Source organism: Schistocerca serialis, chromosome 4, assembly GCF_023864345.2.
Source record: "Schistocerca serialis cubense isolate TAMUIC-IGC-003099 chromosome 4, iqSchSeri2.2, whole genome shotgun sequence".
NCBI lineage: Eukaryota > Metazoa > Arthropoda > Insecta > Orthoptera > Acrididae > Schistocerca > Schistocerca serialis.
In genome coordinates, this window is record NC_064641.1 from 530,211,771 (window position 1) to 530,283,859 (window position 72,089).

Here is a 72,089-nt window from a genome sequence, read left to right on the forward strand (position 1 = left end):
TATGGACAATAATGCTCAATCTCATAGAACACGTGTGGTTGGTATTTTCTTGGCAATGGAAGAACTTGCATGCATGACATCGCCTGCTTGCTCTCCCAATTTGAATCTCATAGAGTACGTGTGGGATGCACTAGAGGCGCCGGCTTCATGACGTTAGCATCAACCAATCACTCTCAAAAACTTATAAGCAGCTGTGCAGGAAGAAAGGCATTATTGCCTCAAAATGAGATTGTTGACCTCACTTACAGCATGCCCCATCACTTCAGGCCTGCACTGATGCCAGAGGTGATAACACCCCATACTGAACGCATTACCCACTTTTCGGAGTGTATAGTGCCCAACAAGTGCAGCAAGGTGGAGGTTCCCTGTTGTTTTGGGGTGGCATTATGTGGGCTGACGTACACCGCTGGTGGTCATGGAAGGCGCCGTAATGGCTATATGATACGTAAATGCCATCCTCCGACTGGGAGTGCAACAATATCAGCAGCATATTGATGAGGCATTCGTCTTCAAGGACGACAATTCGCGCCCCCATCGTGCACATCTTGTGAATGACTTCCTTCTGGATAACGACATCGCTCGACTAGAGTGGCCAGCATGTTCTCCAGACATGAACCCTAACGAACATGCCTGGGACAGATTGAAAAGGGCTGTTTCTGGACGACATGACCCACCAACCACTCTGAGGGATCTACGCCGAATCGTCGTTGAGAAGTCGGACAATCTGGACCAACAGTGCCTTGATGAACTTGTGGGTAGTATGTCACAACGAATACAGGCACACATCAATGCAAGAGGACGTGCTGCTGGATATTAGAGGTACCGGTTTGTACTGCTATCTGGACCACCACCTCTTAAGGTCTCGTTGTATGGTAGTACAACATGCAACGTGAGGTTTTCATGAGCAATATAAAGGACGGAAATGATGCATTTGTTGATCTCTATTGCAATTTTCTGTACAGGTTCCGGAACTTTTGGAACCGAGGTGATACAAAACTTTTTTCGATGTGTGTATAAGTCTGCTGCCATGCAACAGCAAGCATAGAAAAATAACAACTCATCAGATGCAACTGATATCCATATGTCTGAATCCATTAAGTCAGACAGAACGAAGAACATATTTGCCTACCATTATGTATGTTGCAGTTGTTTACGTTCTGTATCCTTTACATTACTTCTACTTTACAATCACCTGTTTATAGTAATGTGTGGCAAAATAAAAGCAACTTTGCAAAATTTCCATTTGTTGCTTTAAGTTTGGATAGCAGTGTATATATACATACAATTAAGTTTAATTGTAGGAGATACTATTTATCTTCTATTTTTCTGAAATACAAATACATAAATCTTTACATGTTTAGGAATCAAATGTAAGAAAATTGATGAAAATTGTAGGTATCAATTTGACATTGAATGGAAGGCGTTGAGTTTAGGTTACATGAGACCTCAACATAAAAGTGAAATTAATTTTGGATTGCTGACTCTAATTGTGTAAGTTATTCCACACAACATCTTTCATCTTAGTGCAAAAATCTGTAGTGGTACGTGTTGCTATAAAGCACAGCAACACATCTCACTGTCTTTTTACTAGGCTGATGAAAGATGTGCATGTGAAAAACATAACTTTAATTGGTAATAGAGTAAAGAGCACCTACTGTGCCCAGGTTTGTTGGATTTTTTATGTGCAGATATGAGAGAGAAAAATGTGGACACAGTGCAGAAAGTGGTAACAGGTGTGTAATTTGGAATGGCCAGGGAGGAGTCACTTGCACTTTGCAGTCATGCTTTTGGGTGCTGTGGACTCCAAAGAAGAAAGGGACCTGACAACAACAGTCAAGCACTAAAGAAAAATAAATGTTGTTATATACAGTCTACGCCATGCCATCTCAAGCACAAAGTTATGGTTTTGGTGAAGCATTGAAGCATCATGTATCAAGATGATGACTGAAAAGCTTTGTTAATTATCAGTTGTTGCGAGTTGATAACTTATTTGAATATAGAAGAATTACGTAAACAGTGTTTTGCAATTTCGTAGTGAGTTTGTTAAATGTAGAAGCTAGCTCTCTTATAGGCCTTGCCCCTCTGCAATCTCAAACAAAGTCAGCGGTTAATCACGGGGCATTGCATAGCTGGCCCACATCATCATGAGAAAACAAGACAGCGACCGGGAAATTTGGAAAAGAAGGTAACTTGTTATTACATAGGAATGAGTAAAAGACTTGGCATCTTACAGTATATCAATTACTTAAAGTAACCCACAATGATACAAACACCTCAGAAGACAATATTTCCTCCAGAAATTTGCACATCCTACAGTGTTGAAAGATAGTGCAGATGGCTGGAGTTTCAATTTTGAGGAGCAGTCATCACATTAAGTGAACGCCTCTGATGGCCAGGTTTTATGCCTAGGACTGCACCTAATTACAACACTAGGAGAAATAATGATAGTCATTACTCCATATTTAAGTTCTGTTTACCATAAAGGCAGACTGCTAACCTTGTATATGGTCAGCTTGTAACCACATTTACAAATAAATGTGAAATAAAATGTTTTGTTCCAAATTATTAGTTAACTGTACAAATGATCAATGGAACATGAAACCAACTAACATGCAGTAAAACTTCAGCATCAAGCATGTTTTAATTTACTACTACTTTACTACTAACTATTTGCAATACATTTTGTGGACAGCATCCATATATACCACTGAACAAACGTATGAAATTATATCAACACGACACACACATATTTCTTGAGGTCTGACATTATAAACATTGAGATGCATGGAAAACTAGCCTTTGCTTAAAACGGAGTGGAAATTACCCAGAATATACTTATCCAGTGTTTGGTAATGAGAGCACTTAGCAACTTTCAACAAAATTTTAACAGGAATTCCTCCTGTTCTCAACACTTAAATTTTATCACTACATTGGTGGTAGTTCTTTCCACATATAGAGTGACCCAAAGAAACACCAACAAACTTCATGGCCAGCTTCCTTACACCAAAACAAGAAAAAAATTCCAGTAAACATTGGCTCTAAAATGCATACCCTAAGAGCTATGAGGACTTGTTCAGTAAAAGAGATGTTTTGCACACTAATGAAAATGAACACATGCTCATAGCTCATAAAGTACACATTTTAGACGCCATGTTTAACAGTAATATTTTTCTTGTTTTGGTCAGTACTTCGTCCTTCCAAAATATCGAAAGCAAAGACCTTGAAGTATAAGCGATCTGTTTCATAGTATCAAATATGAACAAGTGCTTGTACATCTTGAGGTATGCATTTTTGATTCCATTTTACTATAAATTTTTTACTTATTTCTGTATAAGGAACCTATTCCTAAAAGTTGTTAGTAGTGATAATTTGGAATTTATTTATTATCTATTCATAGCTTTTTCACATTTGCATGTTTAACATCACATATTTAACAAATTAAATCACTTGCAAAATAATCAGATATAGGAAGCTATTTTTACATTGGAGTTCTATTCTTTAAAGAAACAGTGGTGGGGGTTTTATTAGTGTATTAGAGATCAGAACTTATCCACAAAAGGATGTGTAAAGTCCAAATGAGACATTATTGAATAATAAGAACCAGATAACAAGTGTGAATGAAGAATAATGGTAATGTGATACAAGCAATTAACTAACAATCTGTAACAAAATCCTAATATTTACTTCACTCCGGCAAAGTAATGGAACACATATGTAAGAAATCAGTAAAAAACAAAACAAAACAAAAATGAAAAGAGGTCAAGTGTAGTCTTTGATATGGTATGTGTCAGGACAGGTACAATTCCGAAGAAGTCTAGGGAGTGTCAGGCCGTCACTAAATTTTGAACATTACTGAATTAAAGGCAGCTCCATTGCAGTCGTATGTGAGGCAAGCAGGCAAAAACAGAGATGCTGGCATGTAATTTAACAAGTGAGCCTGTTTGTACACTGTAAGGTGGCTGGGCCAAGCTGCACAACTGTGGTGACACTGCAGAAAAGGCATCCAACTTCGAGCAGTCTGTGTTTCTAGCACAATTATTCAGTCTGGCAGCACCCACGCCAGTCTCTATAGTGCTATGGCCAGCCAGCAGCTGACACCAGTATGGGCAGCCAGCTCCACCAGACCAGCCCATGGGTTCAAGTCGGCACCCTTGGACTTAGAATGACACAATGGACAAAAAATTTTCCAGGCTCCATGGCAGCAATGAACTTCTGCCTCAGAGGGCACCGGTTCGCAGCCAGGGCAGTACCGTCATCATCCTTTTGCGCCAGGGTGATTTCTGATCCAGTAGTAGCAGCTGCCTACAAGAATTCAGTGCACATATATGTCATTGGCACTCCTGATTCAGGGCTGCATAGTGCTAACTCAGGCATGTGCCTGAAGTAAACAATGTCATTAAAGTAGGACAGATTCATCAAATGGCCATCCTGCTGCTACGACCCCCCAATATCACCTGCACTGCTGGTGGACTGTGCGCTGGCAGAGGGTAAATCCAGGGGCACTTCAGCATTGTAGTTAAAGACTAAATAAAATATGTTACATCTTTCAGCAGACATTTTCTAGCCATCCCGGCCAGCACCACCACCTCCACACACTGCCATTCAACCACCTGTACTCAACTGCAGGCAGTCCCATTTGCCCTGGGAGGATACAGGAGCTTCAAACTGAATAAGCTTTCAAATTTATTTTCGTGAATTACCACTCAATACATATACATATCCAATTAACAACCAATAATTTTTATTGGTCACCATAATTGCCCGTATTGAATTCTCTGACAACTTCCTCGAATGATGCCAACTTAAGTGCCTGTAGCTAATCATGTCTTCTATTTAATAACACATCATCATTTTACACTAACTAATTTGAATTTTTCTTTTAGTGTTAGTCACTACGACAACAGATTTAAGAATCTTCAGAAACTTGAAAACTTATTGCCCTTTGAAGTTGTCTCGACCAATATTTAGTTATGGCTAATCCATGTTTCTTTGCCGGTAATGTTCAGATCAGGGCTGTTTACTGCAATGACATGTAAAACATTTCTATGGGGGACAATCTTCACCCATATATTTTACAGTCCAGACTGTAGCTTCTTGGACTTTAAACAATGGTTCAGAGTTCAAAGATGATGAAATCCAGATAGTCATTGTCAATTGGCTCCATTCCCACTGGAAGAACTTCTACGCAGGTGTGGGCGTTGAAGAAACTTCACAAAAACCTGCTTAGAAGCAAATGGCGATCACTTGAAACAGTGAAGGCGATTTGTGGAGAACTAAATCTGACACAGAGCATTTTTTATGACAAAACAAGCATTACTTTTCAAATATTTCTCATAACTATTACTGCAATGGAAAAACCCAGGAAAAAAAATTTAAGGTGCTTCATTTTTATAGCCTAGTAAGAGTAAATTAAGTAGCCACCATGTGAGGAAACAAGTGAAATTTCTTTCCCTGATGGGAAGCATTTCACTCTACATACATTATAGAATTATTTTGCAAACACTAGAATGAATGGGGGAGAGGGGGGGGGGGGGTTATAACATTATGTATATGCTATCAGTAGATTCAGTGAAACTTTCTAGTTCTTCTTTCCAATTTGTTCAAACTGTTCACATGATATTTCGACAGATAGCATCTGTAGACACCCAATAAGTTCTGTAGACAAGAAAAATAATACAGATTTTATAGTCTGTTGAGAATTATCTTCATTGTAGGCTTACAACCAAACTTGCAACCACTCAATTATCAAGAAAACAAATTTTTGAAACAGCCAAAATGAATATCACGTGTAAATAAGCCACTGACATCATAGAAATAACCATGTTAACTTCGATAACAAACCAAAGGACAAAAATTACAAATTGTGCAATAATGCTACATTTTAATTAAATTATCTTTTGGAACCTTGTGTTTCATCCGAAAACTTAGGAACACACTGACATGTTCCTAGTTTTGTTGGTTCTATCCTGAATAGAAAACTGCCAAATTTGAGACATGAAAATAGCTTCATAATTTTGAATTCAAAACCACTGTTGATTCTCAAAACTGCTCACATCAAAACTACTTTTGTTACATGTAAATCCTGGTATGAAACATAAAAAAGATGTAACCCATTCACAGTAAAAACAAAAAACTGCAAACACCTCTTTGACAATCAGACTGGAAAACACGTCCAAATCAAATTAAATATACTATTGTCAGCACAACATAAAAATCATATTCCCACAAATAATTACCAATAGTTACTGTAAGCATTATTCTCAACCTATATGTTTCACATTATGTAATGCTACTAACCTGTGTGAAATACATGTAAACAAAAACCAGAATAACAACTCCAGCCTGAAGCTGGAAGTTTTAAAAGGTCTTTGACACATCAATGCAGACGACACACTTGGTTGTCAGAGATGCACCCAAGCGCATGTGTTTTACACGATTGCTCCATAAACTGCTTTCATCAATAATATATGTGAACGTTGTTATCAGTTGTGAAAGTGTATCAGAATCTACAAATAAACCATTTGGTGGAAAATGACATCATGGCCAAGACTGTTTATTGGAACTCAAACGTCAACTTAAGCTTGCACAAGAAGCAGCAGCAGCAGCAGCCTGGGAGACATCATTAGAACTCTGACAACATAAAAAACTGAAGTACAATTAATTCAGCTAAGCCTTCTTCACTTTGTCCAAATTTAGATACTTCAGGGTACAAGATGAGTAATACACATACTGGTGATACCCAAAATGGTATTAGGGCAGGTGGATGAAGCGATGTTAGAGAGAGAAGGCAAAGTTTTTGTTGGAAAGCAAACAGAGCATACAATCAATTTTAAACCATCAGTAACTTCTGCTTGCTCCAGAGTTTTGGAATATAATACAAGCTTGATTTGAATAACATTCCTTGAAACAACACAGCTAAAAAATACATTTATGGTCACTCATAAGAAAACAGTTGACTTGCTCAATTTGGTAAAATCACAGAGACAAGTTCTCAGCTGCAGTTACATTCCTAGAGAGCTAATGATGTATTAACAAAAAATAATCCATTTTTGAAAATGTAATTGGATGGAGAAGTCACCAAACAACAGTAAGAGAAAATTCTCTCAACATTTTGCCAACCACACTTAGAACAGCTTTTCGTTGCCACTACCTCCTCCTCTCCCTCCTTCGCCAATCTCCGTAATCTTAGCTGTAATACTAGCCTCCATAATATCCTGGAGACTCTATAGCTGCTCCTGCACTGTTTTGTACTGTGTAGCTCATACCCCTGCAACCAACCATCCCCACTGAGACTTGCCCTTTGTCCCCTACTACCACCACCTATTCCAGCCCTCTAACTGGCAAAACCTATACTATTAAAGGGAGAACCATCTGTGAAACAATATATTGTGTACCAGCTGTTATGTAAACACCGTTATGCCTTATTCATCTACATGACTACCACAAAAAGTTATCAATTAGAATGAATGGGCATAGAGAGGGTGCAAACTGGCAACACAGAATATAGTGTTGCAGAGCATGTTGTACAACATGACAGTTGTTACCTCGGTGCTTGTTTCACCACACATGCCATCTGGGTCTTTCCCTTGAAACTAGTCTCAGAACTCTGCAGGCAGGAACTGGCACCCACCTAACCTTACTTTATGTTTATATCCTTGGTCTCCAGCATTGCTTCTTGGTAACTATTTCTTTCTTCGTTCTCTTTTAGTTTTCTATATCTTTTCTTTTCTGTGCTGTATACTTTTCCCCAGCCCATCTCTACCACATATAACCAACTTAGCTTTCCACTCTTATTAACGGACACACAATATGTGTCTTGCTTATCATCTTAATTTTGTACTTTTTAAGCTCTCAGGTTTTCAAATGTATCCAATGCCATCCCCAACAATCAGTATTTCCTTCTCATCCTGCCTAGTAAGACTCCTGACAATGGATTCTGGGAGATTTTTCTGTAATTCTCCACATTTCCCAAACCTCATCAGTCCTTTTCTTCCACCCCTCTCCCTTACCCTTCTGCAAGAAGAAGGAACCACTGGCTCTAAAGGCTTGCATATTTCCTTAATTTTTATATGTTTTCTCCTGCCATCAATTGATGAGCAGATTTTTTTATCTATCCAATTACATTAGACACCTAATGAGCTAAACAGTATTGGATAGCACTGTTTATGGGGAATCACCATTAAGATTTGAGATAATCAACAAAAAGCATCAAATAAAGCTTTAACATATGGTAGTATTAAAGTATTAGGAATTAGCAATAAGGTTCTCGATTCCAATTAACATTACTTACAAATCTACACACACACACACACACACACACACACACACACACACACACACACAGAGAGAGAGAGAGAGAGAGAGAGAGAGAGAGAGAGAGAGAGACCATGTAACATGGCATAAATGAGAAGAATGCAGCGTGTGGTACACGCCCTTGTGAAGTCATTAGAAACCAAGAACTAACTGAAATTTCAGTAGGGTGGGAAATAAGCCACTGGTTTGTCTGAGGAACCAATCAGCATTCATCTTATGTGATTTGGGGACGTAACGGAAAACACGAGTTAGGATTGCCAAACCCTCCATACATTTTCAGTAAGACAACACAATAGTACAGCATATGCCTTTGGAGAACATACTGATGGGAAGGAAACTATATGTGCAATGGGGAGAAAATGATAAATACAAATCATGATTGCCAAAACCACATGTCTTAAATTAGACAGAATACTGTAACCTATGCCTCTGGAGAAGATGGGTAGGAAGGAAGCCAAATGGTAGTGTAAAAGGCAACGATAAAATAAAGATTTGTAAAACCAGTACATGTTAATTTCACAGATATATATTTGGTACATAATTTGCAATATAATTTGGGTATTATTCAACCTACACTAACTAACTGTTACAATAAAAAAATACAAGTATGTAGACAGTAAAAATTCGCACAAAGAGCATAAATTGTAAGAGTAAGGATAAGAATTCATACAAATAGTTTCACCTATATACAGGCATTTTAAAGAATCAGAAAAGAGAATTTTTTTGCATCTATGAGCAGATCCTTTATAACACACATTTACAATTTTAAGTTTTAAACCTACTGCAGAAACTAATAACATGTTAAAAATAAGCTTGAATGTAAGACTTAGAAATAGAGCAAAAAAAACTGTTTAACAGAAACCAAAATAATGTTAAGAGAGTTCTGTATGTTTTTTTCTCTCTAAGCATGCATCATAATTTACACAATCTTTATTCTACCACATAAAAAAAAAAAATTCTTTTGAAGTAACTGTGTATTATGTTTACAATATTTTTCATTTAATTAACAACACATTAGAAAAAATAACAAATTTTTATAAATATAATGAAAATGGATAGATAAAAACCAACTCAGCAAGTGCCAGCAAGAGAACTTACATATGAAAGTTTAACTTAAATACATTTATACGTGTATTCTACTGCCACAGCTTGATGAGTGGATTTTATCTCTGTCCAGTTACATTCTAACGACATATTAGCATTTATGAAAACTTACATACCTGGAAACCATGCAGCATCAAAACATTTTGAGTGAACAGCACAGTAATTATAAATTTGCAAACCTCTCAGTACCTTAAAATACTACACCACATTTTTAATAAAACACCTACATCACATTTCCAGACAAAGCTAAACAGTATGCACTTAAAACTCATCAGCAGCAACAAGTTTTGTTTAGAGAGTTCCCTAAATTCTCATTTTGTAAACATCATCTTACTACAGCAACTCTTGTTCAAGGGGAATATATTACTCTGCATTAAATTGAATTTGTACATAAGACAGAGAGCCAATAACATTTCAAAGAAAAAACAGAGGAGACAGTACCACAGAATTTCTAATATATCTGAAAGTATACATTGCAATGGCAAGATTTTAGCAAACATGCTACAACTGATCAAAGCCTTGAAGAATGTAACAAGAACTGAATCTATAATTTGTTTGGTTCTAATAAACTACATCTAATATGTGAAGACTATGTGTAAACAAAAGATCTCTATGTTCAACTTGAAATAAAATAAGCCACAGCTGCTCCTACACGTATGCTACTTTTACCTTTAAAAGGTGACAGTAATGCAAAAATGGACAAAATTCAAAATATTTATGACCAGATTACAAAAGGATGCAACTAATTTAACTTATGGCCACAAACTGTCAAACTTACACAAATTACAATGGAAAAATACTGACATAAAGATTTGGCTTTATGTAACTATGCGTCACATTTAATTGCATTTACCGCAATGTCTTCAAAATCACAATGAACTACATGACATCACAAAAAATAAGACCTGCTACAAAGTAGTTGTCAAAACCCATTAACAGTCTTGTTTCTATCAGTAAACTACTCAAGTGCTTTCTTAGATACACATTATATCTGTGATCATAAAATCTGAAAGAAACTGTACAGTTACAAAACAGATAAAAGACACACTCCATTTCAAACACCATTACATTGATACTTCTTTTTAGATTCATTTTTCAGGTACTCAAATAATGGAAGCAGTAAACAAAATGCCCTAAAACATTTAACCAGCAGGAGTAAGAAGAAATAATGACACTAAATACATCCACAAAATTCAGTAATACGGCCTACTGTTATTTGCTTGCGCAAGAACACAAAAGAAGTAAAGTAAGTGCAAACATTATTAAGAAACTAACACATATCCATTATAGTGTTATACTATATGATTGCTGTTGTGTAATCTACTTCTGACATGTACGGTAGTTACACACACACACACACACACACACACACACACACACACACACACACACACGATATGATATGATATGTACAATGATACGTGTTCATCCGTAGCTACACATACACAACATTTAAAATGTGGACAGAACAACTTAATCATCTACAAATCAAGACTTCAGCTACGTCATTCAATGAAGAATTTCTGTATGTCTAAGCAGGATTTCTTCCTACCACAAAAACTGCAAATGCCCTGTATGCTAACACCGGACAGGTAAAATAAATAGGATAAAGCAATATAAAACACTATGTCTTAATCAATACTAATTTTCAATGTCTTAACAGTAAACTAATAACGTTCCCCTTTTCATCTTACAAGAACCAAACTGCAATGTGAGACGAACTTCATTTGATTACGTGTAAACATTTTATTTGAAATAATATAATGTTAGTTTTCTACAACTATTTTATACAATTTTATTTACAAGGTATTAACTCAAAAGCCTTCTAGCATTTGATAAAACTATTTAATGAAGAATTGTGTGGATATACAAGTATCACCATTATCCAATCGCATCATTATTTTGTAGTGAGGTGCACTATTTACCCAAGTGTTCCTCCATCAGTGTATTTAATTGTTCCCTTCCATATATGGTCCACTACAGTTAAAACATGCTGATTGTATGAAGGAAAATACATTTCAATCTGCTACATCGACCTCCCTAAGAGGCTTTAAGAATGTCGAACAAACTGCAGCAATATGATAATGAATGAATTTATGTGACAAATGATTCCAGTATAGCCTATAAAAATTATTCCAGTATTAGGCTCTGAAGGATAAAATGAAAAGTTACAAGTACACAGCCTGAGAAATGATCAATGAGAGAGAGACTAAAATGGGAATACAACAGGCAGGCATTAACACTGTCCTCAATAATGTTTTAACTACTTCAAGAAACATGCATGACCATGATTCAATGTCAAAGCAAACTATTCTTACACTTTGCTTGGGGACACTGCTTAGCATATTTACTGACTAATTTGAAATAAAGTCCAATAACATAACAAATGAAGTAAAAAACACATATATATTCACACATATATATTCAAAGTACCCCTAGAAAACAGTATTTTACATGGACAAATGCTACTACATGTGGGTTTCCGAGAATATTTATTGCTAACTTCACTGTCCATTCACTTTCAAATAAACAGCATGTGTAAAGCAATACACATTCAGTTATTACGACCTAAACAATGTCTTTGACATGTATAATAAATCACTGGCACCAACAGCAGTACTTGCTCATTACTTACTATTATAAAATCAGGGGTTTTCTGATTAAAAACTGAATGTTTGTAGAATGAAGAACACGGTGTGTCCTTTAAAGGAAACATCTAATGGCATTGTTTGAAATTATACAGTGCCACATATTAAATCGGACTATAAAGTATGTTACCGTAAATGTTATGAAAACTGACAAGAGTTTAGGGAAGAACTGTTCTCAAAAAGCTTTCTGTCACCCATATAAGGTTCCGAAGTTGTATAGATGCATTTGCTGCACTCAAGGGAACTTTGTACAATAATATGAAATTAGATACTTCCATTAAATAAATGGACTGAGTGTATCTTGTGCCCTCTTTCTTACATATAAACAACAGAACATTTGTGTATTCATTTCTTATCCGATGTTTCCAAATATTCCACACGATACCGATTATAAGGGTGATAAGGTGTCATGTTCAAATTATTATTAGACAGAACGCGAGTTTGGTTAGACACTACATCGTCACCACGACCCAATAACCAGTCCTTACAAGCCGCATGTTGCTGATCTGTCACATTTTTTCCAACCCAATTGTTAAGCCATTTCTGAAACTTCTCACTCAAATGAAGTGAAACAGCTTGATGGGAAGTACGAGCCTTGCGCAAAGCCTGTCGTTTGTATAAATAATTTTCTTTATTTACAACAAACACCATCCTGTACTGATTAATATTAAACCGACATTGCATTCCATCACCACCAACAATTTCCCCACTGTTATCTGCATAATGGACTTTATCTCTTGAGCCTCCAGCAGATGGGCTCTTTTCATCATCTGAACTATTTGGTTTTATTTTACCCTTTCCTTCTTTGGTATTTCCCCTGTCACTTTTACTGGTTTCTACTTCTCCATCCGGACTTGATTTTTCATTAACCTTATCCCTATTTTTCTCAGCCAAGCTACCCGAATGCTGTCTCCACAAGCGTACATTCCTAGCCAGGAACACAGGTTTTCTTGATCTCACTCTCGATGTGGCATCCAGTATCTGGTCTGCAGTGCCACCAGGATTGGTAAATCGCTCAATATATGTTGACCATTTTTCTACTTCTGCAGGTGGATCCGGTTCTTCTGTATCATTGTCAAGGAGCTCAATTGTCATTCGGCAGTCACGTCTATAAATAAGTACTTTGTAGCACACCTCATCACCCATCAATCTTTCTGCACGTCTTTGATACATTTGTTCTGCTGCTGCCCTCTGGGCAGCTGTATGGCAGGGTCCACCAGCCCCATCACGTTTGGCTTCATTTCGAAGAAGTTCAATACATTTCTGACAAGTGGAATCTGATACAATATGCTGCAGCTGTCTAACTGCATAAGTTACAACTTTATCTAATGTAAAAGCTATGTAGGCATGGATGCCAAACATCTCTCTCAAAGTGTCCTCATACGCGTTACTGTCCATGTTGCCATCCAACACATTCTTTACCATATCCAGAAAAGTTGGATAATAATCCTCAACATCAATTTCACTTTTAGGTTTGAGACGCAATGTTACAGCTGTTGACTCTTTCCGATCCTGTCGCTCCTTGGCTTCCTCTGCTGCCAAAATGACTGCCTGATCATATATTTTAGTGAGACGTTCACACAGTATGTGATGAAGTCTCAGAAAAAGATACCAGTTGCCATTGGCGAAAAAGAGTGTGTATGCTTCATCAGATGGTCCTGTTGGTGCATGAAGGAAACCTTTCATTTTATTTTTCTTACTGCTTGATGGTTTGTCACCATTTGGCTTACATCGGTCATCTTCTTCATCATCTTCCTGCTCATCATCACTGGGCTCTTGGCGAGGATGGAAGAACATATCAGGTAGAAGCTGACGCAGAAGTTGCTTCACACGCTGTTTGTCTTCTGATTGGATGCCAGTTTGCCTTTTGACATGATGAATCAACAGATTAGCAGCATCATCAAGCATACTTTTGTCTTTATACTGCAATATAAGATGAGGGCCTGTTGCTACTTCCCCAGTACCTTCATCAGCTTGGTCATGTCTTTCTTCATAGATGGTTTCTATTTCATTAAATAAGCTTTTGGAGCGCAGCACTTTCAAATCATTTTGTTTGAAATTAATCCCTTGATGATCAAGAGATTTTAGGTAGTACTTTTCATTTTGTTCCCTCCATATTTTGTTAAAGCCTTTCTGTGCTTCTCTCCATTCTTCTTCCTTTGCTTTAAGTCTACGAAGAACAACTGGCACTGCCACAGTAGGATTTTTCTTCAGACCATCTATCACATCATCTGCTTTGTCTCCATAAATTCGTCTGATGGCCCTCTGATGAATTGTGGGTGAAAATCCACCAAGGCAGTCATCCAAATGGAACTTAGCTGCTTCCTCAGGTGACATTCGTGACAGTTTCTTGTTCACTCCTTGTAGCACCCGTATAGTGGCAGCATTTGTTTCTATAACCACATCAAGTTCAAACCTTTCATCTTCACATCGATATATATATTTCTCAAACTGTGTTTTTCTGGAGGTAACAAATGTTGAATCTTCTGACCAGTTTGGAAAAGACACCCAAGTATCATTTAAAACTTCCTTGCACAAAGCAGTTCGACCTGAGCATTTTGGTTGTATATAATTTTTTGGAAGAGCACAGTAGCTCGCACCCAATCTTTTGCATGCTGTGTAGTCTATTTCCATTGCCAGGTCACCTGCAGGTCTGTCTTGTCGGACAACATTACTCGGAATAGATTCAACAGTAGCTGAACTGCTGCCAGAGCCATTACCTGCTGCTGAATTTTTTGTGACTCCTACAAAATCTTTGAACCAACGGAACAGTTCTGGAAATTTCCCCAAGAAAGGTGTTACCAGCTGCACCAATTCTGAACGAGAAACGATCTCTTCATTGAACAATATAAGACACCTTAAAAAATTTTCATATACTTCTTGGTTTTTTAAAGCTTTCCTCACTTTATCAAAAAAGGCATAATCTGTAAGGTTTCCATATTTTGCAGCTTCTGCAATTGACACATCTCTCAAACATGCTGTCTTGTGTCTCTTGGGAGGTGGACTTCCTGCACGTGGTGACAACATGGGTGTTGACTTGACATGACTAATGCTTGCGGTACTACTCCTGTGCTCTGTAACGACAGGTGTCTCGTGTGAATCTCGCGTGACTGAACTGTCATGGGCAGGTTTCCCAGAACCACTGTTCTTCTTCAATGGTGTGACAGTTTCACCTGTGTTCACTTTGTTGTTGCTACCAGCATTACTGGTTTGGGCAGAGGCAAGTCTATCACATACAGTCGAGTGATGGCTTGTCGCATCAGGTAAGAACTGGCCAAATTCAGCTAAAAGATCTTCTTGATTCTGAAAAAGCCTAGCAACCTGTGCATACACTTCTGCTTCTGTAAGATGTCTTGTAGGATGACCCTGTCCATCTTTTACATTCTTCTGTTCTTTCTGGTAAGTGTGTAAAATCTCCAAGAATCTTTTATACTTCTCTGGCTGACTGATGAATCTCTTTTTTATTTTGTTGACATAGTTGATAGCATGTCCAAATTCTACTGGCTGACTCTGAGCAGACTGCGCATCTGGCAATGGAGAAATACTGTGTGCAGGTGACTGCTGTAACTGCTGCTGTGGTGGTGTCTTGGGAGCAACAGAACTGGTGGCTGCCACTGCAGGTGCAGGAACAGTAGAGAAACTTGGGGGTGGCACTGGAGTATTGGTTGGGGAAGAAGGCCTACTAGATGGAACCACAGCAGTAGCTGGAACACCAATTACTGAACTTGGCATTGATACAGACACCTGGAACGTATAGCCCTGGTTGTTTGGTTGAACTTCAATTTTGTATCCAGGTGGCAAAAATGTATTAAATCCAACAATCAGTTCAGGATGCCCTTTGAAGAGATTAGAGACTCTTTGTATAACTCCCGGAGTATCGATGCTCTGTGATTTAAATTCCTTCATTATGTCAAGGAATTCATTATAAACCTGAGGCTGACTTCCAAACTTATATTTAACCTGATCAAGATAAGACAAAGCATCCTCGACTTTTAGGCGCTGATACTGTGGCTGCTGCGCCTGCGCCTGTGACTGAGGCTGAGAGGACTTTGGTCTTGAAGGCTGCTGTGGTGGAGGAGGTGGGGAACCTCCTCCATTTGCTATTACACTGTTACTGTATGATGGAACAGTCAGCTGCACGCTGGTAGGCATTGTGTTCGCCAGCCTGAAATCAAAAGGGTAATTATGTTACATTCTTACATGTTTCAGTTATGTATGCTGGGCTGTCTTTTTCTTCCAATAAGGAGTACTTAAATCATACAAGGTTAAAACCATAATATTTGAAATAATTTTTTACCACTGTAACTGATAACGTTTAATATGTCTCTACTATTAGCAAAGGGTTATGAATATTAAGATGTCACCTATACAGATAAGAATTGGCAGTAACAATTCTGCAACACTCAATAAATTATGTGTTAATATCTTAATATTACGTTTACCTGACTTCCGATATTTCCTAAGGTTCTTACAACTGTGTTTCTCATATAAAATTTATTCTGTGTGCATGTTTGTAGTTAATTTCTTTCCTTGTCCCCAAAGTTGTCAAAGCACATACCAGAAAACCAGCATGGTCTGTTGTTGTTGTTGTGGTGTTCAGTTCTGAGACTGGTTTGATGCAGTCCTCCATGCTACTCTATCCTGTGCAAGCTGCTTCATCTCCCAGTACCTACTGCAACCTACATCCTTCTGAATCTGCTTGGTGTATTCATCTCTTGGTCTCCCTCTAAGATTTTTACCCTCCACGCTGCCCTCCAATACTAAACTGGTGATCCCTCGATGTCTCAGAACATGTCCTACCAACCGATCCCTTCTTTTAGTCAAGTTGTGCCACAAGATCCTCTTCTCCCCAATTCTATTCAATACCTCCTCATTAGTTATGTGATCTACCCATCTAATCTCCAGCATTCACCTGTAGCACTACATTTCAAAAGCTTCTATTCTCTTCTTGTCTAAGCTATTTATCGTCCACGTTTCACTTCCATACATGGCTACACTCCATACAAATACTTTCAGAAACTACTTCCTGACATTTAAATCTATACTCGATGTTAACAAATTTCTCTTCTTCAGAAACGCTTTCCTTGCCATTGCCAGACTACATTTTATATCCTCTCTACTTCGACCATCATCAGTTATTTTGCTCCCCAAATAGCACAACTCCGTTACTACTTTAAGTGTCTCATTTCCTAATCTAATTCCTTCAGCATCACCCGATTTAATTCGACTACATTCCATTATCCTCGTTTTGCTTTTGTTGATGTTCATCTTATACCCTCCTTTCAAGACACTGTCCATTCCGTTCAACTGCTCTTCCAAGTCCTTTGCTGTCTCTGACAGAATTACAATGTCATCGGCGAACCTCAAAATTTTTATTCCTTCTCCATGGATTTTAACACCTACTCCGAATTTTTCTTTGGTTTCCTTTATTGCTTGCTCAATATACAGGTTGAATAACATCGGGGATAGGCTACATCCCTGTCTCACTCCCTTCCCAACCACTGCTTCCCTTCATGTCCCTCGACTCTTATAACTGCCATCTGCTTTCTGTACAAATTGTAAATAGCCTTTCTCTCTCTGTATTTTACCCCTGCCACGTTCAGAATTTGAAAGAGAGTATTCCAACCAACATTGTCAAAAGCTTTCTCTAAGTCTACAAATGCTAGAAACATAGGTTGGCCTTTCCTTAATCTTTCTTCTAAGATAAGTCGTAGGGTCAGTATTGCCTCACGTGTTCCAACATTTCTACAGAATCCAAACTGATCTTCCCCGAGGCCGGCTTCTTTCAGTTTTTCCATTCGTCTGTAAAGAATCCGCGTAGGTATTTTGCAGCCGTGACTTATTAAACTGATAGTTCGGTAATTTTCACATCTGTCAACACCTGCTTTCTTGGGGATTGGGAAATATTATAGTCTTCTTGACGTCTGAGGGTATTTCGCCTGTCTCGTACATCTTGCTCACCAGATGGTAGAGTTTTGTCAGATCTGGCTCTCCCAATGCTGGCAGTAGTTCTAATGGAATGTTGTCTACTCTGGGGGCCTTGTTTCGACTCTGGTCTTTCAGCATGGTCTACTTATGACATTACTTGCTTCTGAAGCTCTTTTTGTCAAAATCAAGCTCTCGTCTACTTCAAGTCTCTCTATTAAAAAGAGAGCAGTTCGTGGTCTTACGGTAGCATTCTCGCTTCCCGCGCACGGGGTCCCGGGTTCAATTCCCCATCATCATCAATACATCATCATCATCATCATCATCATCATCAGATCACCTCATCACTGAAGCTACGCACACAATGCAGGTCACAATGGCTGTTACGCAAGAAGCAGATTTTACTGCTAGAAAACATACGAATTTCATCTGTATGTGTATTTCAAAAGCACAGTGGATCACACAGACTGCTGAATGGGCTACGAGTATACCAAGTACAGCCAACTCCCAATGCAATTGAAGAGTTCGAGGAACATAACATCTTTAAGGGGAACATGAAGCTTTCTGACTTTGAACTGGTGCAGCTGGAAATATTACACTGAGAACCTAGACTTTCCGAAGAAAAGAGAAAGGATTTAGTTAGACTGACTCCATTTGTAAAAAAAAAAAAAAAAAAAAAAAAAAAAAAAAAAAAAAAAAAAAAAAAAAAGAGAGAGAGGACAATCCGTGGTTTTATGAAACCCTTTCAAAATAAGTGAAAATGAGCATGATGGCACTTGTATCGTTATTTTTGTTAAAGCCACTGCATACAGAACATTTCATTTTCTTCAAATTTTCTATCATTTTATTCTTAAATCTACTAACATAGAATAAGCACACAGATGTGACAAGAAACCTGTACAGTTTTTTTTTTTTTTTTTTTTGTCTGTGTTGTCATCCCCAACTTTTATACTGCTTTCGTATGATTATCTCTGAATCAGATTTTTTGTGCTTGACCCAGTATTTACTTAAAATTTTGTATCACTCTAGATAAATTACATAGGGATTATATTATTAATAATGGTAAAAAATTGTGGCTGCACCACAAAAATGTTATGAAGAGAGAGATTGGCTGGTTGGTAACTGGAGTTAAAGGGACAGAACTGCGAATTCATCAGTCCCTTCACCTTCTATCGAACCACAAACAACCCACAGAAGGAGGATACAAAATGCAAATCCTGGGAAGTCCAATTGTAAGTAAGATATAAGACAGAAAGAAAATCAAGGAAAAGTGGGAGGGCAGTGAGAGGGGTAAGGTGGGCGAGCAGCTCTGTTCAGAATGCAGTTGCACATCCCTGGAGGACACTATGTGGGTGCCAAACGCATCCTCTGCATCCCATCAGGACCATCTCACCATCTGTTACCCCACTGAAACGAGCAACACAGACAAGATGGTAAAAGTTTATGAAAGGTAACATTAAAAATGGCAAATGTAAAAGAACTGGGAGAATAAAAAGGGGGGAAGGTTAGGTGCCAGGCCAGACTGCCAACTGCCAAGCAAGGGCCACAACAGCATGGGACCCCAGGGCCAGAGCAGGCAAGGGATGTGTCTCCAATCTTTCAGGAGGTCAATGAGGCCAAAGCACCCCACCTGAGACAGACAACTAGGGGGGAGGAGACAGACAGAGAGAGGGGGAGGGGGAGTGAGGGTGTGGGGGCGAGAGAGAGAGAGAGAGAGAGAGAGAGAGAGAGAGAGAGAGAGAGAGAATACAAGTGCACCACAAGAAGATTAAGTTTTCAAGTCCTCCAATGAGATATTAAACAAAAACTTACAGATACCAGACAGAGAGCAAGTCATCCAACACATGAACCATCCTCTCACAGACAGCTAGAGTGCATTGTATCAATATGTGAAATACTGACAATTGTACATCACAAGCAGTACTCACTAGTGTATTTTCCCAATGCAGAAACAATCCAGTTGCCGACAAGAGTATCCACTTCAGACATGCATTATGACCACTTCAACAGATCTCATTGGCCAGAAGGAGCCACACTATAGCTAAACACGCTTTTTTAATAGCCACTCTTCCTACCAATACCACACAAATAAAAAATAAAAAAACTGTATTCTCTTAAGATTATTTGACACCAAAGTGTTGAGCTAATTTCTTAAGCCTGTCAATCACCACTTGAAATAGATTTATGGTAACATCATTGTTAGGCTGGAAGTGAAATAGAAGACAGAAAAATTGTCTGCAAGAAGGAGATCTTGAAGAAATCTCTTACTGTACACGATACAATATTAATAGCAACTTTGAACATGACCCTGATTTCATGAACCAGCTAGTCGTTCATCATGCACTCCTTGCTTAAGGTTCTGTACCTCTACCTGTAAAAACAGTACCCTTATAGGCTCGCTTTGTTATTCATCTTTCTGTCTGTCTGTTCAAAATCCTTTTTCTCAGGAACAAATATACATACGACGTTGAAATTTATATCACATATTAAGGACCATGGACCCTTGGCGAAGTAAAAACATGAAGCTTCTAAGTCAATGCTATCAAAGGATACAGCCATGTCTTTCACATATTTTTGATACTCGGAAACTCACTTATCAAAACCTACGTCATTCCATGTCAAATCAACACAGGTGGCAAGCTAACCCCCTTTGATTTTCATAAAATTTGGTGTTATCATTGCCCATGACCGGAGAATGAAAAATATCAAATTACAGAATTTTAGCGCAAGTATGGTGAGAGTAATGGCTACTCAAAGTTCTAAAAATGTGCAGAAAATTTTTAAAATGTAGCTGAGAAAACTTCTGTTCTAATAAAGACAGGTCACTGAACCAGGAAATTTTGAAACTGCAGTATATGATTGCATAAATACTTTTCATTGATATGTTGTTATGTCATATTCAAAGAATGGAATGTACACAATTGACATCAGTGACTTTGAACTTTTATATCTCCAAACATGTCACCTTCAAAATTGCCGAAAAAAATATATTTGCTTCATGTTACCCTATACAATGAAGTAAAAACTCAAATTTGGGACGACAATGGGATGATGAGATATAAATTAATATATGCAGCAATGTTTGAATATTTTTAGCAAAATCAGCGACTGTAAAATGTAATTATATTTAATTTCAGCCTCCAGTTGCATAAGCAAAGAAACTAAGGTTTTGGCTATAATAATGTAGCCTTCTTCAGAAACGTCACAATATAAAATGAAATTAAAACATGCCAGATATTGGCTTAATCAAACTTAAAATGTTAGTACTACAGTACATAGCCATAAGACTGTGTCACTTCTACTAATGTTTTGCCTTTAGGTCACACCAACAGGCCAGACAGATGGGCCGCAGGCACTAGGTCGTAACTCATTGATATATAATACTGTCATATTCAAAGAATATACACAATTAACATCATGTTTGGAGATATTAAAGGTCAAAGTCACTGATGTTAATTGTGTACATTTTTTGAATATGACAATTACGTATCAATGAGTTACAACTCAGTGCCCGCGGCCCAACTGTCTGGCCCGCTGGCGTGACCTAATGGCAAAACATTAGTAGAAGTGACGCAGTCTTATTAATATGTACTGTAGTACTAACAAGGGTTCAGAAGCAACAAATCTACTGAAACTGCAGTATATGATTGCATAAATACGCTATTCGATCTGTTGGATAAAAAACAGCCCGTAACAGGCATATTTCTGGATCTGTCAAAGGCTTTTGACACTGTTGACCACAAAATATTGCTGGAAAAAATAGAACACTATGGTATCAGAGGGATTGCAAACAATTGGATTGCTTCATTCCTAACCAATCGGATGCAGAATGTCAGCATGAAATACACTAATAGACAAACCAACTCAATAACTGAAATCCTATCAAGTAGTAAAACCGTAAAGCAAGGTGTACCACAGGGCTCAGTATTGGGACCTTTACATTTCCTCCTGTCTCTTAATGACTTGAGCCTGAATGTAGATGCACACAAAACAATAATATTTGCTGATGACACAACTGTACTCCTCAAAGGGGAGAATACAGAGGCTGTGCAAAAAGCTGTGAACTTGGCCAATGAACAACTTAGCAACTGGGCTAAAATCAACAGATTAACTATCAACACCAAAAAGACAGCTTCCATGAACTTTCACACAACACAAAATGCAAATTCCTCTCAGTCACTTGTCACTGTAAATAACCAGCCAATAGATACCGGCACTGTTTTCAAATTCCTTGGTCCTTGGGTTCAAGATAACCTGAAATGAAATACACATACAGGAAAAGTAAATGCCAGAATTAGTACTGGCTGTTATGCATTGAGTGTACTGAAATCATGTGCTAGCCTGGAAACATTAACCAGTGCGTACTACGCTTACATACAAGCCCACCTAAAATATGGTGTGATATTCTGGGGAAATTCTCCAACTGCCCTGAACACATTCAAAATCCAGAAGAGAGCAATGAGGATTATTAGTGGGAGCAAACCCAGAGACTCCTGCAAACCCATGTTCAGAAAGTTGGAAATCCTTACACTGCCTTGCCTATACATTCCCGAGACTCTAAAATTTTTCAGAAACCACATAGTGCCAACTGACTCCAGAGTCTCAAAAAATAATGAAATACATAAACGCAACACCAGGAAAAACTCAAAATTTTCATGTTTTACGTACAAATACTCATCTATGTAAAAAGGGGGCTTTCCACATGGGCCTCCAACTGTTCAACAATCTTCCCACTAGTATTAAGTCCATCGAAGACAACATAAAATTTAACAAAGCTGTGAAGTCATATTTGTTGTGTCACTGTTTTTACTCTATGAATGAATACTTAGAACAGTAATCTTGCTATTTGTGTTGAACTGAAAACATTGAGCAATTGGAGTGAAGTAAACTTAACCAATCTCTGCAATATAATACGTTAGGATAATATATCAATATATGTTAACAATGTTAACTGATATTTTCTGACATCTGCAACACACTGAGGACCATCAGATCACATGGAATAAATAAATAAATAAATAAGTTTGATTAGGCCAATCTCTGGCATAGTTTAATTTCATTTTTGATTGTGGCATTTCTGAAGAAGGCTACATTATTATAGCCAAAACTTAGGTAAAGTTTCTTTGCTTATGCAACCAGAGGCTGAAATTTAATATAAATACAGCAATGTGTTGCATTAATGCAAAATCAATTGTATTCAGAGTCCAACAATACAATACAGAGCACTGAAAACCATGTTTATTGTTAAAAAGGCAGTCTTACAACACAGCTCAAAAAAGTTAGTACTGTCAACAGACCAATAACAAGCATTTACAATGTGCAAGGTCACACACTACGACATCTGACCTTCAATGATGCGAAACATGATACAGCCGTCCCAGCCAAACAAATGTTTGGAAAGCACATTAAACAGGTTCAGATTTACAGAAACAACTGTATCCTCTAGATTTACTATGCCTCAATACTGGGAAGCAATAACAACAGTGTGTGCACCTTATGGTGAAAGGAAATGCGTCTGTCCTGTTGCTGTTCTCACATCAACCTTTGTAAGAATGCCCTTCTTGCACACAGTTAATACGTCAGGTTTCTCACTGTATACATAAGAAGGTGAAGGCCCATGAGGATGTAGGAAGCTTTCTGAAACCAAACTGACATCTTCATTAACATTCAAAACACATCCCGGCCTCCAGCGACCTTGGTACATGCATGCAAAAGCCCTGTGATACCATCGAGGTACAAGTCTCATTGGGTCCTAGTTAGAACAGATTCATTTCTGATGACTGGTAAATTCAAGAAAATTTTCATTTGGATATTGTAATGGCCAGCAGGAGTAACACAATGTAACTTACGGGTACCTACAACTGCATGAATTTGTTGTGCAAGCTGCTCTTGAAGGAAAAATTCTTCATCGTACTCACTGTTAGTTGTATAATGAGAGTGACACTAGAGTATTCTTGGAGCACCATTCAAACAACTCTCTGCCTGTCATTACCTAAGAGTTGCAGATGCGCTGCAGACTGGCACGGTCAGCAAGTCTCTTGATGACAGCAATATCATCACATGGTCCTTTGCCATGTGACGTGACAAAGAAATGCCATTCTGCAGACATTGAAATCAGTTGGCTGAAAAGTTATATTGGCAAAATTTTTTTGATTCTTATACTAGGCTGCAGTACCATCTGAGAAGTAGTACCTGTACTAGGGTGTTCAATGAGAATGGGATCTCGTGAAGATAACTAAGTGACACTGAAAAAGATGAACACTCACTGTGTCATGCTTAATGCATTCTGATATTACAACAAAAGAAATGTTATCAACTGCTCGGTTTACTGGGTATTCACAACAAACAACAAATGGATGAATGATGGCCTGTGCATTGTTCCAATGAAATCCCTGCACCTCATCCTTCAGGACAAATGTGAGTTTGCAGATAATTACCCATATTACAATGCATTTATTATTAAGTGTGTCTTTCAGATGTAGAAATTCAGAGTGTTGGGTGATTATGAAGGAATGCAACAGAAGCTTTTTTAATTTATCTGCAAGGTTTCCCAAGAAGTCTTCCACATGTCTGGAGAGTTGTTCTATCTTACATGTCAACAGTTTGTATGTTATTTCATCAAATCCACTTTCATCAAACAACTCTTGCAGATGAGTTATGATAGAATGTGTAGCTAGGCATTCTTCACACGTGGACATATAGCATTATGGCTGTGCAGGATTACAAATGATCCAAGTTCAAGACAGGGTTTGTAGGCACTAAGCTGACAGTCTGCATCACGCCTCAACTCTTTTAATCTGGAACCTTTGAACATAACTTTCATGTTTTGGTGTACACTGCAAACACACACACTGTGGGTACCAAGTTGCACCAGCCAAAACTCAGTTCTTGGGTAACAACTGGCAGAATTTCGATAACCCTATTTTCAGTCCTTGGTGTTCATTTTTGAATGCCTGATACAGTTCATGCAAGTTTCCCAACACAAATCGTTTTTGTTTCTGAATCCTGGTAATCATTTTCATTGACAGAAACAAAATCCTCCTACACAGAAAAACAGAATTCTAAGACAATATTCACAATTTGTTCACTTAAGACATGTTTAGGTCTTGGATTGGAAGATGCTAAGATACTACATTCTGTGGCTAATTGTTTTGCTTTTCTCACTAACTAGTTAGAGGCTCTAAATTCATTTTTAATCCTCTGAATGTTCCAACTTTTCAGCAGTAGTATCAGAATTTGGATCTTCTCACTGCTTGCGGTGCTGGTACTGAATTCCTCTTTCTATTGCATTACCTTTCCAGGTTCAACATTTGTTTCGTAATCTACATTTTTTTTCACACTGGGAACGTAATTACTTTGAAACACTTCAGAAACTTACTCAAACCTTTTCTGTGTATATGTTTTCTCTCTCAGCCTCTTCTTTTCCACTGGAGACTCGCCATGAGATACCAAACTATAATTTAATGTGTCTAAAGCCATTTTTGGGGCTACAGATGTGTTTGACTAGTCTCGGAGGTATGCAGGTTTATGGTTTCCACTTGCGTCAATGTAGTTGGGTCAGATACAAGCCCTTGTCCCAGAGTTAATATTTTTCTACATTTTTCACATATTTTGTAGTGTGTCATCATGCCACCCATCATACCAACCATCCACACCTGCACTTTAAGTAGATTTTTCTTGTTTCTGCTCGGCCATCTTCCCCAAATTGATTACAGCAATACATGATCTTCAAGGTAGAGTTGTACAATTTCAATGTACAACACCTTTAGCTGCAACTATCAGTGTACATTTAGTAGCCACACTGCCATCCAATATTGGATAGCTTGATAGTGACCCACCTACTCTGTTACTTTACTGTGCAGTGCTATAACACCACCTTTTCAACAATAAACACGTTTTTCAGTGCTTTGTCTCATATTTCTAGATCCTCAATACAATTTATTTTGCGTTAATGGAACACATTGTTGTACATAATAATTTATACCTCCTAAATACCATTGTCATTCCAACTTGATATTCTACCTTGTTACATAACATGAAGAAGCAAAATTTTTTTTTTGTCAATTTCATAGGTGACGTATTTTGAGATATTCAAGGTCAAAGTACAAGATCACTGACTTCAATTGCGTACATTATTTGAATATGAAAAACTTGCATATCATTGAAAAAGCTTGTTTCAAGACCTTTCCAAAGTTAACTGACTCACTGTTCCAGCAACATTTGCCAAATTTTTTACACATTTTGAGAACTTCAACTGACTGCTATTCCTGTCTTACTTGTGCTAAAATTCTGCTGTTTGGTATTTTTTGTGCTCGCCATGTGCAATGAACACATCAAATTTTATTAAAATCGAACAATATGAGGTTGAAAATTGTACTTTTCTGTGTTGATCTGACATGGTTTGACCTAAAATAGTTAAATCTGGCAAGCAAGGTTTCACACTACATACAAAGGAAAAGAATCTGAAAACTGTGAATTTGTAATTATGTGACAAGAAAAAATATCTTTTTTTTGGCATTTACTATCTGGCTCTTGAAAGTAAAACATTCCTGGGAGTCTTGCGATCCCTGGGACTGATACCTTGCCAGCGTCAATGTCGATAACGCGCAAGAAACATCAAGATTCCTGGTTGTCGGAACCTGTTTGTATAAATAATGAGATTTATATGGACCCCCCAGTGTGTGAGTCGTCCTCACACCTGGCTAATTTTTTCCTAGGCAGCTCGTGTGAACACTGCTGTGATGCCTCACTGGAAACATGGCTTTCTTACTTGTTTAAGGAGTGTAACAGTAGATTGCTAAAATAACATTATGCCACTGGATTTTCAGTGTCTTGAGATTCTTTCAAGGGACTCTGGAGACTTCACAGAAGATATTAGTGTCCTTCCCCAGGTATGGGAAATCCACTTAATGATTTCCCTAACTTTGGTGGAACTGGTACATGACTGAACATGGAAATGCTCACAATTATCTTTGTTTGCTCTCTTTTCATATACATAGCTCTCATTGTTATATTCAAAGGGCTGCAAGGTTCTTTGCAGTCAACTGACATCCAGCCACACCAAAATAGAACACTTGGCTCTGATTAGAGGCCAGTGCTCCTTACTCCAATAGATGGAAAACTGCGAACCCACAGTATTATACCACAAGCAGTCGCGCAAGGAACATTTAATGGCTTGCATGTGGCTTGCTTTCATATTAAGCTATATTAGTAAAATCCAAACTCTTAAGCTCTGTAAAACTCAACATGAAGAGCAATATTATACTGTTACAAACTGCATTTTGCAGTACACAGTTGTAATAGTATATCTGATTACAGACAATTGATTTCGGTCCAAGATCAGACCATCACTGAGACAGAATAGCATCTTAGCTATGCATTTATGTAACTGTCGTAAGTGTTATTCCCATTACATTAATGCATGGCTGAAATGATTTTTTCGGCCCGATGATGATCTGATCCTAGACCGGAATTGTCTGAAAAAAAAAAAAAAAAAAAAATTATATATATATATATATATATATATATATATATATATATATATATATATATACCATTACAGCAGTGTATTGCTTAATGCAGTACTTCACATTTATTAAAGCTGTACAGCCCACCTCCATAAAATATTTCCAATATTATATTGTTACTAACTTCTGGTACAAGAAAATAAACCAACAAAAATAAAAATAATAAAGCAGGATTTGTAGTTCCATTACATCAACAATACTCTTCCCTGTAAAATTCTTACAACATTTAAACTTAGATACAGAAAAGGAAGGCGAAAACAAACAGTATCTATAGTACATGGTTAGGAGGAATAAATGTTTGCTTCACATGTAGCTGGAATCAAATACAGTTATCTAGAACTACTGTACTGACACTGCTATGGCTCCATTTTTTAACAAAAAAAAGTTACAAACAAGACAAACATTCACAATTATTTATTTATTTTTGGTTCACTGAAGACATAATAAAATCTATATCTGGCACAAACTGTTAGCACACGGACAGAAGTAGACAGTCTCACCACTCAAGTTGCCACAAAATCATGATTTATTTAGTTTCATTATCACAAAAAAAACCTTGTTCATCGAAACATTGATACCACTTTTGCAGCTCACTACAGTGACAGAAGAATTTATAGCACTACTGAAATGTTTTAATGCAATGGAATTTATATTTTAAATGGGACTCACACTGCAGATTAATTGGTTCTATTTGCACATACACAGGGGACTTGCAACCAAAACAGCAAATGGTTTTGAACACAACTAAAATACAGTTGTGAGTTCGGCAATGTCCTCAAAACATTTAGGAAATTGTTCTGTAATTCTTTCAAAATTGCAACAATTTTTTTTCAAAATTCACCTTTTCTTTAATACCAGAGTGTTTAGGGAAATGGACGGTGCTCTTGTCGGTAGTAGTCCCTTCCACGGTGTGATTTTCTTTTTAAATGCAACCACTGTTGCCATCAAATCAGAAATAAGTTGCTTCTCACTTTTCAAAGTTTTACCGCAGGTGCTCAAGTATGCAGTCAAGTCCATTAAAAATGCAAGGTCTGCACAATCCATTCAGGATCTTCTAATATTGATTCCAGATATCCATTTTTCGTTAGAAAGCCATCACAGTGAGTCTTGAATCAAAAATCATTCCAGGGATGCATTGCCTCCTGAATTAACTAATGTGTTCACAGTAATACATTATTTCTCCATATTTTTGATTCAATCCCATAATACACTGAAGGAAATCAATGTGGCTTCAGAAAATTTGCTATTTGTACCACCAATTACATCACATTCATCATGTCTGCAAATATGATATACAATTTAATTAATCCCTTACAAATCATTCTATTAATTATTGTAACCGTTTGCTCTTTCACCGCCAACTGAAACTTTACATTCTCTGTGCATAGCATAGTAACACTGTTTCATAAGAAACACTGAGAATTCTCAACTTTCTCCTGGAGAAAGAATCAATTACATTCCATTTTAAAGGCCTGTGACAACAGATCACCTGACTCGTCTCCTTTCCAGTGTACATTGCAATAGCCAGAGGACCTTTGAACTTCCTTTACACCACAAGAAAACTATCACACCACATGCTGTAAGAAACACATTGCACTGCAGAATGAAATGTAATGCTGTACTGAGTTGTTTCAAGCAAAGCTGAGGTGAACCTAATGAAGTTGAGACGTATCAAGTAGTATCGAGACAGCAGGCTAAGGTCACAGTGATGTATAGGATGTGATCACTTGAATGCAGATCATTAACCACTTCATAGTGAGCTACATCAGGGGGGAAGAGGAGGGCAGGTAGGCGTATCACAAGAACAGTGGGAGATGCCGACTGCCTAGCAGTGCTTCAGTGAGTGCTCTGCTAACAGGTATAACTCAATGCTAACTACGATGCACTCAACGAACGCCGGAAACAGATGGCAATTAAGCACCATGGTATATTATGTGAGTTGAAGTATCAACAAAGAAGAAATAGTCAGGTGAGCCGACAGACAGCCAAGTGCCTCATTGTGTTAATAGTGGGCTAGGAATATAATATTTTCTTATTTGGCACCACTTGCACTACTGCTGAAACTGCCACTAAGGTGGTGTTATGGGAGAGACGACTGGAACTATGCCTGTCGCTGATAAACATGTCCTCTCTCTCCTTGGCTATCTCCCCACAGAAGTCACCTTTCCTAAGATTATCTGAATCATTAGCACTGGGCTGTTATGAGTCTTTAAAATGGGCCTCTTCCACACATATATACACAGGGACACACCTCGTACAAAAGTCATTTGAACAATGAAATTTCTCCCCCCCCCCCCCCCCCCCCCCCGCCAAATTTTTTTCCCTTTATTTTGGTATTTTGTGATGGATGGGGGTGGGTGGGGCAAAAGGTCTTTATGTTCTCTCTGACACACTTTCGATTATCAAACAATGGGAACTCCCAGTACGAATATCAACAATGTAGGAAACAACAGATTGCTACTTACCATAAAGATGATACATCAAGTTGCAGACAGGCACAACTAAAAGACACTAACATAGCTTTCGGCCATAGCCTTCATCCACAAGAGAACCACAAGCCTACTTGCAATCCCCCCCCCTTCCCTTACACACACACACACACACACACTGGAATTGGCAGTCATGTGTGCATGGTGTGTGTGTGTGTGTGTGTGTGTGTGTGTGTGTGTTTTACTGACAAATGCTTTCAATTGCATAGCTTTGGAGCTATCTTATATGATCTTTCACTCAATATTTCTCCGTTGGCAGGAAAGTCTGTGTTTTTAAACAGCATCTGCTGTCTTCTGTGTTGACTTAATGAGTGGTGTTCTCCAAATCTTTCTTGTTTCATTTGACATTTGTAGGTCTTTGTCCAATTGTACACACACATGCTGGCTTTGTCTGTCTCGAATAATGACATTAACTTTTGTAATTGCCATTTTGGCAATTGAGACAAATGATGGCAAATATTTAGATATCTGTGATGTTTATAGCATAAGTAATCTGCTTTGTCACATTCAGCTATCATCATCATCATCATCATCATCATCATCGACACTAGACATTTGCTACTCCATGCAGCACTGTCACCCAAGCATTTCATGCAAATCCAGTGTAAGAAGCACGCAATTTTCATTTCACGAGTTGGCTGCCCAATTCTCCAACGTGTTGCTTGTACTTTAAGAAAGTATAGTGGATCATAATTTAAGCATTCCTCGCAAAACCAACATTAAAACATATGACCTCATTTTAAGATGGAGGGAACCTGCCCTGGTGTACACCTGTGGAGAAAGCCAGGGCACACCAGCTTTGTTGTAGTTAAGTGCCTTGAGATAAGAAATACATTCAAAATCTTACCTATCCCAAGCTATTCCGACAAAAAAAAAACTATCAGTGAAAAGCAAATAGGACCCCAAACAAAGTTACAATTACAATATGAACAAATGTAGAGGCAAACAAAAACAGAAATGAATGGTTAGCAGATTAGCTATATTAACAGTTTGCAAGTAGCAAAAACGGTGCACAATTTAAATTATAATGGGGACATTAGGATAAAAAGAAGGAAAACCAACTCATTGTTTTATGACTGACAGTTCCACATCCTCACGGACAAGCTACATTACTTTGTGTAGCACCAGGATTAGCAGTTACAAAGTTATGTGTGGAGACTAGATGGGGAATGACACCCACAACTTAACTGAAATTGCTTGTACATGGAAAAAAGTGAGTAGCAGTATATGGTTAGGTACATAAGGGCACATACACCCTAACTTTAGGAGCCAGAGCACCTTCCTCTTCTTAATTGTATAATAAAGATCCTCTTGTTCCAGTTGTTTTTGATTCAGTGCTCGATGAGGTCTGCTTTATATTATGTTCTATAGGAAGATTTACAACGGAGTTGAGGAATTCCTGACAGGGAGAAGACAACATGTTATTTTGGCTGGAGAGTCACTGATAAACCATGAGTGACTTATAGAATGAGAACACTAGTCTTTGTATTACCCACACTAACATACAGGCAGTTGCAATATCGGACATTTAGTAGAAGATGTAGTCGTCTACAAAGAAATGTTACACATAATACTCATCCATATCTAAGAAAATTATAAAACAAGTACCAAGACTACCAAGTCTTGCAGTTAAGTCATTTCATACAAATACCTATAAATAATATTCCACTGAGATAAGGGTTTCATAGGTGGAACAGTGTTGTTGTTGTGGTCTTCAGCCCTGAGACTGGTTTGATGCAGCTCTCCATGCTACTCTATCCTGTGCAAGCTTCTTCATCTCCCAGTACCTACTGCAACCTACATCCTTCTGAATCTGCTTGGTGTATTCATCTCTTGGTCTCCCTCTACGATTTTTACCCTCCACCCTGCCCTCCAATACCAAATTGGTGATCCCTCAATGTCTCAGAACATGTCCTACCAACCGATACCTTCTTCTAGTCAAGTTGTGCCATAAGCTCCTCTTCTCCCCAATTCTATTCAATACCTCCTCATTAGTTACGTGATCTACCCATGTAATCTTCAGCATTCTTCTATAGCACCACATTTCAAAAGCTTCTAATCTCTTCTTGTCCAAACTATTTATCGTCCATGTTTCACTTCCATACATGGCTACACTCCATACAAATACTTTCAGAAACGACTTCCTGACACTTAAATCTAGATGTTAACAAATTTCTCTACTTCAGAAACGCTTTCCTTGCCATTGCCAGTCTACATTTTATATCCTCTCTACTTCGACCATCATCAGTTATTTTGCTTCCGAAATAACAATTACTACTTTAAGTGTCTCATTTCCTAATTGAATACCGTCAGCATCACCCGACTTAATTCGACTACATTCCATTATCCTCGTTTTGCTTTTGTTGATGTTCATCTTATACCCTCCTTTGAAGACACTATCCATTCCGTTCAACTGCTCTTCCAAGTCCTTTGCCGTCTCTGACAGAATTACAATGTCATCGGCGAGCCTCAAGTTTTTATTTCTTCTCCATGGATTTTAATACCTACTACGAATTTTTGTTTTGTTTCCTTCACTGCTTGCTCAATATACAGATTGAATAACATCGGGGAGAAGCTACAACCCTGTTCCACTCCCTTCCCAACCACTGTTTCCCTTTCGTGCCCCTCAACTCTTATAACTGCCATCTGGTTTCTGTACAAATTGTAAATAGCCTTTCGCTCCCTACATTTTGCCCCTGACACCTTCAGAATTTTAAAGAGAGTATTCCAGTCAACATTGTAAAAAGCTTTCTCCAAGTCTACAAATGCTAGAAACGTAGGTTTGCCTTTCCTTAATCTAGCTTCTAAGATAAGTCGTACGGTCAGTATTGTCTCATGTGTTCCAATATTTCTACGGAATCCAAACTGATCTTCCCCAAGGTCGGCTTCTACTAGTTTTTCCATTCGTCTGTAAAGAATCCGCGTTAGTATATTGCAGCCGTGGCTTATTAAACTGATAGTTCGGTAATTTTCACATCTGTCAACAACTGCTTTCTTTGGGATTGGAATTATTATATTCTTCTTGAAGTCTGAGGGTATTTTGCCTGTCTCATACATCTTGCTCACCAAATGGTAGAGTTTTGTCAGGACTTGCTCTCCCAAGGCCGTCATTAGTTCTAATGGAATGTTGTCTACTCCCAGGGCCTTGTTTCGACTCTGGTCTTTCAGTGCTCTGTCAAACTCTTCATGCAGTATCGTATCTCCCATTTCATCTTCATCTACATCCTCTTCCATTTCCATAATATTGTCCTCAAGTACATCGCCCTTGTATAGACCCTCTATATACTCCTTCCATCTTTTTGTCTTTCCCTTCTTTGTTTAGAACTGTGGAACAGTAAGCAAAGCAATTGGCAGACTGATTCAATGGTATACCTGCTGGTAGTCTATACTGCAATGTTGCTAAGGACCAGGGATTCATAATGGGCTGATAAACAAGAGAATTTAACCATATTCAATGAAAACATCTCAAATGGTTGCAGACTTCTTTCAGTTGTGGAAATGTGACGCAGAAACAGTTAAAAATCTCCACTGGCAGGTACTCAAAGGCAGATATGTGATAGGCCTATATCATAAAAACCAACATACATGATTATGTAGGCCAGTTTTGCAAGGTGGAATCCAGGAGTGTTCTGTACTTGTTTACACACAACTCTGTTAGTATGAAGATAAATGTAAAGTTCATAACAACTTACACATCCACTGTGATCTGGTAATTAGAAAGACAAGAAGAGGTTTACTTCATGCATCCTACTACACACTTTTTTGTAGTTTGAACTCTACATATACTGAAATACAGTAACAGACCCACAACATTTACTCTAAATTTTTCAGATTTCATATATGTGAACTTGTTTTAGAAACAAATTATTAATTTAAAGAATGTTCATTATGCAACATTATGTGACTTACTTGACGGATTTGTTGATCTGCCTTCGGTTTCTCAATAAAAATTTGTGGCAGTGTTAAACATAATAGATGCTGCACAGTTACCTTTCACAACAGCATTACTGTAACCTGAAACATCATATTTAATTTATTTATTTTTATTCGGTCCAGCAAATCACTTTTCGTGGTACACACTACATACTTATTTTTACACACAAGCAAGCCTTACAGTTACATACAATAGGCCACTATTTATTAACTAGAAACAGACATCGTGGGAAAACAAATAATAACTCTTTTAATGTAAATGTATCATTTACACACAAATTAGCCGCACACAGGAGAAACAATAAATACATTTTGTTGCAATAATGGAGAACCCAGGACAGAATATACACAGGTAATATGTACAACAATCGCAATGATCTGTATACCACACTTCTGTACACTTTTGCAAAAATGTGACAAACTTCAAATTAAAATGTGATTTTAAAGGTAATGTACAGGGAAGAAGGGATAAAATTTCAACATATGTTACACTACATATTTTTCAAATGGAATTCTTTTGGAATTAGCATTCTTAGTTACTATAGTACATGGGATGTCTTGCAAATTTTTTCCTAGAAATGAATGAAAGGTTGAATTTCACATTTCTGTTGAAGCCTATTTCTGTTGAATTGTACTCCTACCATGCATATTTTAACAGGGTATGAGGAACCTCTGAACACTCAAATAAAGAAGCTCTTTTTAGTTCTAAATTAAAGTTTATTTAAAGTATTGGAACCATAACATATTTCTAAAGAAATAAATGCAGGAAAATCACACGAAGAAGTAATTGAACTGACTGTATGAATCTTGCTTTAAAATGTTTGTCTTTCTTCCTCCTGCTCTACAAATAGAACTTTGTTGTTCATACCTGCAAACTCTACTGTTTCAAAATACTTTATGTATAGTCCTTATATCACTTTAAGTCCATACTTTCACAACCAGAAGATCAGAAGATTCAATTACTACAGTTTTGTTGCAGCCTTGCATTCTTTTTTTTAATTTCTCATATTTAATTTTCTTTAAACTCTCTTTTCACTGTTTTTTACTAGTGTCTGCAATCCATTTCAGCTTTTTTTATAGCTAGTATTAATGATTTCTCCCCCTACCCCCTCCCTTCGAATGAGGCCAAATACCTCCTTACTCAGCTGTCTTCCCCTTGTGCTTGCTTACAGTAATTCTGTTGCAAAGAGGTACATTTATTCTCCGTGTACAAGATTCACATTCACCTGTACTTTTCACTTCAGCATACAAAGAATCAACATCAGGTTATATATCCAGTCTTCTATGAAATTGTCAGAATGAATAGCTTCTTCATAATACTCAAATAATTCTGCAACATTTGTTTCTTTTGCTCTTTATAAACTAGTGCTTTCAGACAGTGAGTAGTTGACACTATCAAGAAACCCTTGATCCAGTCAATTCTAGCTATTTTATTTATATCCTTGAGTTGAGAGCAGCTGTGAAGGCGGGTTAAGGTCTGATGCACAGAACCAGGTAGAGCTGTACTACGTGACTAACAGCCAATCGGCAAATCAGTCTTCTTCTCTGGGGGGTTGTGCTATGTTTGTGAAGCTTATTGTTTATTTCCATCATAGTATTCTGTGCCGAATGATTGGCAGCAAGCAATCATGCCATGTGTTGCACAAATAAATAAGAGAAATAGCGTTCCACGTGTATCAACACTTGAAAAAGACAGTCTTCCACTGAATCCACTACAGAACAAGCCAGATATCACACCACTGCCAAATGCCATGAACAAACAACTTAAGCTTGTGGTATTGGTTTGAGAACTGTTCAGAGAATATCCAGCAAAAGCTAAGGCGTTTATGCAACCCTGCAGCTCAGATGTTTCCAAGTCAAAAGTGAGCTAAGCGATTTTGCAAAAAATCGTTTTGTGGCACACAGTATTCAGTGGCTACAATACAGTTCAGGGCCAGTGGCAGTCGCGGCTATGCTTATCTACTGTTCATAGGTTCACTATCGTCAGTTCATCAAGCCAACAGGATGATTTTTAGACATAACTAATAGGAAGCAAGAATAGAGGCAATGTATTTTTAGCACCTAAATTGAAACCACTGTCCTGTTTGCTGTTTCTTGAGCCCATGTCTCATAGGTTAAATTACAATGTAGAAAAGGGCAGATTGCTACTTACCATAAAGAAGATACATCAAGTTGCAGACAGGAAAATTAAAGGACACTTACATATAGTTTTTGGAAGTACCTTAATTGTGCCTGTCTGCAACTGGACGTTTCTTCTTTACGGTAAGTAGCTATCTGTCTTTTCTTACATTGGAGGTATTCCTACCAGAAGTTTCCATCGTTTTGTAGGTTAATCGCAAAGAGATGAAAATGTATCTAATGGTGTGGTGAAATAACTATGCAATGGATCTGCACAAGCAAACTGACTGAGTGGGTGAATGTTGTTGTTTATTATTATTATTAAATCACGGGAGAAGGCAGGTGGATCAATGTTTATTAACAATAGAGTTGCACGTTCAATATATTAATAAAAAATGATCCAACTACCTTCTCCCATGACTTAATTAAAAAACACTGATTCCCTCAGTCAGTGTGCTAGCACAGACCGAATGCATAGCAAAAAGAGCAGAGAAATATTTCACTGTTTTTATAAATAGATCGTGGATTGTGACACTGCCCTTGGTTTACAGGTATTGGCACAGTTTAAATAGCAATTAAATTTACAATCCTTGTTTACAGCAATGCTTCACCCTTTCATCTGCATGTATTACTTCAATACACATCTGCCTGCTGCTGTTGCGTTGTCTGCATACAAGTAACAGCCGACACAACTTATTTTATTATCATCAAACTTCACATCAAGTGCTTATAATATTCCTGTACAAATATGGAGGTATACCACTGGCCCTATCCTAGTCTTTTATTGTGTTCAGCATGTTTGCTACATGCAAATTCCAAATGGACAATGTTCAGGATACTGAAAGGCATGGGGGTTAACCTATCAGAAACCAATGATGGAAGGAAATTACTATTGGAATGAAGTGATTAGCTGCAAAAACAGTGTTTTGAGAGCAATCCAGGGAATCAGACAAGTTGGCATGTCTCAAATTTATTAAGTACAAGAAACTTTCATCAATCATAACCACACAAGAAATTCGTCCTGAACAATGAGCAATGGGTAAGGGTAACAGATTTACAGTGCTTCATGTAGGATCAGCAGAAGCTGATTTTTAAGGTGTCAAGGGCCAAGAATTCTGAAGATTACCATTCAGAAATTATGTACAGTGTCTTCAAATGGTTGTTTAAAGAACAATTTTCACCTATATCCCCATGCGTATTGTTGTTGGTTAAGCATATTGTCAGAATCCCCAGTGCAGGTGAACTAAGTTCCAACAATGAATTCCAAGAAGTCAGGCACTATTGCCTGGTTGTAATCAAACTGAGTATCTTTACGTATTCACTGCGTACCAGCGTAGAATTGCTGATTCATGTTGATGCCCACAAGCCGGTGTACAGGGTTTATGAGATACACGAAATTACAAAGCAGCACGGACACTGTATTGTTAGATTACATTCATAGTATTATCATTACAACCAAAACGAGCTGGTAAGGGCTCAGGTGAAAGCACATATCACAGAAAAGAACAAATACATTTAAAATTGCAGGTGCTGAGACAAACACATGGCAATATAATGCATCTCAACATCTGCATGGACATTTTGCATAAGACACTCAGGAAAACAGCAGGATGAATATTATGACAGACAAATTGGAAGCAATAGGTTATGGAACCTTTGCTGGAAATATAAAAATTATTAATAGCTCAAGTACTCACCTTGTAATAAAGCCGTTTTCTTTATAAAAGATGTTTCGTTCAATTTAATACACGTACCATAACTTAGTACCAGGTCGCACAATGAAAGAAAATTAGTTTTTAGTAACTCATTAAACAAGCTATATTTCATATCCATGAAGTCACACATTTTTAAAATTTGAAAATGCTTTAAATATATTCGATCACTGTGGATGCCTACTGTATCAATGGTTAAATTCATTTGATGAACAGGAACAGGCAAATATTTTGGTAATCAACATTACCAATTTAATTGTGCTATTAAGTCCCAACCTAACCACAACCTTGTTGTCTCTTCCAAACATGTCATGAATTACAAACTTGCGGTTAAGTTGGGCTATTAGCATGAACAGCAGAAGCAATTCACATCAAAATGAAGATAAATTGAGAAAAAAATTAAAAAATCTTTTGAAATTCTTGAATATTTTATAAGTTAAGAAAGCGCTCTAGTTAATTATTTGAAAAAGAAGCAATAATGAGACAACAAAGGTTAATAATTTAGTTTTTGCGAATAAAACTGTTGTATTCCGACCTAATCTAAACCTTCGGCTAAGCTGCAGCTCAGTTTGTTAGCAGTTTTTTATCTTTCACATTCATTAGCTTTGTCAACTCACAACCAAACTGTCACAGTCCAAACCACAACCTCATAATTCGTGACATATCTGGAAAAGAAACGTCAAATATTTGTGACAACCAAGTTTTAAACTATGTTCTTGGGTTCCAGCCTACCACACCCATAGAAATCATGACACACATCAGTGAAATTTATAATCTTGATGTCACAAATATTCAGCTGCTGCCATTGAAGCTGACCTAACCAGAACTTCATAATCACAATATTTGGTAAAAACAGTCAAACATTTGTTATAATAGCAAAGAATACAATTTTTTTGTATTTCGGCACTAGAAATTCATTGCCTCTTTTCTAGCCTCTTATTGGTTACGCGAAAATAGCCTACCACTGCCTAAGCGAAACTGACGTGTTACCGACCTGTAACCAGTACAGAAACACTGTTAGACTATCATTCAATTTCGTGACGTCGTTTATTAATATGTCAACCAAAGCACACAGCATAGAAATCTGCTCCAGTTCTATGAGACCTACCATTCATTAGTGCTTTCATGGCCTATGCAATTTTTTGCCTTACTCACCTCTAGTCTAACACACTTCTTATTTTTGCAAGTTTGCACCATATTACTCCAGTCTACAAGAAAGCAATTTAAACAATCTGCATTTCATACAGTAATGTATTACTGCCAAAATAAATCATACATAGGGGCTGAGGTTTTGCGGAAGTCCACTCTGAATGCATACATTAAGACTAGTTCATTTAGAAAAAGTATATTTAAATATGCAATCTTTTAATTAAATGGATGAGTAAATATTATTTAGATTAATTAACATTAAGTAACAAAAATGTACTATTGAAAACAGAACTTAGCTTTTCCTTTGTTCACCACAAAGAAAGTATTTACTAAATGGCAATCCTCTTATGGATAGTATTGGAAAGACCCTGTTGTGGAAACTTTACTATTTACCTGCTGGTAATTCAACAGTGCTTCCAGTGATGAGAAATTCAAACTGCTGAAAGGTGAACCTAGCTGAAACGAGGCCCCTTTCCCCTATTATACACAAGGAAACTACAGTATGAACTACACACGAAAATAAAACAAATCCAGCATCACCTACACTGTAAAGCCACATAGGATCAGAGAGCAAGGTGATACTAAAACGAGATGTGTACCATTGCTACATGATCATATGCATTCCCTTGTAAGTATAGCACTTTGCTGTTAATAAAAAGAGAAAGATAAGGCATGCCCCTTGATGGTATGTAACAAATCTTGTTATGCTTATCTGACAACCTTCAAAACACTATCACAAATGCACCAACATTGTAGTTTACCTATTCTGAGGGCTAGTGGTTTGGACTGAACATGCAGTGATCACAGATTAACAACGCACTGCAAGACCTATGCATCACCCTTTTTTATATATAAAGGAAAGAAAGTCAGTCAGTTCTTAGTGAACTGCATGCACATATCTTATTATTTAATATCCATTTCTAAGCTTCTTTTTCATCTTTTACAATGCGTCTTTCTAAAGCTCTCTAGCTTATGTACACAGTATCTTGTTTGAACATACACTTTTCTGATTGTTATCATAATCAATGCAGCACTTGTGTTAAGTATGGTAACAATTTTAAACAAACTGATTACATGTAAATAAAAATTACAGTTAGTGCTGTATTTTATCAGAAGATCCTTATAATTAAGACTCACTAATAAAAATATTGCTCAATCTTTGAAATTCACAACAATTCAAACTCTTTCTGCATAAAACCTTAAGGCTGTTCTACTGATCATTCCCTCTAAAGAAAGAATTTGTTCTTGTGACTGCAAACTTTCTGGACAGTGTTTTGTGACCTACTGATTATTACACAAGCGCAAATTTACAAATATAATAATTTTTGTATTCAATTTGCCACACTTGAGTTACCATCATTATTTTGTATTACTCTATCTACAATAAATTTTATTAAGTATCTAAAGTTACCTCAAAATCTTACAAAAACAACAATTTTTAACTTAAAAGCATTAGAAATTGATACCAATGTGGTGTTTCACACAAATTATCTCTCTTGAGACAACAGCAATTTTATACACACCTGAAACTTCTATTAATGGAGTCAGCTTATCAAATCTCTCATTACCGCTGGCATTTTCATTATCTATTATCACTACAATGCAAGTGCCTTGAGATGATTTTTAATGTGTTCCTTCACGTCACTTCCCTCCCCCTCCCCACTTATTTATAGTAAACTTTTTGGGTTTATCAATGTGAATGGCAAGCTTAAGCAACAATACCACTAAACTTTCCACTTCTTGAACATTTTCCTTCCACTGACTTAGCTGTAAACTAGCAGAAATACCTTTATGGGTGATCTGTTCAACATATACTTGGATCAGAGTGACAGGGAGATATGATGTCAGTTCACCATTACACACAAGCACAATCCGGCTCAAGTAGCAGCAGCCGTACCACTCCCTGCAAAGTACATTCCTATATTCCCCATTGAACATGCAGTAATGGGTTTGCTTTGAATGATCTGGTTTACATGCAATACTGAATTTGCTTTGTACGATCCGAACAGTAGTACCAAATTCCAAAGCAATTTCACAGTTACCTTCACAAATTCCATAAAAAAAATGTATCACAATGAAATACAAACATGCCGCAATGAAAACAAAGTACATCAAAACAAATCACAACAATTATGTGAAAGAGTGGAATTTTGTCACCTGTAGCTGACAGATAACCCGTAGCGGAGCGACATGAGACTGTGCATGGAACAGGAGGTGTAGCCAAATACATGCTCTGATTGGTTGTTCCTACATAGCCGTCCCATTATTGTTTCTTTTTCAAATAATTAACTAGAGCACTTTCTTAACTTATAAAATATTCATGAACTTCAAAAGCTTTTTTAATTTTTTTCTCATTTTATTCTCACTTCGATCTGAATTGCTTCTGCTGTTCATGCTAATGGCCAACTAATTACTATGTTAATTTAAAATGACAAAAAAAGGACAGGAAATTATTTTGAAATGTGGTACTTGACAACAACATGGAACACAAATGGGAGCAGCAGCAATGTACATAACAAATTCAATGTAAACAGCATAAAATATTCAATGTGCCGCAAAAGAATATTCATATGATGCCATTTGGTCCCAGTTGGCCCTATGACTTTAAGGTTAAAGTAATGGTCCCTTGAGGACAAAAAGTCACAATTTCAACAGATTTATTTGGTAGTGGAAACTGAAATAGGGTGAAGGGGGGTAAGTGTAACCACGTTTTGGCATAGTTCAACTTTGACACCAAATTGCCAACTTGTTATTGAAGATATGATTTTGAAATTTTTCAAGCTTAAAGTTTAACTTATTGACTTTTAAACAATCTACATTTTGTTTTTGAAAAAAGAAATTATATGGTCAATTAATTGTTTTCAAAATTTTGTGTTGTGAGGTTACACTTGCCCCATGGTTCGGGGCAAGTGTAACCCCGCATTGTTGTACCCATACAGAGCATTGTAAAAGAGACTTGGGGTAAGTGACCAGATTGCCCAATTTTTACTGAACTAGGGGATTTTTAAATTATTAAAATATCTTAAATTTTACTCAAGATATGAACTTTTTTGCACACGCCTCTTTGTATATTATGAAATACACAGAAAATGTTAGCTAAACTAAAAAATAAATGTTAGCCTAAACCATAAAACACTGAAACAGAATGCTTCATAGATGATTTATTTTTGTTTTAGGCCAGTAATTTATTAGTTTAAATTCTACAAAAGTAATATTTTTTCTTTAGTAGCCAATTTAACAAATATAATAAAATATCTAGTATCAAGAGAAAAGAAAAATTCACTTTATAAGTTCACTTTCTATTTATTTTTCATGGTAATTGAACTCAAGTTGTTGGCAATTTGTGTTTAACGCTAAACTGCCCTAATTCAACTTATTATATTCACACTTAGGCCCTAACTGTTATTTAGTCACTGAATCTTGTATGAATAAAATGTAACACTAAATGTCAGGTCTCCCCTGCGACTCAAAGTAGGCTCAGGCAGCACAGGAAAGACGTCAGAGGATGGAACTTCCTTCTCATCTCTTCTATCAGGCCAGTAGAATGTGGTGCCATGCTTTGTCTTATTTTTGCATCTGAGGAAAATCACTTCTGGATCTCCTAAATCACTAATTTTGGTAACATGGCCAATAAAATGAACCTTCTTACATTTTGTTGCAAAAGCTACCAGAACATAGTTTCCAACTGTAATTTTATATTTGGCTTCAAAAAATTTTGCCTCTTTTTCTTCTTCACAGTTTACCATTTCTTTCCTGAGATCGTCCGGTGTTATTATGTTCCCATTTTCTTCATCACCATTTATTAAAATAGGCCTCCTTCAGTTTCACTTTCTTCACTTGATTCAACTTCCAGTCTTTTTTTTCTTGTTACCCACATGAGCAATCAGGGATTTTTTTTCCACAACATTCCCAAATGCCATTTCGGATAAAGTAACAGCACTTTGTTTGGAAGATTTACTTTTCATTACCAAGCCCTTTTTTATGTCGATAATGCTCTTTCGTTTTGCTTTCTCCTTTTTATTCTTGTTTTCTTTGAAATCTTTTTCTTTATAGATGGCATCTTGAAAAGTGATAACTTCAGTTCCTGGTGCAATTCTTTCCTTCTTTGTTTTACCAGTGGGACTACACTATCTGACTGTGTCATATTTTGTAAAAGGAAATGTGGTTTAAAAATATAGTAGACTTAAATAAAAAATAAAATATATCTCACACAAACTCAATATGTACAGGAAGGCCAGTTTAGTTGATCTAGTGTGATAGCAAAAACAAGGTTACGGCTTAAATAAATAAATCTGTTCCGGTAAGTTTGTTTGGGGCAAGTGTAACCCCCCCCCCCCCCCCCCCGGGTTACACTTGCCCCAGCCTGTTGGTTACACTTGCCCCACATAGGAAAAAGTTGGGGTAAGTGTAACCATGCCTGGCATATCAAGAGCTTTATCAGTAGAGTAAAATGAATCTCATATTTGAAATTGTCATGCAAAAGTTAGTTTGTAACCAAAAAATTGTGCTGTTATCTTTAAAACTGCAAGAATGACAGACTACCAAATTCTGAGCGTGTCACTCGCTCGCAGAGTGAAAATGTAGACGTCAATTCAAGTCCAAAAATTAATTACCAATTTATGTCAGATTTGACAACTTATGGTTAAATATAACAAAGAAAGGAGTAAATTAATATGTGTGATAGGTCAGAGGTAAAAATACAGCTTCTTTAAGGCACCATAAGCCGTGGTTACACTAACCCCATGGTTACACTTACCCCACTTCATCCTATTAAGTTCCATCCAAGATACAATATTTTGCACTCACACATTGAAAGAAAGAAAAATTTTTTCTAACTCAGGATTTGTAGATACGACAGTTTTTCTTCATTCTGACTTCCTGCACCTGCTCTCTCTCTCTCTCTCTCTCTCTCTAAACAGTTTAAAGAGGGCTGTCCACACCACTACGAAGAAAATTTCATGCGCGGCCTGTTCACTTAATAGGCAGACCATGGCTTGGCAAAACTTCCTTCCTCCACTTCCCATGAAACATTCTGTTAAAGGTTGAGGAAAGGTGAAATGGGCAGCAAACAAGTGCCAATGACAATGAATGACTCAAGAAACAAACTGGCTCTGGTATTACCAAGCACTACCACACAAAACACATTTCCAGTAACAATTCATGCTAGCTTTCAAAATCATAAATCTGATCTGAAACTCAGAAACGACAAATAATAACCCAATAGCCAAGCAGAACACTTATAACACACACTCTATAGCCCTACCGATCAGTTTAAAGATAATTTAAGGAGAAGGTGCCAATAAAAACACTCATTCATTTAATTCATGCAATATAGTAAGTGCAACTTTCAAACTTACTTGGCATATTACATCCAATGTCACAAAATGAAAATTTATTTCAAACTGAGAAGTTCACTGAGGCAAATCACACTGTAAAAAAAAGGAACAGAATTATGATTTTCCATTCAACTAAAGTTTAACTTCGCAATTATAATCAATAATGAAACCTTATTAAGGAGCTCATCAGTTAACAAGAAGAAATATTCTATTATCCATTACAGCTGTATCAATTGAGTTACCCTATGGCATTTAAGATTTGCACGCACTAATTTTAGGAGATTTCTGTATTTTACGTTAGTGTAAAACAAGATGATATCGTTCGTGTTTATATTTAAAAAAAAAAAAAGAAAGAAAGGTAGAGACACTAGGAAAAAAATACGAGACTTTAATCTCGTAGAATGTCTACGAGTCGCCATAATACATACACCTTCAAACTGACATTTCAAAGAACGATATCTTAACATGTACCAGATACTAAGGTACATCACAAATCAACCAATTACAAGTTTATTCAATTACGATTAGGCCTACTGCTAAGTTTCAAATAAGAATATTACGAAGACTACTACGTTGTTCTCGGTTACGATGCAATCATGCAAAAGTATGGCAAAAAATAAATAAAAATAAAAAAAGAACATCCTTGTGGATGATTTAAGCCCCTGGGCGGCAGTGGACTTCATTTACTTCGTTAGGTGTCGAAAAAAAGCTATGCTGCAAACACTACAGAATTTCATACCAAAATTCCAAATTATAAAATTTCGTGAGCAGTTTATAAAATACAGCCAAATATTCCCGATACACACAAAAAATGACCCCTGTATGAATATGTCAGTATCATGAGGCTAGTGGAATGATCTTCGTACTTACCTTGAATAGCTGACCAGCAAACAGGAAAAAATAATAAACACAAATTGTCCAGCAAGCTTACAATCTGGAATTTAAAGTGCACTGTACACTTTTCGGTAGGAAGCACAATTACTTCGCTAATGCATCCTACTCAAGTAGACTGCCGTCTAAAATGTCTTTTACGGGCCTGCTACAGTTCAGAATACGTATAATATTCACTGCATCGAGATCATATACGCTTTTAACTTCTTGCCTTTATATATACGAAAATTGCCGTACTTTTCGTTTCGCTCACATTCTAGTCATCGGCTATTGCCGTACAATGAACAGCAGAATTAAAGACATATGAAAGCACACAAATTAGCCCACATGAGCTAGCACACCTCACAAAACTACACAATCCACCATTCACAACAATAATCGACTTGTAGATGCAAACCCAAACAGCCAGACGAGACGAGCCGAGGATGCCAAATCTATATCGGCTGTGTTGCCAAACCTCACCAAAGATTTAAGAGTAGCAGCTACCTCTCTGGTAAATGGAACTTCAACAGCTCTGTTTCAATCCATGTTTTCACTAGGCATTAATACGCATTCCCCCGTCGCTAACCTTACACGTAAGTTAGCGTTCCAAAAGCAAAAGTTGGAAACGCTACCTACGCGACTTTCAAGAAGTTGAAAAGTGATGTTTTTCCCAAGGAAAAGTCAGTGTCACGTGAAGCTTGCATTTCAAGAACATTCTCCCTGACTTTTGATCCTGAATGTCTCAACCCAGAAAATTATGGAAGAATGATGTTGCCACAACTCTCTTCTACTCTCACACCAAATATTAGGCTCCTCATAAACGCAATTTTTACCAAATTTCATCAACATCGAAACTGGTGACATAAAAATACATTTATTTGAACAATCTGGTAAATAATATCTCATTTGTTGTATGTTTAGTTTAAAATCTCATTTCTGAGATATTTATAATTTTACAAATTGTATCAAAGAAACGTACTGTACCCTACTTTGTCATAGTTCTCACAGTAAAAATGTCCTTTGACAGTTTCCTTTACTTTTTTTTAACTCGTTGTCATTACGAGTGACAGTTCTCTTTGCTTTTCTTTATCAGGTAACACAAATGAAAATCAGACAGTAATGCCAGTTTTTATCATAAGAAACACTGTTGTTCAGTACTAACGTAGTCTTCATAATCTGTAATTAAGAATTCCTGCAACATAGTTTTCATGTTACTGGCAATTCTTTCATCTGAGACATCTTTAATAAGAAAATTTCCTAAGTCGCTATTAATAAGGCTATGCAATATAAAACCGTTCGCCCGATTTTCAAAATATTTCATGCACTGACAAAAAGCAAATAAACTTTGATATTGCTCAGATCATCCTCTAATAATTTACTCATTAAACTAATTATCTTACATCACAAAGCCTGTCAGCTTATTCTCCACTCCAGTGCAATATATTAATAAATACTATTGCACCTCCACGGTTGTGAAATATAATTACAAATCTTTCTGTTATTGGCAGATTCAATCCGCCGAAGGGAACTGTTACATAAAAGCAGAAAGCTACTCGTAAACTGCTGTACTTGGATACGAAATTCTCAACAGAACTACGTAAGTTCAGATACTTATTTTCGAGAAATTTCTTGTAACGTCCTCCATTACCGTTAACTGTAAGTCCTATAAATTGCATAAGCGGCCTGGGCAGTTCGGTACATTGCGGTATCAATACTGAGGCAACGTACATGAGATTAAAAACTTCAGTAAATATCATACAATTTTGAATTTCGCGCGGAATGAATCACGCCGTCCCTATAAAGGCGAATATAAGCTTTCACCGTCTGCCACCAGGAAGCGCTACGAGCAGCAGACCCAAGGTCATCCGAGCGCAATCGATCGGCACCCAGATTTGCTGTTCCTAGATACAAGACACAAGTTATATCATCTACAAACATAGGCATATTTCACTCACGCACAACAGAGCCTGAGAAAGAAACTAATTAGTTGATTGAAGTCCTTAGGCTCCAACTGACTGTTAACAACACGCTCACTGATCGTGAGGCTAATAAATTTATGTGCGTGAAAGTGAGAAAGGTAAAAACGGACTGAGTGCTGAATGTGACGCACAACAGAGCCTGAGAAAGAAACTAATTAGTTGATTGAAGTCCTTAGGCTCCAACTGACTGTTAACAACACGCTCACTGATCGTGAGGCTAATAAATTTATGTGCGTGAAAGTGAGAAAGGTAAAAACGGACTGAGTGCTGAATGTGACAAATTCACTATAGCAGTAATTCGATTCTATGAAAGATGTACAGAATATCTGCAAAAGTGGTTGGCCCCATGGAAAATTTAACGTGGTTTGTATGGATGCCTCATCAAGACTCGCCTGAGCGGAAGAATGTGGAATCAGTCATTATATGTCGTTTGTGTATAACTGCATCTGTAGGGGATGTGAAATGTTTCCATGAATTCTTCTGCCCCAAAAAGTCTGTGAATGAGGAACATGAATTTTCATTAATCTTCAGCCCCACAAAAAGTGGATCATATTTTGAGAAATTTAGACATTCTTCCCGTCATTTGGAACTGCAAAAAATTGTTCAGGTTTTTTTTTTTTTTCATTCTATCCCAAAGTGCAAATTGAGAAATACTTTAAAGGACTAATATGTCTGTGAACTCTCTTCGAGGTCTATTGCAAGTACAATATAGTTATAAGAAATAATGGTTGCAAAGAATTCCGCATTTGTCTAATGAATGACAACGATTATTGAGGAAGATAAACTCCATAGAAAAATATTCCTGAACTACCATTAACTAGGAGCAAACGGCGAAAAACAAATAATAAGTTATGTAATTGTATATAAATATAAAAATGTAGGAATAAAGCATATATTTTAGTTTGTTTACGTTTTCTCGACACACTATCCCGTTTTTCGAATCCTTACTTGGGGGTAGAAATCAGAAGACCGTCAGTCTATGTGACTTAATAACAATTTCATATTCATTTAATTTTATATTCATTACTACAAACACGCACCGTATTTGAACGTATCTCGTTAACAAGCTTCCAGGAAACCTTCCACAGGCCGTTTCCAATTTCTGCGTGCCATTTCTACCATAGGATATGATCGGTACTACTGAACACGATGGCAGAAGCATTCCACCGTATCACCCTGCAGTAGTCTAGTGCTTCTTCTTCAGCATCCGGAGCCCATCAAAGTTCACGGGTCAACAATAGCAGTACACTTAGTGGTTTTTAATGCAAATATTGCTACTGCAGTGTCTTAGATCTATTTGTTAAAACTTATATTAGACACTGTTTTTAGTTAGATAATTAGTTTCATGTCCACGGATCATTTGCACGATAAATCATCATAATGTGGAACGAGTCGTTTTACACTCGCATCACAAATTATTTTGTATTGATATTTTTTAAATGTTCAAATGCGAGAGAATAATACTGTTCCTTTTTCATTATAAAGCTTGAAAGTGGCCACCATTTTCCTTTACGAAGTATGGTAGCCCTAGATAATAAGTAGGCGTGAATGCTAGAATGAGGTTTCTATTACATGATTTAAGAAAATTACGCCAATTTAGGAAGTATTTCTTTTTAAAATTGAGAACTAAGCCGATTATTTTGTCATTATATTGGCTATTGGTGTAACATTAAGAAGCCATTGAAGATGTATACACCCCAACAAATGAAAGCAGGCCCAGCTAGTGGTGTGCTGAAGCTCATTGGCATTAGTGTGGGAAGCAGCATAATACAAGAAAGTTAACCCATTAGCGTCCATTGTCCTCGATTGAGGACAGTCACTTTTTTCGAATATTATTACAACGTGTGTTACTTCTAACCAACAACGGACTTTTCTTGTGGTAAAATGAGGTTTCAGTACAGTTATTCATATTCAGTTCAAGAATGTCAAGAAGAGCGAAATGTTTTTGCAGAGCCAGCTGATTATTTCTATTTTTATTAGTGTTGCTGTGTCTGTAAGACCATTGTCATTTTCTGACTGCCTCATTATGTAACACTATAATAGTGTGTGGTACGAGTAAAGCCCAAAATACTTCATTGCATTTTGTTTTTCAGTGCATGACAACTTGCTGTTCTCATTTAGGGATACAGGGCACTCCCATCGTAAATGTACAGTTTTTTACTTTTTTCAGATTTTCTTTGTCATGGTTCGCCATATTTTTAACTGTTGAAAAATCAGTAGATTACCTATTTTCCGAAGAAATTCCACATGTAGATGATCAGACAATGAGGAAAATATTGAAGAGTATTTGTTAGGAAATATCTCTCTAAGCTATATTATTGGTACTACTAAAATTTTACGCGAAAGAAGACAACAAAGAAATTCCTCATGTGTCTTATAGAAGAGTCCTTAAAGAGGAAGTTAAATTACGTGATCTGGTTCCGAAATTTTTTTCTCTGACTTAGGGAAGAAAGCTCAGCTGAACTGCAAGAAGTTGTGTGATGTCACTCCTGTACAGGTTTTTGAACAACTCTTTCCAGAAGAAGTTGTAAGCATGATTATATAGGAAGCTGAAAGATACGCTAGGGAGTGTGAAAAGAAGATGCCAGGTTGAAAACTGCAAAGGAAAGCCCAGAACATTCTGTGGGAAGTGGAATGTTACAATCTGCATAGAATGCTTTCCAAAATATCACTTAGGCTGTAACTAAGTTTTGGAAAGTTTATGGGTTAAAACTTTTATGAATGTGTGTTATTGTAAAATAAATAATAATTGTGAAATGTTATAATGAATGCTCAGTGTCCTCAAATGAAGACAGAGCAATTATTCACTTGTATGTTTGAAATGACCAAAATTTCCCCATATTTCAGAAATTTGGTTGCCAGGAAACAGTTTTCCAAAAATTAAGAATATATGTTAATTTAAAAAAATCGGTCACTAATGGACTAAACTGCTTTTAACGTTTGTAACTTACACATACACTGTCCTGACAGTGCACAAGTGGTGTGTTTTGACATGTAACTTGACTAACGCGATTGGTGGTGGGGCGACGCACAGATAAGCAATTCCAGCCTGTGGAAATCCAGCTTTAGATATGGTGTAAACAGAAGTGCAAATTCAGATTTGAGTAATACGAAGTGTCGATAAATCTATTGGTTATGAACTGTAGATTAAAACTGAAGAAATTGCAAAAAGGTGGGAATTTAAGGAGATGGGACCTGGATAAACTGACTAAACCAGAGGTTGTACAGAGTTTCAGGGAGAGCATAAGGGAACAATTGACAGGAATGGGGGAAAGAAATACAGTAGAAGATGAATGGGTAGCTCTGAGGGATGAAGTAGTGAAGGCAGCAGAGGATCAAATAGGTAAAAAGGCAAGGGCTAGTAGAAATCCTTGGGTAACAGAAGAAATATTGAATTTAATTGATGAAAGGAGTAAATCTAAAAATGCAGTAAATGAAGCAGGCAAAAAGGAATACAAACATCTCAAAAATGAGATTGACAGGAAGTGCAGAATGGCTAAGCAGGCATGGCTAGATGACAAATGTAAGGATGTGGAGGCTTATCTCACTAGGGGTAAGATAGATGCAGCCTACAGGAAAATTAAAGAGACCTTTGGAGAAAAGAGAGCCACTTGTATGAATATCAAGAGCTCAGATGGAAACCCATTTCTAATCAAAGGGAGAAAGCAGAAAGGTGGAAGGAGTATATAGAGGGTCTATACAAGGGCGATGTACTTGAGGACAATATTATGGAAATGGAAGAGGATGCAGATGAAGATGAAATGGGAGATACGATACTGCGTGAAGAGTTTGACAGAGCACTGAAAGACCTGAGTCGAAACAAGGCCCCGGGAGTAGACAACATTCCATTAGAACTACTGACGGCCTTGGTAGAGCCAGTCCTGACAAAACTCAACCATCTGGTGAGCAAGATGTACAAGACAGGCAAAATACCCTCAGACTTCAAGAAGAATATAATAATTCCAATCCCAAAGAACGTAGGTGTTGACAGATGTGAAAATTACCGAACTATCAGTTTAATAAGTCACAGCTGCAAAATACTAACGCGAATTATTTACAGATGAATCGAAAAACTGGTAGAAGCTGACCTCGGGGAAGATCAGTTTGGATTCCGTAGAAATGTTGGAACACTTGAGGCAATACTGACCTTACGACTTATCTTAGAAGAAAGATTAAGGAAAGGCAAACCTACGTTTCTAGCATTTGTAGACTTAGAGAAAGTTTTTGACAATGTTGACTGGAATACTCTCTTTCAAATTCTAAAGGTGGCAGGGGTAAAATACAGGGAGCGAAAGGCTATTTACAATTTGTACAGAAACCAGATGGCAGTTATAAGAGTCAAGGGGCATGAAAGGGAAGCAGCGGTTGGGAAGGGAGTGGGACGGGGTTTTAGCCTCTCCCCGATGTTATTCAATCTGTATATTGAGCAAGCAGTAAAGGAAACAAAAGAAAAATTTGGAGTAGGTATTAAAATCCAGGGAGAAGAAATAAAAACTTTGAGGTTCGCCGATGACGTTGTAATTCTGTCAGAGACAGCAAAGGACTTGGAAGAGCAGTTGAAAGGAATGGACAGTGTCTTCAAAGGAGGATATAAGATGAACATCAACAAAAGCAAAACGAGGATAATGGAATGTAGTCGAATTAAGTCGGGTGATGCTGAGGGAATTAGATTAGGAAATGATACACTTAAAGTAGCAAAGGAGTTTTGCTATTTGGGGAGCAAAATAACTGATGATGGTCGAAGTAGAGAGGATATAAAATGTAGACTGGCAATGGCAAGGAAAGCGTTTCTGAAGAAGAGAAATTTGTTAACATCGAGTATAGTTTTAAGTGTCAGGAAGTCGTTTCTGAAAGTATTTGTATGGAGTGTAGCCATGTATGGAAGTGAAACATGGACGATAAATAGTTTGTACAAGAAGAGATTAGAAGCTTTTGAAATGTGGTGCTACAGAATAATGTTGAAGTTTAGGTGGGTAGATCACGTAACTAATGAGGAGGTATTGAATAGGATTGGGGAGAAGAGAAGTTTGTGGCGCAACTTGACTAGAGGAAGTGATCGGTTGGTAGGACATGTCCTGAGGCATCAAGGGATCACAAATTTAGCATTGGAGGGCAGCGTGGAGGGTAAAAATCGTAGAGGGAGACCAAGAGATGAATACACTAAGCAGATTGAGAAGGATGTAGGTTGCAGTAGGTACTGGGAGATGAAGAAGCTTGCACAGGATAGATTGGCATGGAGAGCTGCATCAAACCAGTCTCAGGACTGAAGACCACAACAACACCATAAATTTGTTGTCAACATGTGATAACTCTTTTTTTTACCTTCCAGATGCGGCAATTTTGACAGTTGACTCAAGAGAAAAGAATAGACTAATGATGCAAATGTTCATCAGTCCACACCAAACACTGATCTTGGGAGTGAACTTCAAAACTGATAAAATGTGGATGTCACAGGAGAAAGCTTTGTGTGTGTGGTCTGGTTCATACAGGCAATGCCTAATATCCTAGTGGAACAAAACTTTCAAACACCGTATGGAAGGTAACCACTGTACTGACCTTACAACAGGGAGTGTTCTCCATAAATGGGAGCCAACTTGGACAAGGTATAGTTGGTGTTTGCAAGGTGTCTGACAAATCTGGTGCGTGCAGTGGCCAGATGGTTGGAAATGAGACAATCAGCAGTCCACAATGCCTTGCATAAAAGGTTAAGGCTATATCCCTACAAAGCCTAAGGAGAAATCTCAGCATGAGCAGTATGCAGTGGATATGCAAGGCAAGAATGATGCAAAAAATGATTTTTATCGTTAGTCCATTCTTTTTCATTGAGCCTGCCATAAATAGTGGTGTCTATCTGGGCATATTACAATAATCTACTGTGCCACAATGTCATATTCCAGCAGGACGGAGCACCACCCCACTGATCCCTAAATGTCCACCAATTTCTAGATGAAAAGTTTCTGGATAAGTGAATTGGACGAGATGGTTCAATTCTATGGCCACCACAATCCACTGACATCATACTACTACACTTCTTCCTGTGAGTTTTTGAAAAGGATCTGGTGTACTGAACAAAGGTTAGATACCTATAGGGCTTTAAGGCATGCATTCACTATGAATTTGAACATGTCACCATGCAGACCTAAAATCATAAATTGAGAGAAATGGAATTCTGACTAGACGTATTCCTTGCCGCTAAGGGTGCACACATTGATATGTATGAGTGAGGAAACAAAACTTTATGAGTTATCTCATCACATGTCGAAAATCATTTGTTAACATCAAATATTGTGCCATAGCAAGCTGCCATGCTTTAAAATCCCCACTTGTGCAGCATGGATGGTGAAGTAACTCAGTGACAGAATTGTGCCACATGCAGCGCGACATAGGCACTACCCCGAAGACCTGCTGTAGAAGAGGAAGGAGTCTTCCTTTGGAGAGCGAGTGAGCCACAGGCAGTGAGCAGATACCAACAGGCGACGTGGCCATTGGATTTGGCTGCTGTGGTGGGACAGCGGCAATAAGGACGAGTCTAGTGGCTGAATACTTGTGAGACAGCAAGGCTGGATGCAGTTTGCTTCAGGGATATCTGGCTGGTTGTTTCCTAAGCAGATCCTGAAGACAGCGAGTTTTTCTGTGTGAGTGTGTTGTAAGACAGAGCTGTTATCTGCTGATTGGATGTCTGCAAATGTTACAAGTTAGTGTGGGCTGTTGTATGTACTGTGTGTAAGTCAGCCTGATCAGTACACATCGTATTACTGGTACTGGCTGTGTGACTTGGGTTCACATCTCTGAATTCCTTATTATGTTGTTTAAGATGTCAGATGCCTGTTTGGTTGGGCACTTTCCGTTTGATGTCATTTGAGCTTCATTTATATTTCAGTAGCCAACCCCCTCCTTATTTAGTGTGTATTTCCTTTTAAGTTTTTAAGTAGAATTTGCCCCCTTACATAATGATTTTAATGTATGATAAAAATTACTGGCAATTTGTGAGTAACTTAATGAGCTGTTGGGTGAAATGAATTAATTCTTTACAGTGCACTTAGTTTTAATTGGCTTTAATTATGAAGCAGCCCTGATGTTTCATGTAGAATATTTACAGTTCATGTGGTTTTTATACTATTTCTTGGGCATCTTGTTGTTTTTGTAACTTTTTCTATTCACATGCTACAGAGTTGACCCATTATATCATGATGTACTACTTCTTCTGCTGGTAGATGAAACTGCCTACTACCACTCCCTCTAGTGATATAAGTATACTTTTAAATATATTTTAATCTTAAGTTGTAAAGATAATTTATGGACACCTTGCACATATGTGGCCTACTATACACAAGCCAGGACCTTCACTATGACAAAACCACACAGCAGTTATCTAGATGGCTGGACACAGACATCTCATTGCATATAAAAAACAAAACTGGTGTGACATGATGCTGTTGTTATGGAAAGGTGTGGGCGATCACTGCCTTACTGGAGGTAGGTAGAAATGCCAATGACGTAGGCAGCCATCTGTTGTCAAATCTCATTATTAACAATCACACATGACCATAGGGTTACCCTGTAAATACAGGCTGGAGAGGGTGGCCATTACTCGGCTGTCTGGTACTTGCAGCTTGGCCCTGACTATGGAGATGGCGGCAGAAGGTGGTGGCCCCAGGCTCTGGGGCGACTGTAGGTGTTGCTTCACAGCCTGAAGACTGCAAACGTAGTGATGTCATAAGTACGGCAATGACCGACACAGGCTGTACGTCATAATAGGGCCCAGCTATGCCCATGATGATGGGGCGGTCCTGGGGGTTTCAACACGATGGCCCGGCACTGAGTTTGTGGAAGAGCCACAGTTCTATGTTGTCAGAAAACTTCTGGAGAACAGGGCAATGACTGGGATCTGGCTGTTGTAGGATTTAGCAGTCAGTCAAACTGCTGAAGCTTCCTGAAGGCCGTTCCACTCCCAGGTCATTGGCGCATGGGCAAAGTGGTATAGAAGTGTTGGCATCTGCTGAATTGCAGTATCGGCAAGGACAATGTCAAGCGGGCAGTTTGTGGCTACAGCCTAGTTCTGGGTGGCTTTCCATGTCACTAGAGTTCTAAGCCATTACATTACCACATGCCCTCAAGAATGAATCACTGATATCTGCAAGTTTAAATATCCACAACAGTAAGTGTAACAAAAGATGAAAATTATGATAAACGGAAACTCAACACTGTGCAGCTGTCAAGTATATTGCAGAAAGTATGGTATGCACATATGTAGCACATTAAGACACAAATCTTCAATGGCAACGAATGTAAAAGATGATGACAAACTGCATCCTCTATTAAATGTAAAATGCATTATGTAGTCTAGAATGTTATTATACAGGCACTTAACTCAAAGGAATATCATTATCAGTGTAAGCAGTGAGATGTCTGGTTTGACAAACAACACTCTTCTGGAGAGCTATTTTGGTAGGTCAATTCCAGGTTTTTGTATATCCGGAAGCAATTACTCAAAGGTAAATCCAAAAAAAATTGTAAAGCAGGAAAACATGAGCTATGTGAACACAACCTCCATTAAGTAAATATTTTAAATGTTTTGTGGTAGGATAAAATGTTGTATGGTGTTTGAAATTGATAGGTACTTTGCTTTATGTTATTCTGTCACTGCAGTTTCTTAATCAGGAAAACTAACAGGTAAAAATTAAAATCAGGTATATCAGAACAAGATATGACACTACTCCAGTATATGTCTTATTTGCCGTATTTTTGGCTGAACTGTATAAGGAAGTAGCCTAATACTTTTACAACTGAAACTTCACGACAAAAATGGATCATGTACCCACTATCTGGCCACAAAAGAGCACTCGCCTCATGGCTCAGAAGCACCTAGGAATGAAGCAACTGAGTCAAATTCTCCACCAGGGTTTCAACTATTTCTCATCATGCCCTGAAATGAAGAATACCCTACCCACTATTCTTCCCACTCCTCCCACGAAAGTATTCTGCTGTCCACCACCAAACCTACACAACATCCTGTCCCATCACTACTCTGCCCTGCTCCCAGCTCCTTGCTTCATGGCTCATATCCCTATAAGAGACCTAGGTGCCAGACCTGTCCCATACAGCCTCTCACCACCACTTACTCCATTCTGGCCACACACATCACCTATATCCTATCAAAGACAGGGCTATCTGTGAAAGCATTCGTGTGGTCTACAAACTAAGCTGCAGCCACTGTGCTACATTCTATGTGGACATGAAAATCAACAACCTGTCTGTCTTCATAAACGGCCACTGACAAACTGTGACCAAGAGACAGCTGGACCACGCAGTTGCTGAACATGCTGCTCAACACAACATGCTACACTTTGATGATTACTTCACAGCCTGTGCTTTCTATGTCCTTTCTTCTAAAACCAGGTTTCCTGGATTGCGCTGCTGGGAACTCTCCCTGCAATATATCCACATTCCAATAACTCCCTGGTCTCCACCTTTGCTAGTCTCTGTCCTCCACCCACCTTGCTGCTCCCATTCCTGTGCTACACACCCTTCTATTCCACCAACACACCCCCTAGTCTCTCTCTTTCTTTTTCCCCTTCCCTAAACCCCTCCCCACCCTGAAACCTCCCGAATCTACCTAGCAGCCCTCCCTCTCACCACTATGTTCCTGCATACTCCTATAAGGAGCACAACACCCTCACCCACACAGTGGTCGTGTGTGTGTGTGTGTGTGTGTGTGTGTGTGTGTGTGTGAGAGAGAGAGAGAGAGAGAGAGAGAGAGAGAGTTGTGCTTGTATTAATGTGTGTGTGTGTGTGTGTGTGTGTGTGTGTGTGTGTGTGTGTGTGTGTGTGTGTATTCTAGTTAGAGCCTTTGGCCAAAAGCTCATATTTATGGCAGTATTTTTGTTGTGCCTGTCTGTACCTCAACATTTCCCCTTTGTGGTGAGTAGCAATCTATCCTTTTCATAATATTGGAAATTATACAACTGTTCCTCAGAATTGCTCTGTGTGTGTCCATGTCTGTCGAGAACAGGAATAACATGGTGTAGCTCTTATTGCCACTATAATAACAACTGTTTGCACATCCTGTGCCATTTATTTATTTTTTATCCTTTGATCAGTTCTGGTAGTAATATTGGATATATCAGGTTGCATTACAAAATATTTGGTGTCTACATAAGAAATGTAGATATTCACCATTTTTCAGGCATTTGTAAAGAAAGAGATTTAGAATTTACACCATATATGTATATAATTACATACACGAATACACAAAGTAGTGCAGACAGAGTTAAGAAAAATGTATACAGTTGTGATACATACAGTAGCCATAACACCAACCTTTATTGCCCTCATGTTCAGAAAAAAGCAGAACACCTTGAACATTTTGTCCCACATGAGCAGCAGTTCCTGGACGGGTGCATCACATTCTCTCATGCCAACAATGCGCTGCCTTTCAAACTCATTGATATGATGGTATGGTTCACACATAAGTGTCTGTGAGGCATCCTGCATGTGTTCTCAAGTCACACTGATCCATTACTTTCAGTTTATAGTGACAACGAGAGCTGCAGGCACACACTGCTGGTAGGTGATGCTGCGCAGCAACGCTGATGTTGACCCTGAACCCACGGGCTGACATGGTTCAAATGCTAATCATTTCTGCCGAACATACTAATGTACATATCCTGTGAGTATGAATGTCCCATCTCTAGTCATTCCAGGTCTATGTGTTTTTTTGAGTGTATTTACATGAATCTTCAGAAGAATCTCTTATTTAAGAATTCTGTGTACTTGCATCTATCAAAGGAAACTCCCCATCACACCACTTTCAGATTTAGTGGTAAAATGGCCCATGTGGATAACATGTCAAAAACTGAAGACAGATAAGCATGAAAACAGGAAGAAGGGGTACTGAATTGTGAAAAAAGAAGCAAAAGAGAAACAGTGAATGGTCCAAGCTCAAGACGTGCAACATCAATCTAATTGGAAGAGACGTGGTCACAATGTTTTACTGCAAAGCAGGAGATGCATGTTTAAATCTCCCTCATGTACCATTTCCATCTGGTCATTGACATGCCTATCTGCTGTTTTCAGATTTGTTCCTGTATACTGGTGTAAAACCCATTTGTTACAGTGAAGTGTACTGAATGGACCTGTAGTGAAAGTTGAGTCTGCACAGCTACTCTTTTACCAGCCAAAAGGAAGTGGCTCTTGAATGGGAATCACAAAGTTTGAAGACAAGGTGACAAGTCAAACGAATCCTTGTCTGGTGTGTAATAAATAGAGAGAGAGAGAGAGAGAGAGAGAGAGAGAGAGAGAGAGAGAGAGTGTGTGTGTGTGTGTGTGTGTGTGTGTGTGTGTGTGTGTGTGTGTGTGTGTGTGTGAGAATCTCTTATTGATGCACCTAGCTCGTACTTCATAATGACAGTTTTTCCTATTCTCTGTCAACATTTATTTCTTTAATGTTTTTGAGGTTTTCCACATTTACACAATCCAATACTGCAGATGTCCAAGCAAACATGAACATGTACTGGAATTTCGGAGAACGAATCTGATTCTGTGTGAAAGCTTGGACTTCAATAATAGACAATCAATCACATGAACAATGCTGCTCTGTGTATCTGTGAAGCTTTAGGAAATTGTAGAGCCTTTTTCACAAAGTATTTCACTTCTCTAAATCCAAACACATCTAATGATTGCACAAGAGGTGTGCAACATGGAGGAATGGTAATCACGTGTACTCCCACGCCAAACCTGTACAACTGTGATTCTTCTGCCCTATAGTTGTCAAGGAGTAAAGCAAAATCTTGGTTTGTGTAAGGAGCAGTCACATGTTCATTAAAATCTTTCACAAGTCTTTTCTCCATTTTGCCTGATGCACTACATTTCACAATGACTTGTGCTCCAAATACACCATTTTCTTCCCTGCAAACATAAGTAAAATGTACATAAAAGCAATCCTGTTTTGTTAAGGGCATATTGTATGCTGTAAATGAGTGAAATGCCATGACACTGGCATCACATCATCTCTTCTTTGTGTTCTCCGCATGATCATCGACATTCTCATCATCTGATACATACAGCAATCTTCATCACCCTACTTACTATTTATCAGCTAATGTAGAAAAAAAATCACACGAATATTGCACAGTCATCTGATCTCTATAGAAACTTGTAGATTCCGTAAAATTTGAAAAATGTTTGTGGATCTCGTTATCCAAGTTGCAAGCTATATTTGTTGGATTCATATTGCCCACATAATATCACTTACCTATTTATTTAACATACCCGCTTCCAAAGGCACAAACAGTCCACTGCTACCTAAGCAGCTTCAACAGGACTCCTCTCTTATTGTTCAATGTTCATTTGTTTAGGCATAGCATCCTCCTAACACATTATGGTTATTTCATCAGATGTACTGGTTACAGTGGGGTTCCAACCACTAGCAGATTTGTATCCGAGATATTGGGTTTTCACCAGTTCTCGATGCTGGGATCCAATGATTACAAGGCCATGAGCTTCCAGATGTACAAGTCTCCTATTTGTTCTACACAGGTTTTTTACACAGGTGTTTGTGTTCCAGTTTGGAAGTTTTGACTCTTCAAATACTTTGTTGTAATATAGTTTATACCTGTTTATTTGTTGTTTTCATTTCTGTGACAAGTCTATGCAGCATCTTGCCTGCTCTAGTTGTTCATCACATTTATTTGTGATGGTAATATAGTCTCACCACATGACTCATATTCTATAACCACTGTAGTATGACAACTACAAAGACTTCAGAAAGGGAACAGATACGTCAGTGACCATATGGTCAGTTCATAATTTTGTGAAAAAAATGGCTGGAAGGAGATTTGAACACAGATCTCCCGCTTTGCTGTTCAACATTGTGACCACTGAGCCACAGTGCCGATTCCCTTTCAGTTTGTGACCACCTAGCCATAACACTGTGGCTCTTCCAGTTTGCTTGATGTTGCACATCTTGATCTTGGACCATTTACTGCTTCTATTTTGCATCCTTTTTCACAGTTTGGTTCACTTTCTTCCTGTTTTCAAGCTTTATCTGTTTGCAGTATTTATGGGCCATCTTACCACTAAATTTGAGGGAGGTGCAGTGAGAAGTTTCCCTTGTAAGAACTCTTTTACACTATAACAACCGGCTAAGACCAGGTGACATCCTAGTTTTTGTTTGAAAGCAGACAGTGTTTTGAAGTTCTTTATAATGCTTCAAAGTTTGTTAAAAATATGTGTTCATCAATATCTGGATCTCTGTCACTTAACTTGAGTCTAATGTACAAATGTGATTCTTATCTCAACACTTAATGGTGTGATTATGTATATTTTTGTTCAGCAAAGCTGTGCAGTTTATTTTTTAGAACAAAAATGCTTTATTTATGTACAGCATAGGCACTGTTGGTATTTGTAATTCTTTGAATTTATTTCTGCAGGACTGCTTTGGTGATAGGTTTTGTGTGTGCCTAATCACTTTCTTTTGCTATTTAATTAATCTGCATATGTGTGTATTAGCTGTACTGCCCCCACACAGGTATACAGTAAAAGAGGTGTGAATAAATTGGACCATAATACATTTTTAATAAAGTGTCATAATCAACTGTTTGTGACATTTTTCTCAAAAGAAATATATTCATACTAATTTTGAGCATATTTTATTTATAGGAGTCTCCCATATCATGAAACTGTCTACCATCACTCCTAGATTCTTTCTGCAATTGCCTTTTGAAATACTTGAGTCCCCAAGCTTGCTATAAAGATCATCTGCTTCAACTGCCCTGTTTGCTTGTATTTTCGTGAAAGTTGTTTTACGCCCATTTATAAAAAGGATGATGACTCCCCCAAAATATTTGTATGCCCTATTCATCTGTAAATACATCCTCATTTAATGGTCCTTTGCAGATGTATCAGTGCCTACTAGAAATGTGTCATCAGCATACATGATTACTGTCTCATTTACAGCTTTTGGTGTGTCATTTACATATAGTATGAGGCTCTGTGATATATGCAATCAAAACTCTTTGATAGGTCAAGGAACAGACTACAAATTTTTCCTATTTTTCCAATGCACTGACTACATTTTCTGTGAAGTCTGCAATGCCTGAATTTGTAGACTGAAATTTTCTGAAACCTTGTTGTGCCCTATATATTATGTTATGCTTATCTGTGAAATTTACTATCCTATGCTCTATGCTTAATTCTGCAGTTTTAGATATTACAGATTTGATAGTAACTGGTCTGTGATTGCCATGATTCTCTTTGTCTCCCATTCTATTTATGTGAATGTCTTTGCTTTTCTTTCTGAAATTTGAAAATATTCCTTCCTGCAGAATTTGATTTATAAGGAATAAGAGGCTTTGTTAGTATTTAGAAATATGCTTAATTATTTTAGAAGACATGTAATTATTTTAGAAGACATGTATTTCAGTCATTCTGAATCTTTTGTCTTTTAAAGATCTAATTATATTTATGATTTCTGATTCATGTGTTACCTTTTAGCACCTTTTTATGTTTCTTAATATTTGGATGTTTTGATTTTTGACCAGCCTATTCACTACATTTATATAGTACTGATTGATAATGTCACATACTTCGTACTTCTTATGGATCATTTAGTTGTGTTCCCTCCCTTGTAAGTATGATGTTAACATGACCTGATATTTTTCTCTCTTTTTTGCTTGAGTTTATCTGTGCCCATACAATTTTGGAGACATTTAAGGAAGTTACAGTTTTATGTTTTTATTGGGTTGGTCCATTAAGTTTGTAGCATTTCTCCACAAGTTTAATAAATATAACAGATACAGATAACAGAGACTTTAGTCATCAATTATCTATTTTCCTTCAATTTATAACAGTTTGCCATTGCTGAGGCAGCTTCTCTATTCTGCATCTGTAGAAATCGTGAGGTTTCGAGGTGAAGAACTCACTGAGCCATGTTCAGAGCACATTTTCATCCAGAAAGGAAGTTCCTCACAGGTTGTTCAATAGAGAGTGGAAAAGATGCAAGTCTGATGGCACAAGATCAGATGAATAAGGTGGGTATAGAGCGACTTCCCAACCCAGTTCCTGTTTAGTGTTTTTTGTCAGTCTAGCAGAATGCAGGCAGGTGTTATTGTGAAGTAGCATCACTTCATACAGTCTTCCTAGTCATTGTTCTTGGCTTGCATCTACAAAACATCTCAGTTGTTGACAATAAATTCAGCAGGAATGATTACACCATGGGTAAGGCATTCATAGTACAACACACTGTTGCTGTTTCACCAGATGCATAACATTAATTTTTGGGAATGCATGCAAGTCTTTTGTGGGAGTTGCTGCTTTTTTGGGCTCAAACATTTCTTTCTTTTTCTTGTATTTGCATAAAGAAACCATTTATTGTCACCAGTAATGATACAGAATAGGTTCAAATGGCTCTGAGCACTATGGGACTTAACTGATGAGGTCATCAGTCCCCTAGAACTTAGAACTACTTAAACCTAACTAACCTAAGGACATCACATACATCCATGCCTGAGGCAGGATTCGAATCTGCGACCATAGCGGTTGTGCGGTTCGAGACTGTAGCATCTAGAACCGCTCGGCCACTCCAGCCAGCCTACAGAATAGGAATGGCTGGTGTTGTTCACAACTGATGATGGACAAGCAGAGATGCACATATGGCCACCCACTGATTTTTGTGATTTTGTCTTAGAGCCTGCAGTTTCCACACACCCAATTTTTGAACCTCCATTGCTGCCACCCGTCTACTGAACTCAAACAGAAGAATATATCAGAAATGTTCTGATTTCTCTGTTTGGCACTTCATTTTGTAGCATCCACAACTCCACTCATTATCTCCAAATGACTATATGGAACAATGGAAATTCCAGGATGGAATGTAACAATATTAAAAAAGGAAAGTTGCCACTCACCACATAGTGGAGATGCTGAGTCACAGAGAGGCACAACTAAAAGACTGTCACAAATAAAGCTTTTGGCCATTAAGACCATCATCAAAAATAGGCGTAGACACACACACACACACACACACACACACACACACACACACACACACACACTCGTCTGCAGTCTCAGGCAACTCAAATCACACTGCAAGCAGCAGCAGTGCAGTTTCAGTTGCCTGAGACTGCAGTCATGTGTGTGAGTTGCGTTTGTGTGTCATTTGGAGACGATGAGTGGAGCTATGGATGCTAAAAAATGGAGTGCCAAACAGAGAAATCCGAACATTTCTGATATATTCTTCTATTTGCAACTCAGAATCTCCACTATATTGTCAGTGGCAATTTTCTTTTTCATAGAAGGACAACATGTAAACTCAAATAGAAACAGTGAACTGCAAATAAAAATGACAACCAATAAATAAAACCATAGCAACCAGAACACCAACATGGAAAACAAAAATACTATGAACTTGTCTACCAACCTAATAATAGCTTGGTTTTGTCTCCCTATTCAACTTGCTGTTAGCCTTCTTCACATCTGTATAGACTTCACCCGTTGCTAAACATTTATCTTCCTGATACTCTTTATATAATTCGTTTGATTCTTCCCTACTCCATATAACATGTTTTTATGTGAGGCAGTGTTTACTGAGCCTGTTTTTGTACTTTCAAGGTTGGACAGCTAACATTTATGTGATAATTCATAGTGTCACAGAAAATTGCTCAGCTCTTTTCAACTTTTTTCACCATAAATCCTCTCCCAGTGGTCTGTTTCAAATATAGCCTACTTAGGTTTTCTCATTTGATCTGTCTTAGTTCTGTCACTGTATTTTCAATGCTAATGTCATTTTTATCAACTTCAATTGATAGCTCATAACAGTCAGCAGTTATTGTGTTATCATTTGTGTGCTCTGTCAGTTCACATGTACATTAGTGATTACACGATCTGTGATAGTATCTACTGTAGCTGCACATCTTGTTGGACTCACTCTCTCTCTCTCTCTCTCTCTCTCTCTCTCTCTCTCTCTCTCTCTCTGTGTGTGTGTGTGTGTGTGTGTGTGTGTGTGTGTGTGTGTGTGTGTGTGTGTGTGTGTGTGTTCAGATTGAATGAACTTAATACAGTCAATTACTTTACTGTCAACATATGTAGCTACAACACCAGTTTTTTGTTTACATCTACAGTACTGTGTAATTTTTATATCCTTTTAGATTGTACACCATAATTTAACTTTCCTTTAGCTCATGATCTGTTATAACAAAAGAATTTGGCACCTCAGTAGCTAATAATACATCAATTTCATCTGATGTATTGGAAGCATATTGCACATTTTGGTGAAGAACTTTAATTTTAGAATCCTTATCATCTATTGTTTTGACACTATATTGACAGTCTCTTTACGTGGTGGTTTGTTTGTGTAGTCTTTTGTAGCATACAGGTGGCACCCTTACACCAGTGTCTGAATACCACTTATCTTGTGTGCTTCACCTTCCCTCTGCCTCCGACTAAAAATCTTTCTTACTGGCAAGGGGCACTGTTTTCCCCCGGCACAAAATATTTGACCCTGTTTCTTCTACCCTGAATGTATTCTCTCCTTTTGCTGGTACTAGTATAGATTATTCTGAAACTGTAGCTTCTGTAGTTCCTGTTGGTGCCGGCTCTGCTTTTCATGATGTTGGTGGGCTGCTCTGATATTTCAGTTGAGGCTGGAACATATGCTCCTTCTGTTATTGTAGCTTCTGTTGTCTTCACTGTTGCAAGTGGACCTACTACTTCTGCTGCTTTCATTCCTGTTGTCACTTCAGCTGTGGTTGTTTTTTCCTGTATCATTGCTTTTAGAATAATAGTTCACTGTTGCTGATGGCTGCTCTGCTGTTCCCAAATACACCACTCGGATGGCTGGTGCTGACAAGTGCTGAATTTGCAGCTGAAATTCTCAGCAGGATTGATGGCACTAACGATTACTTAAATTGCATATGCTTAACTGATGAATCCACCTTTCATGTCAGTGGAATGGTAAATAGGCATAATGTCCGTATATGGGGTTCAGAGTCTCCACGTGCTACTGTACAGTTACAGCAAAAAGTGAATGTTTGGTGTGGCGTCATGAATAAGAAGGTTTTTGGACTATTTTTCTTCGCGGAAAAATCTATTACTGCTAACATTTACTTAGATGTTTTGCAACAGTTCATTGCCCCATAGTTAGAAGAATATCAACCGTTGATACTTTTCCAGTAAGATGGAGAACAAACCCCCCCCCCCCCCCCCCCCCCCTCCCCAGTAGGCTTTGATAGTGTGTGATTTCCTGGATGAAACATTTCCGGATCAGTGGATTGGAAGGAACGGTCCAACACCCTGGCCACCCCCCTCTCCATACATTATGCCCCTTGACTTTTTTTTCTGGGGCTATGTCAAGGACAGTGTCTTTGTAACACCAGTTGCTGACTTTGATGAACTGAAGGCTATGATACAAGCTGCTGTAGGTACTGCAGTGTCGCGGAATAGTAAAGAGTTGGAAACATGGAAAGGTTCGTTGCCTATGCCGAGAGCCAGAGGCAGTAGGTTAGCCAAGAGGTAGGAGGATTGCACATATCGGAATGTGTCATCACACAGGGGCAATGGCCTGGTTACATACAACAGGCGAGAGAGAATTGCTTAGCATGCGGGTTTGTGTTAGATGGAGACTTTCGTAGAGTGTAAGACAGAAGTATAGCGTCAGCTGTACTGCATTTCACAACTTCGCGTAAGTCTGTTGTAACAACATGTAACTCTGTCATAAGAACACCTATGGGGCGAGTACGACAGATGAATCAGCAGTATAAGTGGAATGAATGCGTTCATTACAAACGAGCATGACGTCAGGACGTTGCTCGTGCTTCCTTTAAATACGCCAGCTTTGATAGCAACAAGGCACTCGCAGTTAGACTTGCAGTTAGATGTGTACTGGGTCATTGTGTAGCGCTCAGCTCAGTGATAGACATGTTAATCATTATTAAGGAGTTGTTGCAGTAAGGGCGGCCCATCCAGCAGCAGACGTGAGGGGACAGTACCAGCTCTGGTCCTCTCTGCTGCCGCTGTCAATCATCAACCCAGGATTAGCAGACATCGCGGCAGACTCGTTCGCCGCCGATGCTGATCACATCAGTGAGCCATTGTCGAGATCGTGGGGGCCTAGGCCCTGTGCATCCGCTGTCACAACCGGGTGAGCCGACGACGCTGGGGGACTGCAGCCCGTTCCGCCTGTCCACCACAGACGAGCCACCAGGAGGAGCAGGGAAGAAGACGGGGTGGGATAGAGTACACTCCGCACTACGAGAACGCCTCTCATGCCAACAGCGCTGGGACTCCAACCCGGAGCCTCCTACGTGCAGCGGCTTGCTGTCCGCATCCGGCCAGCCGGGCACCACCAGCCACGCGCGGCCGAAGTATGAAGTAAGGACATTCCTTCGCTACATCACAGCATGCGGCGCTGCACTAGCAAGACTGTGCGGCCCGGAGCTGGTGTCATCGCTACGAGTCAGCGAGGACTCGGGAACGTCGTTGATATCATCAAGCCACATTGTACTCGGCAGGAATAAAGGTGTTATGAATTAATAATGTTTCTTTGGCGTTTCTGACACGTCCACAGTCATTTCCTAGCATCCTGACAACTGGAGAGTTCACCGCTCAGCCATCCAGTCCACCATAGGCAACCGGGACCACCACCTACAGTTTGGTGTAGTGGTAAATGCACGAGGCGATTTTTGTTAATAACTATGGATGCACGTTCTTTGTTGGGAGTGCACTTTGTGAGACCTGCGGGAACAGCAGATTTGTCTGAGTTTATGGGAAACAGTTGGGAAACGTACTTGGTACCAGTCAGATGTACTGTGTGTAATTTAACGGGGCATGGGGAGCCATGCACGAAGTTTGTACCAGTAGAATGTTCAATTTGTAGATGTTTTGGTCGCGCAGCGCACAATTGTAGAGAGTGTCGCTGGGCAATAACAAGGCGGAAGCACTAATTTTGTTTAGTTGTGCATTGTGAGTCTTGTTCGTCTTCTTGTGTGTAGTGCTCAACTGTGGCAAAGGAGTTGAGTAGCTAGTGTAGTTATTGTTCTGAGGAGCAAATTTAGTATAGAGTAAGTTGGTAATTTGCACAAATCATGCCGGAAAGAAGATCCGTTAGTACTGAAGTGAGTACAGCTGCTCTGATGGAGCAAGTCTCAGAATTGTTAGAAGAGAATGCGCAGCATAAGTTATGTCATGTAGAATTGATGACGCAAATGGAGACCTTGCGTTCGGCGCAAGAGTCACAAATGGGTTCAAGTGAGTGCAAGTCAGTAGCAATGTCCAACCTTGCAGTACATCCTTCAGTAGCTAACCTGATCACGCCTTTCTCAGATAAAACAACAGAGGATGACACAGCATTCATGAATGATGTTTTGGCAACAGCTGCAATGAGCAATTGGTCAGACGTAACTATGTTACGTACGGCAAATTTTCGACTTGCAGGGGAAGCCAAGACGTTCGTGATGTACCATGAGACGCTTAGTAAGGCGAGCACGTTTGAAGAATTGGCAGATGGGTTACGACAAAGATATCGTAAGCAGAATATTGCAAGATTTTAGGGAGAAGTTAGCTAATTTGACACAGAAGGTCAATGAGACAGTGGAGTCTTTTTCAGATAGGATTCAGAAAATTAATTCGCAGACCTATGAATTACTGGGTAACCCTGATGTGGATCGTGTATTACTACGAGAGGCAGAAAACAAAGCCCTCGATGTATTCCTCAGGGGTATTCCTGCAGAATTTTCTCGTAGGGTTAGGATGGAGAATCCTGGGGATTTAGCTGCAGCATTGCATATTGCAACGCATCTGCAGGAGATAGACATTGCAACAAGGGTTCGCAATGATAAACGCATCTTTGCGTCGGAGAGGAATTATTACCGTTGTGGGAGGAAAGGTCACATGAAGGCTCAATACAGACAGCCGCAGTGCTATGCTTGTAAACGCTACGGTCACAAGGCGAATGAGTGTTGTAGTAAGCAGAATGGTAACGGGAATAAACAGGAAAAAGCGTTAAACGGGAACGGGAGTGTCGGAAGACATTCCCAGTAAGCAGAAGTACGGTGAAAACTAGTACAGAGATGGATTGTTGCTTGATGGGTGTTGTAAGGAATAACAGATGTAAGTTTTTGATTGATACAGGGCCACATGTATCTGTTGCTAGTCTAGACCTCGTGGGTAGGAGAAGACTAGGTACTCCTAGGTATAGATTACATGGAGTAGGGAATAATGAGTTGCAATCATTGGGTACAACAAAGCTCATTTTTAAGATTGGAACTGTAGAGTTCAGAGAGCAAATGGAAGTGTTGCCAACTGTGGGACAAGGGTATTCTGTGATTCTCGGACTGGACTTCCTCGATAAACACCATGCCAAAATTAATCTTTCACAGCGTACAGCTGAACTTATTGGAAACTTGTTTTCAATGGGTACAACAGCTGTAAATGTTTCTACGTCGCGAGGTGCATCCGTTGCTAAGATGTCACCAATTGAACCGCGTACAAGGGCATTAAAGATGATTACCTATGTCAATGTACCTTCGGGTACAGGGAAGCTAGTTTGGTTGTCAGTAGGTACCGATGTACCACAGTAGAGACTGTGTGGTGGAGCCACTACAGAGCAATGAAGCATTGGATGAAATGCATTGTTTTACTAGGAGGAGCGTTGCGCGTGTAATGGATATAAATGGGGAACTGATGATTCCGGTCAGTGTAGATAATTTTGGGGCAGATGAAGTGGATCTCCCAAAGGCTTTACTGGTAGCAAATTTGGAAATACTCGATGTTGAGGATATAGGTGAATCCCAAGGTGATTATAACGTCAAGCAAACCGTCAAGGCATCTGCACTACGTGATAAGATTCGTCATTTGGAGAATGGTGATCGGAAAGCTATGTAAGCTTTGTTATTAGAGTATTTAGATTTGTTTAATTCAGAAGGTCCATTACCAGGAACTCCTACTACACAGCACCGTATACTGATTGGTGATAGTCCGCCAGTCTATAGAAAACCATACAGGGTAGTGAAGCACCTACAGCCACTAGTGGAAGAATTTATTAATCAACAGCTAAGGGATGGTATTATAGAGAACAGTGAAAGCCCGTAGTCTGCCAACATAGTGGTAGTTCCTAAGAAGTCATTGGACGGTACTAAAAAGTATAGGTTTTGTTGTGACTATCATTTTTTGAACGCACAAACTCTAACAGATGCATATCCAATACCGAACATCATGGGAACATTAGATAACCTAGGTGAATGTAAATATTTTTTGACATTAGATCTAAAGAGTGGGTACCATCAGATAGAAGTAAGTCCCGAGGATAGACCGAAGACAGCCTTTACAACAAGCCTTGGTCACTTTCAGTATCGCAGAATGCCATTCGGGTTGAAAAACGCTCCTGCTACTTTCCAGCGTCTGTTAGATGGTGTGCTTTGGGGACCGAAACCGAGGATTGCTATGGTATACCTCGATGATATTGATACTTTTTCGCGTAATATAGAAGAGCATGTGGAACGACTGAACGAAGTATTTAGTAGGCTAAGAGCGGCAAATCTTACACTTAATGTTGAGAAATGTCAGTTTGCTCAGACGCAAGTGACTTATCTTGGGCATATTATCAGTCAGGATGGGGTAAGAACGGATCTTCATCTAATGTTGGCTGTGCATGGTTTTCCAGTACCACAGACCACTAAACAAGTTCAGCAATATGTCGGTCTATGTAATTACTACAGACGATACATAAAGGGGTTCGCGGAAATTGCACATCCATTAACGAGATTGTTAAAGAAAGGTGTTAAGTTTGAATGGACAGCACAGTGTCAGGAGGCATTCGAGAAGCTCAAACAGGTACTAACATCAGACCCAATGTTGATACTTCCTGATTTCGAACAAGGGTTCATACTATCTTGTGATGCTAGTAATATTGCTGTAGGTTGTATTCTTTCTCAGAGGGTTAATGGACAGGAACATCCAGTGGCTTATGCTTCCAGGCAACTGAATAAGGCAGAGAAGAATTATTCAACTACAGAGAAAGAAATGCTAATAGTGATTTACGGTATCTCATATTTTCGCTGTTATTTATATGGGTGTAAGTTCAAGGTGATTACAGATCACGCAGCATTGAAGTGGTTGTTGGGGCTGAAAGATCCTTCGAGTCGTTTAACGAGATGGGCCCTGAAACTAAGTGAATTTGACTACGAGGTAATTCACAAACCTGGGGTAAAACGTACACATGCATATGTGCTTAGTAGAAAAATAGCAGCTGTACAAGTTGTGGGCATAAGTGAGAAGGAGTGGATAAAGGCGCAAGCCACTGACAGAGAGTGTCAATTGTTCTGAATGCAACCGCAGTTTGAAATGCAGGATGGGTTGCTTTGCAGGAAGACGAAGTGCGGACTACGCATCATAGTACCGGAGTTGCTGAGGGAAGAAGTGTTAAAACAAGTGCACGACCATGTATTGTCAGGTCATGGTGGTAAAAGATTGACTGATAGATGGGTAGCTGAAAGGTTTGGTGGAAGACACGTCGCAATGATGTAGAGCAGTATGTGCAAAATTGTATAACATGAGCAGATTTAAGTCATCAGAAAATTGAGTTACAGAGACTACCTGAAGCGGATCGTCCATTCGCATTCATTGGATTAGACGTAATCAAAGCATTTAACAAGACCCAAGCAAGTAATCAATATGTATTAGCAATATTAGATCATTTTTCCCGATACCTGGTAATGGTAGCTATTCCAGATCAGAAGGCAAGCACTGTTGCGCAAGCCTGATTGCTGAAGTATGGTGTGCCTGATACTATAATTACAGATCTGGGTAGTAACTTTATGTCGGAGCTGATGAAGCAGTTATGCAGTTTATTGAAAGTTAAGAAATTGCGGACAAGCCCATTTCATCCTCAGTCAAATGGACGAACAGAATGGGTTCATGGGACGTTAGTAAAGATGATTAGTCATTACGTAAATTCAGAACACATGGATTGGGACGTGTATTTAAATCTGTTGACAAGCGCATATAATGTGGAAGTTCATACAGGAATGGGGCTCTCTCCGTATGAGGTAATTTATGGTCGGAAAATGCCATCACCATTTGATGTGCTCAAACCTCAGGTAAGTTCACAGGATGAGTCAGTGAAGAATTTCGCCAAGAAATTTGGCAAAGGGTACAGCATGCTAATACTAAAGCTTTGGAGAAACAAGAGAGTATTGGGCAAAGAACAGGTAAACTGCTGCAATACAGAATTGGTCAATGGGTATTGTTAGCTAATCCTTATGTTCCGACGGGTAAAACGAAGAAGTTTTTGACGAAATATTCTGGACCGTATCAGGTAAATGAAATAGTGTCTCCAGTGAACGTAAAGTTGCAGTTACCAACCAAGTCATCAGTAGTTCATGTGAGTAGGATTAAGCTGTTTAATGGCACAGTGGATGCGTTACCGCAGATTCCTCCAGCAGTAACAAAGGGTGTGAGGGTACCGAAGCTAAAAGAACAGCAGAGGAACGTTCCTTACGCACTTAGGTCTAGGGATAAGTAGATTAAGTGTCCTCCGGGAGGAACTTGTCGTATTCATTGTTATTAGGTAACAGGGTATGTGTAGTTTTTACTTGTCATTTGTGTGTTTTAGACATGGTAAGGAAGGGAGCGATTGACATGGCTTCCTTTTCCTTCAGGTGCCATGCCAGGATGTGGCCCGGGAAACTTTTCGTCAGCCTGGTACTGCTACACTGTTGCAGAGGAGAGGTGGTGCAGGTGCAACCACTAGATAAGGGAATTTTGTTTGCAAGACAATTAGATGTGGTATTATCAAGCCGCAGGTGGACAATTGTGTTCACATATAATATATGGGAACCTTAGAATGCGAAAAGAAGGTATTACTTCCGAGACCGAAATTTCAGCAAGTTGGGGAACATTGGATTTACTCTGTGTTCAAACTAGAGGCCGTAGTTGCCACTTGTTACAGAAATGGTAGATTGACAGATATATCAAAGCTTGAATTGCAGAGC

General features: G+C 38.4%; 1 protein-coding gene across 1 annotated transcript; it reads right to left on the reverse strand.

Moving 5' to 3' along the window:
* Positions 1–8,823: 8,823 nt before the first annotated feature.
* LOC126475248 (paired amphipathic helix protein Sin3a-like) lies at positions 8,824–45,530 on the reverse strand. The gene is made up of 4 exons (XM_050102950.1): positions 45,125–45,530; positions 44,276–44,347; positions 33,916–34,020; positions 8,824–16,230 (listed from the first exon to the last, which is right to left on the reverse strand). Exon 4 carries the CDS (start codon positions 16,215–16,217, stop codon positions 12,411–12,413), a length of 3,807 nt encoding a protein of 1,268 aa, XP_049958907.1. The 5' UTR covers positions 16,218–16,230; positions 33,916–34,020; positions 44,276–44,347; positions 45,125–45,530; the 3' UTR covers positions 8,824–12,410.
* Between the last annotated feature and the right edge of the window lie 26,559 nt (positions 45,531–72,089).

What these genes read in the sequence shown, in the direction of transcription:
- LOC126475248 (XM_050102950.1), bottom strand. Translation starts at nt 16,217, where the DNA reads ATGCCTACCAGCGTGCAGCTGACTGTTCCATCATACAGTAACAGTGTA.